The 72089-nt window shown below is 28.9% G+C and overlaps 3 protein-coding genes across 3 annotated transcripts; all 3 read left to right on the top strand.

Annotated features, from left to right (window-relative positions):
* The first annotated feature begins 17203 nt into the window (after window positions 1-17203).
* On the top strand, window positions 17204-41077 carry LOC147808226 (proton-coupled folate transporter-like). The gene is made up of 5 exons (XM_016048193.4): window positions 17204-18584; window positions 19317-19556; window positions 21310-21393; window positions 24750-24906; window positions 40937-41077. Exons 1-5 carry the CDS (start codon window positions 17600-17602, stop codon window positions 40986-40988), a joined length of 1518 nt encoding a protein of 505 aa, XP_015903679.3. The 5' UTR covers window positions 17204-17599; the 3' UTR covers window positions 40989-41077.
* On the top strand, window positions 41019-52982 carry LOC107436458 (putative peptidoglycan muropeptide transporter SLC46). The gene is made up of 5 exons (XM_087166218.1): window positions 41019-41985; window positions 43254-43493; window positions 47588-47671; window positions 51321-51477; window positions 52798-52982. The coding sequence occupies exons 1-5, from the start codon at window positions 41019-41021 to the stop codon at window positions 52862-52864; spliced, it is 1515 nt and encodes a 504-aa protein (XP_087022344.1). The 3' UTR covers window positions 52865-52982.
* Window positions 52983-58738: 5756 nt separating this feature from the next.
* Window positions 58739-71101, top strand: LOC107436451 (putative peptidoglycan muropeptide transporter SLC46). The gene is made up of 6 exons (XM_043044471.3): window positions 58739-59155; window positions 62009-63019; window positions 64749-64988; window positions 66334-66417; window positions 67731-67887; window positions 70952-71101. Exons 2-6 carry the CDS (start codon window positions 62047-62049, stop codon window positions 70974-70976), a joined length of 1479 nt encoding a protein of 492 aa, XP_042900405.2. The 5' UTR covers window positions 58739-59155; window positions 62009-62046; the 3' UTR covers window positions 70977-71101.
* Window positions 71102-72089: the final 988 nt, after the last annotated feature.

Genomic DNA, 72089 nt, shown 5'->3' with positions numbered 1-72089 from the left:
GGAAAGGAACGACTTCGGGCTGTAGCACTTCACGGACGTATCTGTTGCTATTGAGATTACCCTCAATTCGTATCAAATTGGATCGTCCATGATACGAAATCGCATCCCAGACCATAACTCCGGGTGTTCGACCACTATGTCGTTCAATAATACACTCAGGAAGGCAGCGTTGACCGGCATAACGTCTAACACGAACACGGCCATCATGGGTCCACAAATTGAAGCGTGATTCATCTGAAAAGACAACTTGGTGCCAATCAGCTCGCCAGTCTCTGTGCTCAAGAGCCCACTGCCGACGCAGCCGTCGATGATCCGCCGTGAGGGGAATCCTGTATAATGGCACCCTTGCACGCAATCCACGGCGCAGCAGATGACGACGAATTGACGAAGCCGACAATTGTACACCTGTAGCAGTAGACCAATGTGCTGCCAGCTGCCTGGAGGAAGCTGTGCGATCATTCACCGCCATGCGGAGCAGGTGTCGATCATCGCGCTCTGACGTCACCTTCTGTCGTCCAGTGCCTGTTTTTCGAGTTGTTCGGTGCTCGTCGGTCCACTGCTTCCAAACTCGCATCACTGTGGAACTGTTCCGCTGCATACGAGCTGCTATTGCGCGATAGGAAAATCCTCCTTCTCGAAGGCCGATTATCCTCCCTCGTTCAAACTCCGTAAGTTGCTTGAATTTCTTATTCTTCCGTCGTGGAGGCATACTCAGGTCTCACTAAACGTTTGCCACTAACAAATAATCATAGACTATTTTCAACGTCCCGTTACAGCACTTTATTTATACGCTTTCAGCATCAATTCAGAGGGCGCTGCGCGCGCCACGCACGCGCGATGGCTCTGAAACTTTATTAATTTGCATAATATCCTATAATTGACATTTGCTGCGAATTTCATTTGATTCTGATGATTCCTTCATGGTGTTGCATTTTCTACAAACAGCAGTTTATTTTTAATAATAAATATTCCCATTTAATTTTAAAAAAATTACTTTCCCAGTTTTCCGAACAGCCCATTTTCCAAATAAAATTATTTAAATAGTAATTTAAACATTTAATTGTTTATACAATTTAACTGATGTTGATATTATGAAGTCTTAACTTCCATGACCTCTTTAGCTTATAACAAGCTGTTACGTGTTAGCTTTGCTTTTTATTTAAAATTTATTATTTTTTTCTATTATAATTTATCTTTTTATCTTTAATAATTTTTTTTAGTTTTTGATTTTGTATCACTTTTAATGAACTATTTCAAGTTTGATAAACATTCATTAAATTCAACTAAAATCTAAAAAAAGAAAAAAAAAACAAGAAAAAAACATTTATTATTTATATATTTAACAGATTATTTTAAACAAGCATTCAATGTCACTGACCGCAAGCTGAAACCAATTGCTTGTAAACATTTCAACATTAAATTGAATTGTTTACATGATTGTTGGGAACATTTAGGATTTTATCCTGTTTACATAATGACATTTTCAACATCATTTTTTCTGTAATCTTGTCTTAATTACTTTATGATTACTGCACAACATTAATCATTTTAAATAATTGTCATTCCCATCTGTCTATTAACTATTTCAAAGACCTCTTTTCTATTTTCGTTAAAAGAATTCGTATTTTCTGCACGATTGGCTGTAAAAAATCAGCAGACACCCCATCAATTGCTCCACATACTTCTTCGACGAGCGGAATCAGTTAAGGTTATTTAACCTGTGTCAAATTGAAATAATGAGTAAGGAAAAACATTATTTGTCACTTCAACAACTTGACAAGAATACGGACTTAAAACGAACGAACGGAACGAAACGAAATACTTTAAGGCAAATTATTTTGAAAAATTTGTTTTTTATCTTTAATTTATTCGAGTAAAATTGAAAATGTTATTATGTAAGAGCAGAGGTACTCAACCTATTTTCACAATCAGAAAAAAAAATATTACCCAGAATAACTTTTGCTCTACTGATCGGGTTTTTACGAACTAAATGCGGATTGATAGGTTGAAAACGGTGATTTTAAATATGCTAATTAGTAATTGCTAGCTTTTAGTTAAGTTTCGGAATTAGACTAAAAATGTACTTTCTCTGAAATAACGAATGCTTGCCATCCGTTTTGGATTCTTAATCATGAAGATATCGGTGAAGGTGCAATTTGGACTTCAACACAAAGGCCTTAATCTTAATTTCACTTTTTGCGTTGCCATATCTCAGGAATTATTTAATGGAATCAATTCATTTTCACACCCAATTCTACACAATTTTAGATTTCATTTATCCAAACATAATTCCAAGCAAATATGATTTTTGATAATTACTAATTACTTTCATAGCACTCTAGTTCAAATTCTTTAATGTATAGTGGATGTAGTTTCTTCGTAGAATTTTAAGTATAATTTTTCAGCGCGGAGTAATACATCTGAATTTGTTATGAAGAAGGGATATGTATCCCAGAAAAATAAATAAAATCATTTGTGAAAAATTCATTTATTATGTTAATATCATTATAATGAACATTTCCAAATTATAAAATAAAGAAAGAAATTTCCATAAAAGGTACAAGAGAATCATCCTTGTTCTCTCTTCAAGAAAAGCCGTTAATTACCACTTGCGCTTGCGGCCTAAGCCCCCAGTCCTTACTCCAAGAATAAATTAAAAGTGAATTGTTCCCAATGGACAATTAAGAGCATGGGATGAGATCCATGGTTGGCGATTTATTCGAGAGATAAAATAGCCAAAAACAAAGGCAACCCACCGTCATTAGTATTAAATTTTAAAATAATTTGGTGAAAGCCAATTGCCAACAACACTGTGAGAATTAGTAGATATAACTGTGTAACTGAAACATTTTTGTGGCAAAAAAATAAAGAATAAAGAGTTATAAATAGATTTTGCTTTCGATTTAGTCGCGACAGTAAATTAATGAGTTTTAGATTTGAATTGAAATAAAAAGTAAGCCGTTACATTGATTGCTAAGAAAGCAATAAAATATTTATATTAGCTCTTTATAAAATGCAATGAAAATTTAATAATTGGTCTAAAATAATTTAAATTCAAGTAAGAATGATTATAAAAAATAAATTTAGGAAATTAAAAAAATTTAAAAGCTAGGAAATGTATATAATGCCTATTGTGGCATCACAATTACTTATTATTTTTCATTATTTTTTATTTTTAACAATCATCAATATTATGAAAGGCATATAGATATTTACAACAACTCAAACTACATAATCTTAAATTTAAAAAAGTAGCTTTTATAAATTATGGACTATTTTTGCATTGAATTTTCTTTAAATAAACGAATTTTATGCTTACGTGAAAAATGTTTCGATTTGCTTAAGTTTCCCTGACATGGCGAAATGAAAAAAACAAAAAAAAAAAAAAAAAAAAACAAGTGAAATTAACATAAATAGGGCGACACCTAATTGCGACCATAATTTCAAGATTGTGGCTACTCTCCATATTTTGAAGGTATTTTCTAAGAGATCATTCGTTTTGCATCTGATTCCGTAACTTATACTTAACACTACTTAGTTAGCCTATTTGTGATCAATCCCTTGAAACATTAAGACAGTCATTTAGTACGGGAAAATCCGATGATTAGATTAAAAGTTATTTAAAGTGATGTTTTTTTGTTGTCATTTTGTTTACTGCAATTAAGAGCATAGTCTTGAAAGCTAATAGGAAAGTGGCAGCGTTTTTTTTTCTAAGTTACTTTATTGAAGAATTTGTACTTTTAAGAAGCCTTGAAAATTGAAATATTATAATCGTGGTCAAAAAACGACGGCAACAAATTAAAAGAACGACGGGTCCCTGCATTGGAGGATGATATTTTCATAATATTTAATTCTGTATATAACTACAACATTCAATAAATTTAGGACAAAAATGTACCTAATTGCTTCAATAAATTACTTTTAGCATTTTGTTTTTCTAATTTAGCAAAGTTATTGTATCATTATACAAATTTTATCATTAATTATATAACCATTGAATCTAAGAAACGTTTTAAAGCTGAATTACAACTTCGTGTTAAAAAATTCGGAAATTTACATCATTTTTAGGTCTCATTGAAATTTTCGCAAGCATTTATTGTCAATTTATTGTTAATTATTGTCAATTTATTGCCAATTTATTGTCGCAAGTATTTATTGTTAATTAACCATAATAATAAAAATTAAAATAGTTAGAATATAAATTTAAGTCTAATATACATTATAAATCACTAAAAACTAACTAAAATAAAAAATTTAGTTCAATATAAAAGAAGTTTAATTCTAAGATGGGAGATTTAAGGATCTTAACTTAAAGACATTTAATTTATAATTTTAATGCAAAATATATCCTAACAAGTAAAAATCACAAAAAATATTTATTAACTTCAATTTTGTTTTTAAAAATATTATTAATAGAAATTGCGTCATCTTTGCTAATTTGCATGTGGAAATATTGAAAATTAAAATGAACTTTTCTCAAGATTTTTCTTTGAAGATTATGTTATCATAAAAAAAAATGCTTCTTCGTGGACAATGATTTGTTTTAAAAAGCTGCTGTGAGTTCGTAATTGTTAGTCATGATTGTGGGTTGTGGGTAAAGATGTGTTCATCTTTAGCCAGTATACGTTATTGTTCATTATGAGAATGTACAGTAGAAACTTCAGGTTCAATTACGGTAAAAAAATACCAACACTCAGGGCGCCAGTATATTTTACCGCAAAATTTAGCGTAACAGAAAATCTGATATACTGTAATTTTAACTGTAAAGTTATTAAATTACTGTATTTAGAGCCGTGATGGCTCAGGGGATAGAGCCTTAACTTTTCAAGGTTCGAATCCCAGAAATGGCTGGTCGATACGACATTCGGCTCGCACCGACCACAGTACTGGCATAAAATATCCTCAGTGGTAGACAGATCATGGGACGGAGTCCCCTTGCCGTCAGGTTAATCATCGGAGGTTTTCGTAGTTTTCCTCTCCATGTAACGCAAATGCAGATTAGTTCCATTAAAAAGTCCTCCCCGAATTCAAATTTCTCCCATTACTTGATCCAGGAGTTCCCCTTGTCTTCTGGATTGGGTTGAAAATTACAAGTCTACGAAGTTGAACGTCAGTAGTCGTGAACCCAAGAATTGGATCGGTTGTTCAGCGCCGGCTGTAAAATAAAACTGAATTACTGTATTAAAATAAATATTACTGTAAAAATTTGCGGTACAAAATTTTACGGTAAAAATGAATTTTACGGATGGTGCACTCGGGGTGCCGGTACATCTAACTGTAATTTTTATAGCACAGCGCGAGCGTCAGAGTAAAGAAAAACCTTTTCGAAAGCTGAAAAAAGGTTTGGGGTCTAGTTTTTTAAGTTAAAAAAGTTACTTCACTGAGCTTTGTATATATCCAAAAAAACTGAAGAAAATTAAGAATTATTTTTTAATTTTGAAACTTCTCACCAAAGAGGGGAACATTGCCAAATTGGCGATGCATTGAAAAAGTTTAACAATTTCCTTTTTTATAACCCAATCGATTCTTCGCAGAAAGATAAAATATGTAATTTCAAACTAAATCTTTGCTTTGGCTTATAATACACACGAAATGTGAATTTTTTAATTTTATGTCTCGATTTCTTTTGTCTAAAATTCTAAAACATTCTTAAAAGTGTATACTAGTCTAGAAGATAAAAACTGTCAAAATTATAACAGTCTTCAGTCAACTTAAAATGTTTTTAATTATCTATTTAATAATTTTATTGGTCGAAACAAAATGTCTATTAAGTGATTTTATTGTGTTAATAATCTTTCTAGAAATTCAGTTTTCTATTACTATGAAATTTAAGCAATAAATTTACTTCTTGTTCTCTCATTCCCTCAATTTTTCTACAAATAAAATTTAATTTCGCACATTTACTAGAATTAAGGAACGCGTCGTTCGAAGAAAAAAAATATCTATCTTGATAATCTGAACAAAAGTATTATCAGAATTATATATTTGTTACATGTTTCCATGCCTTATCACTTTGTTTAGAAGAGTTTCCATGGCTATCAGTTTCAGCGATTTTTAACCCTTCGTTAGCTGTTGTCAATCACTGAAAACAATAAATTTTTCTTTTCTTAATAACCTTTACGACGATAAATATCAACTCGTCATTTTTTTTTATCTACTTGTAGCAGCAGTCAATGACCGTATTGCTTTGATTAATACTAGGTGAAAAAATATGATGGGGTTAGATTTTTGTTTCTTTCGCATAGGGACTATTATTTTTAAATGAAGTGGAGCAGTATTGATTTATGTGTATTGTGTTTTCTTAAAATTGCTAAAAAAGTGTGAAACATATATAAAATAAATCAAAGCTAAAATGACTTCTTTGACCTTGAAAATTTAATTAGAACATACTTACTGTCTTAACGCTTAAAAGTTAAGAAGAGTGGGCTAATTTTTAGAGGTTTTCTTTTTTCCTTCTTTCTTTTTTTCTTACACTGAAAAAACTATTAGCAAATGCTAAAAAAAAAAGAAAAAAAAACACCGATTTATTAAGTACATAAAGGGTGCTTAATGTAATAAATTAAATTAAAAATTAGTTTAAAATTAAAAATTGATGATGTAGATTTGTTTTCGTATTCATCAGTCCTTAATATTTAAAAAAAGAGAAGTTAGTTATTACTAATTTTTTTTTATAAATTGCTAAAATAGTAGCTATTATGAAAAAATAATCAAAATTATAAAGGAGTTACTTGACCTTGGAAAATTAAGCTACAGTATGTGGTTCGTAAAATTACTAAGAATTTTTCCTTCCGACATTGGCAAAACTGCTATAAAATAAGTAAAAAAAATTTATTCGTAATATTTAAATCTTTAAAAGGGAAATATATTGTTATAACATAAGATTAAATATAATGCATTATTCTCTTTTATTTTTATTTTGCAGCAATTTTGCCAACGTCGAAAAAAAAATTCTTATTAATTCCTTATATTTAAATTTTCAAAATGAAAAAATTGGGAAAAAATTTTTTGACATGGGCAAAACTGCTATAAAATAAAAATAAAAAGACTAATTCATAATATTTACATTTTTAAAAGGTGTTCAAAATATGAAATTTGTACTGAAAACATGCAGCGTTAACTGTATTTTCTAAATGTTTGTTGGGAATGAAAGATATTTACTTTTAGGGATTATAAAAGCGTCTCATAAGAATAAATTTAAAAGTTGTGTTATAAAAATATTTATACATTTTTGGGTGAAACTATAATTTTTTTTATTTCTGTTACTGCATGATATGTACATGATTTTTAGATATTGGAGAACTTTGCATTTCCTGCTAAGGGCTATAATGAGACTATTAGCTTAAAGCAGAAAAAAAATACATAGGGAACAATGCCTTAGAATAATATTATAGTTGAAATAGAAAAAATAGATATTTAAATAAATGTAAGTACAAAACTGCATTTTTCATATGTAAAACCTAAATACCCCAATATCCTAAATTAAAAGTTTTATTCTTTTTTTTTTTGGTTGCAAAATGAGTAATTTTTATGTAGATTTTTATCTTGCCGCTCCCCTTTAAGTATTTTTTTAGGGATTATAACAGCGTGAACTAATGATCAATATAATTTTTTTCTTTATAGTTAATTACTTCCTTAAATGATTATAGTATTGCAAAACAAAAATTCCTTAATCAAATCAATTGTTTTCTTCAGTCAGAATTTGTTTATTGAATATCAAAAACAATAACTGATTTTGTAGAAAAAAAATTCCAATCATGAATAACTGTCTCTATTAGATTTAAATAATTGCTATTCTGAAAAATTACGATTTGGAAGTGAGCCGCTTTCGGAATAATTTACCTCCAACGCAGAAAAAAGACACAGATGTTTCATTACCATAAATTATTAAAATGTTAAATATAATACAGTCAAACCCCGCTATAGTGAAAACTGTTTATAGTGAAATCCCGCATATAGTGGACGAAATGCTCGGTCCCGTACCTCGCTATACACGTATAATATTATTTTTTGTGGATATAATGAACTAAAAGAGTGATAAAGTTGGATATTGTGAACTTTTTTCTGTCTTCGACTGATTTTTTTCTCCATTTTTTTTAATAATTTTGAAATGTCTACATCAAAATAAATACTTATACTGATTTTTAAAACCATCTATAAAGTGGAATGCTGTGATAAGCATTTTCTCTTGTTTGCTTCTTTTATCACTTTTTTCCATCCCTAAAAAAGGGCCCACCCAGGCAGATGTATGGACAAATTTTCCCTTGCAACAGCTAAAGATAACTAATTTTTTTTTTGTACACAAGACGAAGAGTAATTAAAAAAAAGCAAGTTCACACAATTCTTGTTACACTACGTATTATTTTTCAGTCATTTTAGTATTTCTTTTTATGGGTCATTTAATTAAATAATGTATAATGAAAAGGAGTTCAGAATCATGAGTTAAAATTCTTTGCGGAACGGATATAGTGAACTCCCGGTTATAGCGAACCAAAATTTCGATCCTTTGAAGGTTCACTATAGCGGGGTTCGACTGTATTTTCCACTTATTTTGGCTTAAATTAATACAAAATAATGAAGAATTATGAAAAATGGGTTTGATAAAAACTTTTCCTCAAGGGGTTAAACATTGTGGCGGCTTTAATATATATTTTCGGCTCTAAATGACGATTCGGCTCTAAATGACGTGCATTATGTTCACACTATTCTTGTTACACTACGTATTATTTTTCAGTCATTTTTGTATTTCATTTTATGGGTCATTTATTTAAATAATGTATAATGAAAAGGAGTTCAGAATCATTAGTTAAAATTGTTTGCGGAACGGATATAGTGAACTCCCGGTTATAGCGAACCAAAATTTCGATCCTTTGAAGGTTCACTATAGCGGGGTTCGACTGTATCTTCCACTTATTTTGGCTTAAATTAATACAAAATAATGAAGAATTATGAAAAATAGGTTTGATAAAAACTTTGCCTCAAGGGGTTAAACATTGTGGCGGCTTTAATATATATTTTCGGCTCTAAATGATGACTCGGCTCTAAATGACGTGCATTAAGTTCACATTATTCTTGTTACACTACGTATTATTTTTCAGTCATTTTTGTATTTCATTTTATGCGTCATTTAATTAAATAGTGTATAATGAAAAGGAGTTCAGAATCATTAGTTAAAATTGTTTGCGGAACGGATATAGTGAACTCCCGGTTATAGTGAACCAAAATTTCGGTCCTTTGAAGGTTCACTATAGCGGGGTTCGACTGTATTTTCCACTTATTTTGGCTTAAATTAATTCAAAATAATGAAGAATTATGAAAAATAGGTTTGATAAAAACTTTGCCTCAAGGGGTTAAACATTGTGGCGGCTTTAATATATATTTTCGGCTCTAAATGACGAAAGAGAGACATTAGTATTTTTTATGGGGTGTTTATGCTTTACGCCACGTGCAATTACTGCAAACAGAAAACAATCGTTGTCCTCGACTCTCTAATTTAGTCGCTCCACAATTCTATTCATTCGGCGTAATTATTGGCGGAGAAATTTTGAATCTTTATTGAGGGGGTGTGTAAGATTCAAACCTTGAGACTTGTTTTATTTTTATGTTTGTTTTGTGGTAACACAATGCACTTCTATTTCTGCTTAGCATATTTTTTATGTAGTAGTTGATCTTATTTTTAAAGCAATTAACCAAGATAAAGTGTGTTTGTTTGATCAAGCTTTTCAAAAAGTGGTTTTTATATTTTTAAATTCTTAGCATTTTTTACGAAAAGTAATCCGATTTTTTTGATCTTTTCAAACCTGCATTTTTTTAAAAAGTTTAGTAAAAAAAATTTTTTTTTCTTCCGTTTCTTTTGCTGACTGCGCAATGTTTTGCATTTTGAAGATTATTTCTTACTTTTTTTATAATAAATAAACAATTTTCCTTTTTTAACTCAGTTTTTAAAGATCCAAATCAAAAAATTAAAATTTAAAAACATAGATAGTTTAACATAGTTAAAAGCTAAGTAATTTCTAACCGACAATTTATCAGAAATGTTTATATCTAAGTTAAGAAAGTGAAATAATAAAAATCAAAGTGAAATTAAAAAAAAAAATGCAGCAAAGATTAAATTTAAAATAAGTCATAAAAGATGTATTGCATTTATTCATCATTAATTGTGATAAGGAAAAGAAATAATTATAATTATTTAATATCCTGCTGTACAATAATCTAATTGCTTTTGTTCGGGTAATTTTTTTATTTTCTTTAAAATTTTCTTAACTTTAATTTTCCACCCATATATTATAAACACTTTTTGTTAAAAAAAATGATTATTTGAAAAATTAACAGTAAAAGAAAAATGGAAATGGTGCGACATGCTGCATTCTGCTACGTAAACCATAATTTTTTTTCTCAATAAGTTTTAAAATTAGTGAAAAGTACTATAGTGTAACTAATTCCTGATCAAATTACGGTAAAAGTACCAGCACTCACATTACCAGTACTTTTTACAGTAAAATTTTATGGAAAAAAAATAATATGCTGAAATTATAATATTAATATTTACTGTAAAATTATTGACAAAGGAGCGGGAAAAGCTGTTTTACGGATGCTGCCAGTACTTTACCATTATTTGATGCGGGAAGAAACAATATTTCCGAAATAACCATCATTAGTGCTGTTTGTGGAAAAAATAATTGAACTCCAGTGATTATATTATCTGATTTCACATGGTTCAGATGAGTGTTCTGATGAGCAGTAGTATACGTTGTTTCATAGTTTTTTCAGTCATAAGTGCCATCAATTTCGGAATTCAATGAAGATTCAAATGGTTTCCTAAGCAGAACGCAGCAAAACTTTAATTTTTGCTACTTTTCTTTTTTTTTAGAAATTACTTTTTTAGATCTTTGGTCATTCTTGAGACATTCGGCAATTTATGTATCCTAATTATGTTTGTTACTATTTTAAGTTTTAATATTTAGAATCATGAAGCGTTTTGACCAGATTAATCTAACGGTATATCTATTTTTATTGTGCCGTGGTAGCCTAGATGGTCGGGAGTGGTGTCGATCCTCAACGCCACTAACACCCACCGAGTGGATGCATTATACGTGAACGTAAAATCTGTGGAATCAAAAATTCCGTGGTCGGTCGCTGAGATGTACCATGATTTTAAGGATGAGGAGAAAATTTCCTACCTGTCAGATCTGTGTCTAAATTGAAGTGTCTTTATGAATGAGAGGTGCTATTATTTTTCCTGGGAGTCCTGAGCTAAGTCGCGCTTTCACAATAGTGGTACTCTCTCGTCATACGAGAGGCGCTCCCTCTTGACTTAATTCGCACGGCCAAAGGCAGGTGAGCATAGCGTGTCCAAGTGCCATTAGTAACCACAGCCACGTATTTTTCCAAAAAAAGTATGCATGATTTCCTTCTCCAAATTTTACATTCATTTTTACATATGTTTGAGGTGGGAGGTTCCTTGAAATTGTGACAATTTATGAGAAGGAGGAGGGAGAGGTAACAAAAAGTGTGATATTACACGTTTTGATTAAAATAAATATATTTAAAATTAGCACGTTAAATATTTTAATATTAATTGTTTTATATCTTTTTTTTTTGTATCAAAACTACGCATCTAATTACTATTGTTTAAAAATTATTATTGCATCTAATTTTTTTTGCTTACAAATGTTATTAAAAAAATCGAACTAAAAGTTTTAAAATAAAATTTGAAATATGATCTATGTGTTTTGTTTCTAAACTTTTAGCGGAGATATTTCCGTATGGGCTCACGCATCTATCTTAAATTTCTTAAAAAAAGTAGAGGTTTGCTCGAGATGGTTATAAATTATAACTTTTTAAGTTATTCGCAATTTTTTCTCTTTTTTTTAAAAACTTTTTTTAATTCTCGCGTTCCATTGCCATGGTTGTCCCCATATCATATGGCAACGTTACTTTTTAAAAGTAACGAGTAAAAGTACAAGTATTTTTAAAAAAAGTAACGAGTAAAAAATAAAAAGTTCTTAATTTAAAAAGTAACGAGTAAAAAGTACAAGTGAAAGTACAAGTACTAAACAAAAAAAGTAACGATTTAAAAGGCCATTTCTGGGAAATCGAAAATTCAAAGTAACCTAAAATTTTATTGAATAATATTCTTATGTTCTTTAATGCTTTTGCAAAGTTGTTGTTATTTATTTAATTATTTTTAATTTTGAAAGTTATGGATATTAATTTATTTTTAAATTCGGAAGAATATTATAATTTTATAATATAATCGTATAATATAATTTTAAAATCAAATATAATTTTAATATCAAACATTTTATGGATTTGCACGAAAAAGAAATTTTATCTATTGATTTTAATTTTTAGTTTATTATTTTTATTTATTTAAATTACCATTGATTTAAAATTGTTTTACTCTTTAGAAACCCGTTTTAAAAGCACAAACATAAACAAAGCAAACACGGGGTTACAGATAGCTTTGTGATCTTTGAGCTAGTAAAAAAATAATTGAATGTGCAGTATAAGTTGAAACAGAAGGTATTTAAACACGAAGTTAGCTGTGAATGCATATATATTGCATATTAATTTTATAAATTGAAAAACATAACCATTTTTTTAATTAAATTTTTTTCTTCCTTTTTTTTTAGAAAGCTTACCGAGTTTTAGAAAAAAGTAACGATTTCATTCGATATTTCCGTTACAAATACTTGTACTTTTTCCCTAAAAAAGTAACGAAAGTACAAGTAGAAGTACTAAATTTAAAAAGTAACGAAGTACAAGGAAAAGTACGTACTTTTTACTTGTACCAGCGGTACAAGTAACGAAAGTAAAAGTACTGCCATATATGGTTGTCCCTAAAATTTTGCGGTTTTTCAGTGCAGGTACCACTACGGAAATCTGCTAGCGTATATTTATAAAATATAAAGTGACCTATGACAAAAGAAGTACCGCCAAATATGACATTGTAAAAGGAGAAGAGGGGTCAAAAATGTAGAAATTTTTTTTTACACCATTTATGAACAGTCCCTTAAAAACGAATAAAGTTCTTAATTTTTTTTAAATATTTTTTCGTTTGAAGTTGACTTCAAACTAGTGCATTGTCCCATATTCTTTTGTTGAAAAACAAACTCCTTCTTCTCACTTATTATTAGCTTATCAGTACTATCAAAAGATGGTCTCAGTAATGTTTGACATTGGAATATTCCTTTTAAAAATTTTCAATAATCTTCATTTCAATTGTTAGGGGATCAATTAGACGAAAAATTTTTTTAAAAAATATTCCCAACTTGACCTTGAATACAATTCATTCATTTTTGTTTTTAGATTCTCTTTCTTTCCTCAGTTGTTGTTAAGGCAAACTATCATTGACCTAGACATTTAAATTATAGATTGGCCATCTATAATGTAATCAAGATAATACTTTGCTTTATATTATTATTAAATTAGGGTGTGTGAAAGATCAAGGAACGGTGTATAACTTTCAATTAGAGGAAAAAAAGGTTATGGATTAGTTGTTTCTCAAAGTGTGGTACGCGTACCTCCAGGGGTACGGGAACAGTTTAGCGGGGGTACGCGTTCTTACGCAAAATAACTTGCAACAAGCGAAAATCTCAAATTTTTTTTATTTGAAAACAAAGCTAGCCATGAAAATTTACGATTACGTATTTTTCTATTGGCTATTTTTTGCAGAGTTATCGTTAATAATTAGTGGTGTTAACAGCCAGTTGTGATTTTTAATTTTTGTGCAATTTTTAAAAATCGTTCGAAAAAAATACATTCATTTTTTCATTAGTGGTACACAGCGTTAAGAAAAATGTAAAAAGAGTACACTAAAGTTAAGTTTGGGAAGCACTGGATTAGGTAATATATCTTAGAAATTTAAGAGTACAAAATTTATCGAAAATTTCTAAGCTGGACGTTTTTTCTAGATGTTTAAAAAATAGAAAACTGAAAAAAAAAAATAATAAAAATTAGCCCCAAGAATGACATAGATTATTTATCGTAGTGAAAATGACTTGGAAATTTAATAAATTGGAAAATAGAGAAACTCAAAAGATGCCAGAATAAAATATTCCGAAAAATAACGCAAGCTAGATGATTTATTCGAAATAAAAACATACATTGCGATCTCAACAATGAATTATTAGAACAGGGGTTTCAAACTTACATGAGGCCGAGGGCCACAATTAAAAACACCAGTCAAGTGGCGGGCAGCAACTTCATCAAAATTTTACATAGGACTCTTTTATGTTTGAAGGAACATTAAATATTACTGTCAGATTTTTATCAAGTTGTACAAAACAAAAGTATTGAATTACAAATTAAAATAAGTAGATTTTTACCTAAGAAGTAATATTTTTTTTTTGCACAGTTAGTATGTTAAATTTCACAGAAACGAAGAAATTAGTTTTTTTTCTTAAACGAAGAAATGTACTTTAAACTCATATAGATTTTTTACGAAAATTGTCCGCAAAAAAAATAACTAATATATTTTAGTTCGCGGGCCACAAAAAAAGGCTTCGAGGGCGGATGCGACCCGCGGGCCCCCAGTTAGTAACCAATGTATTAGAACATCATATTCCATAGCTAAACTGCAAATTTTTTGAAAAAGTCATAATTTGAAGCCGCAGAATTTAATGAAATTTTTACGTTTGAAAACTTGAAGGAAGACATAAACCTTAGGCCAGTGGCAGCTCATTTTGGCAGCGACGCATGTTTATCTAGAAAACAAAATATTTAATTTTCTTTTCATGCCAATTTGTATTCAAGTTACCAGAAAAAATTCCCTTAACGTTTAAAACTTGAAGATGGATGGGGAAAAAGGGTACTAAATGGTTTCAGACGCCCAAATCAATTTTGATGATGATGCTGACATTGATTAGATATGCGATTAGACTAACGCTGATTAAAGTGGAGGCAAAATGAATCGGTCAAATTATCCATGACCACTTTTAAGCTACCACTTTAAAATTTTTTTCATCCTTATTCTGATTTTGTACGAAGGCTTTTATGAATCATCCATCCCGAGGAAGTTAAACAATGTATTCAAAAATTCTGCATCATGTGTCTAGCTTAAAAAACGAGCTGGATTACAATTTGCCTTCACCTTCTCGAAGTGCAACCAGGAAATAAACTAACTAGCATCCAGTGTTGCCAGAATTTAAGATTAAAAAGTAGCTAATGGGAGCTCCAAAAGTAGCGGATTCGAACATTTTGTCTCCCCAAGAAATAAGTTTTATGTATATATATATATATATATATATATATATATATATATATATATATATATATATATATATATATATATATATATATATATATATATATATATATATATATATATATATATGGATGGTGTTTTCTACACTAGGGAACGCTGCAAGCTCCATATCGCCTATACTTCTGGTCTACTGTTTCCATTGTATTTTAAAGTCATTTGGCTCACAACGTGATCATTGTGTTTTGAGATTTTTGCAAACGTGGTATTTGATTACTTATCACTTGTGTTTACAATGCTAACAATACTTGTGTTTACAATGCTAAAGGTGCGTAGATGGTGCACAGCTTGCAGCAAGAACAAACGGTAATAAACAAGTGGAAAGAGGCCAAATCAGGACTGCCAAAAAAGCGAGTTATTCAAAATCTGGCAATGTCACCTTTTTTTAACAATATATCTATAAATAACTAAAACAAAATTTCACTTCAAACTCACCAGAATTACTTAATAACATTAATATCTTTATGAAATACGGCGGATTTTATCTCAGAAATTATTTAATTTACTTCTTTCATTGAAAAAAAAAACTATCCGTTTGAAAATATCGCCTAGAAGAATAAGCTGTAGTAAGCAGTTTCAAACTTTCTAACCGGAACTAGAGCAGGTATTGAGCTCGAGATTGTTATTGTTTACATTTATATTGAAAACACCATCCATATACTAAATTAAAAATTGCAATGCTTTGCGTTAAAAATTTTCGTCAAATTCAATATTTTGTTTTAACTCCGATTAAGGATCACGTGGTCTCGTGATTAATTTTTCTAGAAGATAAAAAACTAATCAGGAATGCAAAACTAAAGCGGATGCGTTTTCAAAAAAAAAAAAATAAATAAAATGTCTTTTTCAGAAAAGGTAAAGAAACTGCAGACTTTTCAGAATCATTTAATAATGGAAAGGGTAAAAATTAAAGATAGATATATTTCTGTAAGAAAAAAAGTAGCTCATTTTTAAGATTTGTAGCGTTCGAAAAATAATGTGTAGCCCAAAAAGTAGCGGGTAGCCCTATTTCGATTTTCAGTAGCGGGAACTTTTAAAAGAAGCCCAATCCGCTACTTGTAGCCCAATCTGGCAACACTGCTAGCATCTACATTGCTCAAAGCTAAAATATAAGTTAAAGTTTCAGTTCTCATTTTACTGCAGCGCCTCTAATTCATTCGGGATAATGTAATTCATTTCTGGATGATGTATTGTAATGGAATCTCTGGATGATGCAATCTTCTATCCATATAACCTATACTATCACCAATATCCTACATCTTATATACATATAAAACTGATGTGGTTTATAGACATCGTTAATATGATTTTTTTGCTGAATAATGTCTAGAATATTTTTAAGATTTGAATAAAATTCCTTAAGTTTACTTTGCAGAAATAGTAATACTATCCGTTAAACGATGCATAAATCTTTAAAGAGACAATTAAAAGGACATTACTCTCAGAAGAGTAAATAATGAACACCAATTAGTTGATCTAATCGTTGAAGTGCATAATGAGGTGTAATTATCTCGTTCAATAATGTTTATTACTAATAATAAGAAAGGGAAAAATTGTTAAATAAATAGATAGTTAGATGATTTGTGAATACATTTTGATGAAAATTTGTTTGTATTTCATAATTTAGTGTAGCTAGTTGCTATTTTCAGTAAACTTTTTCTTCGAAAAAAATGGGTTTTTCGCTTTTACAGATACGATTCATTGCGATAAGGCCAATCTAAATAAATAAAATTAAATTGGTATGATAGCTTTTTCCAAACTGACGAAAACAATCCATCAGTAGTGGGTTACAACAAGACCTTGAATGTGTAAGGATCTTTTTACAGTTCAAAATGTGTGAGGTAAGCTTTAAAATTTTTATCAAATCCCAACGTAATAGCGTAACAAGATAGACACCATTACATGATTATTATTAATTTAAAAGCAGATACGAAACCTTATTGATATTGCTAGATAAATGCAGCCGTTCATTCGCATTCCAAAATTGCAATATAAAGTTCTAGGTCATACATACATAAATATGAAACTCGAGAAAGGGTTGACGAAAGATTTAACTGACACACGATGAAATTATGGTTTCGAAATTGAGAGATATATTTAGAGAAAAAAGAAGAAGAAAAAAACGTTCTCAATGTACTAAATTAGTCGCTTTTTAATTTTATTCTGTTTGGCTTCACATTCAGTTAGCAGTTGAAGTTTTTTATGCACTCTAAATGTGGTTGCCTCTAGTTTTTGCTCCATACCCTAAGAGGGAAATTGTTTTTAATTCTTTAAGTTAATATTTGAAATTATTTTGAAGCTCTTATCGTTAGGTGTGTGTGTAGCATTAGCTTTAGAGCCATGATGGATAATAAATGTGTTGAGAAGAAGGAACAGGAACTTGTTCGTAATTTATCAGGAACCCAGTTAGAATCCAAGGAAAGTGATATCAAAAATTCGAAACAACAGTACAATGTGGTTGTTAATACTGGCACGATGAATAGGTGTTCAGTTGCAGGGAGAAGTTTCAAGTTCATTAAGTCTATGAGAATCGAACCCGTGATGTTCCTCTTCATGTTCTCTTCTGTGCTGAATTCCACCTTCTTGACGAATTTGATAATGGACAAGGGGTGCCTTTTGCACTACAACTACTCTCAGAATGTGTGTGATAACCTGCATAACGAATCAAATGAAATGCAAAGAAATAAGGTTGAGATGATTGCCAACAATTACAATCTTTATTTGAGCTTCTTAGTCCCTGTAGGAGCCTTCATGGTAATATTTTTAGCACCATGGAGTGACAAATATGGTCGAAAACCCTTATTAATATACGGTTTGATAGGATTTGTCATAAATGACATGGGGATTATTTTATGTACAATATATTTCCATTCTAAATTGGAATATGTCTTATTATCTAATCTATTTGCCCAATTGAATGGTGGATTTATTTGCATACATACAACAATCAATAGTTACACTTCTGAAATGTCAGATTCAGAAACAAGATCATTGAAATTCATGTTGTTGCATATTGCTTTCGAGCTTGGAGTTACTTTGGGCGCTTTGTCTGGTGGCTTTTTGTATACATTTTATAGTTATAATGGCGTTTTTGTGACGATGACTGTTTGTCACGTGTTGACAATTTTGTGGGTCTTGTTTCTTATACCTGAAACTAGAGGGCAGGTCGTACAAGCCGATCTGTTGAAAAAACTGAACGATTTGTGTTCGGTTCGCCATTTTACGAATGGAATAAAAATTTGTTTGAAACGTCGGGAGAATAGCGGGAGACTTTATTTGTGGCTGCTGCTGTTGTCTGGTTGTTGTTTCCAATTATCTTACATGGGTATGAAATATGTATTATTTATTTTCATATGAATGCAAAGTAAACTAAATAAGTTAAAATCAAGTTCATTAAATAAATTTATATTTTATTGTAGCCAAATAATTAGTTAAAAGAACAGAGAAGTGTCGCTTTTATGAACTTTTATGTAGCAGTCATATTTTAAAGTAATTTAAATTTAGAATACTTATATTTTATTTTAGAACTTTCTATTCTTTAACTGTCATTTATTATTAGTTTTTTAAACATATTTATTATTCGTTTATTATTTTCATTCACTGGATATTGTAAGATATAATGTACAGATAACAAGTGATTTAATTTTGTTTGGTAATTAATTTGTTTGTTAATTTTGTTTTGTTTGCTTACATCATAAAGTTTTAAACTTATTAAATTTCTACTTTTTGTTGTATTTATTACTATAGTTACAAATACTAAGAGAATATTTTTCTAACAATATAATAATAATTCGAACTAATTTTCTTTGTCTAAAAAATAAACTTATAAACTAATTAAGATATGATGCTGTTTAGTAATAGTATTGAATAGTATACAACGTTTTACAACGATTTTAGTGGCAAAAAAATCAAATTTATCAAACGACAATAAATGTGATTTATGAAGTTTGATATACATATAGCATGTTTATGTTTGTGTCATCTTTATATTTTCTTCATCTCATCTTTATTTATTTATTTTTTGTTATCTTTATCTATTTGTCTCATTTTTTTTAAGTGTACACCAACATCAACTATGTTTATACCCACCATATGTATGAATGGAATCCAACAATATATTCGAAAGTATGGTCAGCATTCAGTTTTTCGGAAATGATAGTGTTCTTAGTATTCAGCTATGCTTGCATCGAAATTTTCAAGTTCAGTGACCCCCTTATTGGCATAATCGGTTGCATATCAATTATCGGCAAGAACGTCTTCTTGGGTCTCGCATTCGAACTTCGAATCTATTATTTGAGTAAGTAAAGTTCATTTCAAATATGTTTTTATAGTTTAATAGAAAAAACGAACTTATATAATATAAACGAAATTTCGAATTAATATTCATTACTTTAGAAAAAGCTTTTTTTAAATGAATTATTAGTTAAAAATAATTCGAAATTTAAGTCTTATTTTACAGCGATCGCAAATAAATTTAATATTATCGATTAACATTTAATAATAAATTTATGAAGTTACATTTTTTTACTAAACCAATTAACTGATAATAATAATGACTAACTAATACTAATATGATATATAATAATTATAAATCAAGTAATAGCTAAAATAATTAAAATATCACCCAATTATTTTTTTTTCTTTAATAAAATGATAGAAGAAAATAAATTAAAAATCATTCTTCAGATTCTTTAGATAACTCTTAAAGGAAGATTGAGTTTTTTTTATCCTAAATTTATAATCTAATTGTAAATTATAATAAAAATTTCGTTAAAATTTAAAAATTTTTATTTTTAAAATTGAATTACATATTTTTAAAAAAATACTGTTTTAAAATTATATTTCTAAAAAAACTTTTTTTTATCGATATAAGTTTTTCTTAAAATTTAATTTAATTTAGAATACAATAATATAAATAATTTAATAATTTAAATCAAATCAGTAATTTCAATCAGAGTGAGAACAAATTTATACATTTTGAAATAAATTTGAATGTGAGGATACACTTCTAATAGACATTATGTAAACAAAGCTGTAAACAAAAACATCATTTTTTTAAGTCAACGTAATTGTAGATGAATCAATTTCTCGAAATTTTGTCAATGAAAACTTTTAGTCAAGATGGATTATGACATTCTTATTAGTCATTTAAAACATCAAGTAATCAAATAAGTATTCAAGTAAGCAAATAAGTATTTAAGTAATCAAATAAGTATTTAAGTAATCAAGTAAGTATTTAAGTAATCAAGTAAGTATTCAAATAATCAAGTAATTAATATAATTTCATCATATAAATAATCCAAGTTTTGCAGCTAGGTAATTTTTCTCCGAAATATTTTTGTCTGAGAAAGAATTTTTTTTTCCGTGTAATCGATCTTAGTAAATACATAATTTTTTTTATCAATCCGAGAAATGTCACTACTCATAGAAAATAACAAATAATGTAAAAAAACATAAATAATGTAAAGAACACAATAAAAACATTTTTAATAGAGATTGCGAAGTTGGGCCTCTAATAGACAACACGAGAAATAAAACTCTTAATTTTAAAATAGTTCTTAGGCTACAATGATATTTCTCGTAATAGAAAAATATGCTTATGAACGCATGTAACGAAGAACCATAGAAATTTTTTAAAAAGAATTGAAGTACTAATATAAGTACTAACATAAGAACATTGCAGTGGACACCAAAATTTCTTAATTTCAGCGTGCCGAAGATTGAACTGTAAAACTTTAAATCAAATTAGAAAAAATAATAAATACTAATATTTTTTACGTAAACCGTTTACATTCCTTTCAGTTTCTTATCAATTAATTTGTTTAAGTCATTTAAATTACTGGGTTGAGTAAACTCAAAGGATTGTTTACTTATTTACGATTATTTCCCTTTTATTTATTCCAATTGACGTAAAACACATCCAAAAATAGGTTATTTACTAAACGATGACGTAAATAAGAATTATTTAGCTTTATTGTATAAATTTTGCCATTAACTTTTCATTATAATTTAGATTCAATGAATGCAACGCTTATGTTTTTCTTTTTTAGGTAATATTTTTGGATTTTTGCACGGGTTTGGAAATTCTGCTATCAAGTCCCTGATATCTAAAATTATTCTTGAAGAAGAATTAGGTAATTTATTTTAAAAATTTCAAAATAATGGTCGTAAAGAAATTTTCGTTTATTTTATCAATTTAATATTTTAAATCCCATGATTAAAAGTTGAAATTAGAAATCAAAGTTTTAAAGTGTAATAAGTGTAAAAATTAATCAATAAGTGATTATTTAATTAATTTTATAATTAATAAATATTAAATATAATTCTCAACAATCTGAGCATAGGAAGTATTTTTCTCCGTTTGCTCATTCAGTTTATTTACATTTTTCTTGTTTCCTTTATTCAGCAATTTTTTTTTTAATTAACTAGCATAAAAATTATAAACTAAAATATTTATTACTATTCTTTGCTTAGCTAAGAAATCAAATACATACTTGTACTTTATATCATATTATTAATAATTTTATTTTTTTTCCTTGAAAAAATGACTATTTTTTAAAGAAAAAGTCACTGAATTTGTCACTCGAAAAAGAAAAAGTCACTCGATTTCGCACGAATTTTGTATTTTACTGCAAAATTGCATTTTTTTAAAATCGTGTAAGAAATTGCATATCTTATCACTCAAATGTTTTGTACTATTATTAAATAAAGTAATAAACAATCATAAATATTTATTAAAAATTTTTTTTGGAATGTCTTCACCCTTTTGAATTGTTGAATAAATGAATGATCGTGAATCGTGTGCAAAATTTTTTCAATTCACTTAAAAAGTTTTCGAGATTTGGCAAAATACACAAAAAATAAAGTAACAATGAGAAGTTTAAATATCAGACCACTCTCAAGACTAAACTATTGAGGATTAATTTCTTAGATTGCGGCAACATCGTATATTTAGGGTATCAGAAATCTAAATCCGTCGAAAAAAAGGGTATGTTTATTCTGAAAATGTACGTATTTGAGTCTCATTTCGAAACTTAAAAACCATTAGCAATAATTAATTAATATATTTGAGGTCACCCTCTCAAATCATTAGAATTGAGTCCTAGAACGTGAAAATCCGATTATTTGACCAAAAGATATTCAAGGTAATTTTTTTTGTGCACTGTACAATTAAAATGACTACTTAATAATGGATTCATTTTTTGAAAAACTAAAATTAGAAAACTGGAATTTCAAATTTTTTATGATTAATCTTTCGATTAAAAAATTATTTTGTGTTTATTAAGGTTGAGGAATAGTAAAATTAAAAAAAAAGTTCTTCAAATCCGATTGAATGTTACATGAAGTACTGGAAATTATTCGAAACCTAACTTAATAAAAATAATAAATAACTTGATATAAATAATGAATATAAATATTAAATATAATGAAAATGATATAAATATTGAAAAAATAATTAAAATTAGAATAAAACATAAAGGAATAAACCTTGGCGAACAAAGAACACGTATAACCCGTAAGAACCCTTAGGTATTCTTTGGCCAAGGAATAAACACATTTCTTGCATAATAAATAATTTGCTTTAATTTTAAGTTTTTAAATAAGCTTGAATTTAAATTATGTCATTAAAAATGGTTGAATAACATTGCTCTTTGCATGTGATAATTTTTATTTATCTGTAGATATTTCATTTTATTATCACAGAGTATCCTTTCAATGGAATAAAAAAAAACATTAACAAGCGTGAAATTCGTATTTCAGAACCAAATTCATCTAAACAAATTTCAAGTCTGTTATTAAAGTTTTTTTTAAAGAAAAAAAAGTTAAATTTACACTTGTGAGTCTTTTCTTACACAATAGCAGTAATTGGTGCGAAAAGAAGTTATGGTATAGATAAGCAAATACAACATAAAATGCGAGAAAATATCTCAGGAATTTATAAAGTGCAAAGTGGATAGAAATTTTAAGCATTTAACTCTTTCACTTTTCAACGCTTCAAATAGTTTTCTTTTTTATAAATTTAAGGAGGAAGTTGAAACTATCTTTTGTTATCATCGATGAATGTACTTTTAAGATGGCGATTTACACTGACTGACCGTAAAAACATTTGACCTTTGAACGCCTCTCCATTTATAAGTTCATAAATTAATTTATTTATTAACACATTGCTTCATCAGTTAATTGGTTTGACTAGTCGCTAAAACACCGGTCCGTTAATTGATTGATTTGATTGCACAGGGAAATTCGCTAGTTCCTCCTTTTATTGATTTGCCTATTTTCAAACACACTAAGTCACCATTTCATTTATGAACTGATTTGCCTGTTTACTAATACACCAATTCAATGACTCTTTCATTTGTTATTATTTTGAATCAGTAATTCTCTGATTCAAGAATATGTTGATTCATTAATTTTTCAAGTTACTGAGCACTTTCCTCTTATCTCTTTTCTTTCTTTCTTTACTTACAGTATTACGATTATTCATAATAATAAGTACAATTAATTACTATTATTCATAAAAATGCTTGCCATGGAGATGAGATATTTATTTTAAAAGAATTAATTGACTATATTTAAAGTTAATATCCTATTTTGTGGGGACAACACATGTTTTTAAAATCATGAAAGAAGTCAAGGTCTTACAAAGCTTACTTAAAATTTCATGATTCAATTTCCATTACTTGCCCTCATATATGTAAGTTAGTAATTTGTTAACATGTATAATATTATTTTAATTTATGGATATTAAACTTATCATGTATAATAGAATTTTTATATTTTGATTTTGAAAAAAAATTGAAGATAAGCAATTTGGTGAAATAATTTAGTACATTTAATGAAATTGCTTTTTTTTTGAAAATCTAATGAGATTATTTATGCAAAAAAAAAGTCTGTACTTTTTAAAAATAATAAATCAATTAAATAGAATGCTTATAAGTTTTTCAAGAAAATATAATTTTTATATTTTTTATGAAATGTAATATTTTATAATAATTTGAAATGTATTATTTCAAAAAAATATATCTTTCGTTATAAAATAAAGTATATGAGCTTCCGTCTTCTTATAATATTAGGCTTATTTAAAAAAATCTTGATAGATAAATAAGATATTTTAGATAAAATATAAATAAGACGTTTAAATTTATAATATTAATAAGATATTTAATATTTATAATATAAATAAGATATTTAAAATTTATTTTTATTTATTCTTACCAAAAAAATATTTGACAACACGTTCTTCTTGCAGTCCTTCTCCACTACTGGTCTGTGTATACTACATTAAAACTTTTGCTGAACTTTATTGTCTAGGACGGAAATTATTATTTATTGCATAATTAAAAGGCAAATAAATAAGACTATCATTAAAGATACTTAACTCAATTTAAGCTATAAAACTGGAATAGTCCATTATCTCAATTCACCCTTTTCTTGATCATTTTAAAATTATTATTGATATTTATTTGACACCTTTTTGTTTCAAATTTAGGTCAAGTGTTTTCTTTCTTGGCGACTTGTGAAGCTATTATTCCTCTCCTTGGGAGTGCTGTTGTAGCAAAAATATTTAATGCGACAGTTCATATTTTTCCTGGAGCTTGCTACATAGCAGTAACAATTTTCCTAATTTTTCCTCTTGGAATGTTCATGTAAGTAAACATTTTGCTCCCCAGGTAACAGTCATGTAATTTTATCAAATGTATCCAAATATTTTACCTTAATTTCATTCATGTTTATTCTTGTATGAAGTTGCAAAAAATTTCTACTTCCTTTTCTTTTAAAAATAAGTGGTGGTGAATATCTGTACGTAAGGTGTTTAGTTGTCGCCACACTTCATACGTCTAAAGCTACCATTAACAATCGAAAGCTGTCAATATGTACAGCTCACTCAAAAATAAATAAATAACTGATAACTTTGAATAAATTTAGATTTAATGATAGGATCTTACCGATCTAGAACTCTATCTTAATGGTCCGAAGGGGATGAACTCAAATACGCTAATTATTTAGAGCGGACGATATTTTAAATTACGCAATCAGACATAAAAATTTATTTTCCTTGAATAAATATACTTTTTTTTAGTTGCATTCAGATTTTGACAGGAGTAGCCACAATTTGGGAAACATGGTATAACCTTTAAGATTGATTCCTAGAACGTGATGAACTGATCGTCAGATCAAAAGTTATTCAGGCTGGTTAATTTTTTTTTTGCGCATCTGATTGCGCGAAATAGAAAAGCTAATCTGCAAATAATCTGAGGTGCTTATTATTTGCACCCAGCTAATCTGCAAATAATCTTAGATGATTTGTTTTAGAGCGGAATCGATAATTTCCCCCAATTTTCCCAGATAATGTACATATTAACTGTCACCGTATCGTTCTAATTCAAAATTCATTTTTCATCGACAAATTAGTTGATTGTTCGATTGCTTCAACTTGATTCTTTTAATAACCGAAAAATGAATAAATGATTAAGTTAAATTCCATAATTATAAGAATATTTTAAACAGTTTAATTATTTGCATTACATTATTTTTTTTAAAGTGATTGATGATTTATTCTATTAACATGTCAATTGTTTGATAGTCGAGATTAATTTTTTTAGATAACGAAAAACGCGTTAATGTAATGTAATAAGTACCTTCTCACCATGTTAACGCGTACAGAAACGTTGTTGTTCCAGCAAAGATAGTTTTTTTTATGACGAGTACTTTGTACTTAATTTACAGATTTCCTTGTTAGTTTGCAGATTACTTAGAGAAATTCGAGAAATGAAACATGTTTTCCGATATTTTATCGAATCTCCTTAGTTAATCAGCACACTAGCTATATAATCAGCAAAATAACTGATTTTTACTCTTTAGCTTTAACATACATACTTTTTTTAAATCCTTGCTAAAAATGAAGTTAAAATTAACTCATAAAAATCAAAATTAAAAGTTAAGTCTGCGAATCATCACTATTGAGGAAGATATTAAAAACATCGAAAGCAGTTTGATGGCAGACGAAATTGGAAGACAAAATTGCTTTCTAATAATCACCTCTATAGTTTTCTCAGAGAATTAAAAAAACATTTTGATGTTTTTACATAACCTTTCTCAAAAATAATGCCAGATTTTAACAATGTGTTCCCCCCCCCCCCGCTTAAAAATTAATTTGTGACAAATATACTGTATGCTGTTTTGTCTTCATTTCTATAGAAAAATAGTTTAAAAATTCTTGTTCGAAATTATAAAATAAAAACAATTACTCATAACAATTTCAAATTACAGGTTTCAGCACAAGCAATCAATGTTGGAATCAGATCAGTCTATTATGATCTAGTTCAAATTCGTAAATTAATTAGAGACTGATTTAGAGTCAGCGATTTTAAGATCTATTGGTTTGAATTGTCAAATAAATGTATTAGATTCGTGATTTGAATGACACAAATGTAATTTGATTCGAATACCTCCGATGATGCTTTTTTCTCAACAAACATATGCATATTTGTCAACACTTTAACATAACAACACTTTAACATAAGTACTTTTTACTTATTAAATTAGCAATAAAACAGAAGATACAATTATTATATCGAAACTCATCCTACAAATACAAGCGAAGAACTAAAATTTAAATGATTCGAAATCGGTATCGTTTTCCCTACAAGCAGCTCAGATTAAACAATAGAGAAAAATTGTTTTTAATGCTAAATCGTTGTCAATCCAGCTGTGATGACGTATTGCGTGACGTAGCTTTGAGGGCGTCTCCTTCCTCTCAGACTAACTTCTATGGCGGGGATATCCCTTGTTTACAATATTAGAAATCTCTTTCATCTCTTTTATTATTAACTGTTACGAACGGATAAATGAGTTCGTAGTTCCCATCTTACGTGCTCATTTGTGCCATGTAAGTATTATCTTTACTTAAAAAGTTATAACAATGTTTAAAAAGTAAGTAACAATGTGTTCGTTTTAAGAGTTCAGCTGTTAAAATTTTGTATTTCGATATGAAGGTTAGGAGGGAGGGAAAAGGAAACCTTGAGGGGCAACTATGACTTAGCTGTGACGTCATAACTACGTAAAGAATGTGTTTGAAAAATTAAGAGTAGTAATTTCTCCTCGCTCGTTTGTAAATGAATTGTCATTTCACTCTTCTGTTTTATTCGATCAGGAGTTAATAACAACTGTAAGGATGAACTTAACTGCTCTTTAATTTTAAATATAAAATTTGAGAGGCAGTTCTTGTGTCTTGTTCGCAAATAGAATTTTAGAACGTTAAAAGCTAGTGGTTTAGTTTTGGGGAAGGTTTGAGGGATAGAATCCCCTCCGAAATTATATATTACAATCATGTAGTAGTTGTTATTGACCATCATCTTCGAAACCATTTACTTCCCTGTTAAACGGTGCCAGACTGTCTGCTCGGGAAAAGTCCCGGAATATTTAATTGGCTTATTCTTTTCTTCTTAGAACTATCTAATTATAGTCGTCAGTCTTTGTTCTGCAACGCTGCGCGGCTCTCTGCTATTGATGTCGCTGTTATACTTATTTTCTTTCATCATTAAAATTTATTCATTATTAAAGTTTAATTGTTAAATTAATTATTGTCTTTTTTCTTTCCTTTGCTCCACAAATCACTATATATATATATATATTTATATAAGTTCAAAATGAAGATAAAATAAAGGAAAATTACAGACAAATTAAAAAAAGGGGGAAAAGAAAAATAATAATAAAAATAACAAAAACTGGAAAAAGAAATAATACTAAAAAAAAAAATTCGGAAAGAAAAGGATCAATTTTTTTAAAAATTCCGGAGAATAAAAGATATAATCTTTTCTTTAAAAAAATTAAAAAAAAAACTTATCCTTTTTTTTCGAATTTTTTTAAAATTTTTTATTATTATTATTTTTTTCAGTTTTTTGTTATTTTTATTATTACTTTTCTTTATCCCCCTTTTTTACTTTGTCTGTCATTTTCCTTTGTTTTATCTTTCTTTTTAACTTATTTTATGAGTTCTATTTACTTGCAGATTATGCGCAATAAATGAAACTTATTGTTTTTCTTAATTTTCTTCATGTTTTTTTCGTATTTATTTATTTTGCTGTATATATATATATATATATATATATATATATATATATATATATATATATATATATATATATATATATATATATATATATATATATTATTCAGGGTTTCAGATGACTAAGAACACACTCCTCGAACATACATTAAAACTACGCTAACCAGTATGAAATCACCAGAAGTTTGAGTTAACACGGATTATTATTTAGATTTAATTACCAATTATAAGTTACCAAATTATACAAGTGTGTTCTAAGTCATCTGAAACCCTGAATAATTTTCCAACTAATAATTGTTTTTTATGTTAATGACTGGCTTGAGTTTTCCAACTAATGACTGCATCTCTTGTCGTTTGTGCTAGGCAATATTGTATATTCCACTTTATTGTCGAAAATTATTGATATATGGCAATATTTTTTTACAATTTATTTTACAGTAATCAATATTTTCGCTATCCGAATAAGGTTCTCATAAGAAAATAAATAATAATAAGCTTTTTTTAATATTAATAATATGATATAACAAATAAATAATCATAAGCTTTTTTGCTACTGCAAACGTGGTTTGTTTTCTAAGTTTTCATATAACACAGGCCTGCGATGAAAAAAATACAAGGGGTCTGATTGCTGAACTTAATGTATTTTTTGGTGCTGAAATGGAAAATAATAATGAAAAATGTCCATCACGTCACGTTTTTTAGAAAAATTTAATTTCACTGGTATTTTTATGAACATTTATCATAAAAAAATTTTCATTTCTGAATTTCTTCCCTTCCTGACTGACCAGCATTCTACTTTTGCCAAATCTACAAAAGTACCCCTCTATCACTACTTCCTGTCACTGTCCCTCTCTCTGTAACAATCTCTCTCTACCAATAGCGTCGCGAGAATTATTATCTAGGTCCGCTGACCTCTCAGAAACACTGGCAAGCGTTATAGGGAGTCATTTTAAATTTTGCTTTTTTCTGTGCGTTTCGTGAAACATGGCTTTGTGTTCAAGACATTGTGAAAATTTCCCAGATGACTTTTGTTATACATGCGGCGAATATAGTGTAGTTAAAAATCGCATGAGGAGCATTACAGACTGTGTAAGAGAACTTTATCTCGCATATTTTGACATGAAACTCGGAGATCAGGACAAATCTTGGGCACCTCATAAAGTTTGTGTGCAGTGTCTCAATGATCTACGCTTATGACATCAAGGAAAGAAGACTGCTTTACGATTTGGAATTCCTATGATGGGGAGAGAGCCCCAAAACCACTTTGATGATTGTTATTTTTGTTCCTGCCATGTTCGTGGGTATAACCGAAAAAATCAAAGACTAATATCTAAACCAGGCTTTCGTCCTGAACGAAATAAAATATATCGACCACAGTTAGACCATTTGCGGTGATTTGAAAGTTATCTCCATGCTTCTTGGTTAATAAGGGAGATTTATAAAGTACCCATGTTTCATTTGTGAGTGGGACAGTCGTGACAAGACTCAACATTGGGTCAAAAAAGGAATGGTCGAAAAGACAAAATCTTGACCCAGGCACCAAGAACGTTATTCGAAACAGCTTAGTTGATCCGAAAAAAGTATTGTTACCTCCGCTACATATTAAATTAGGTGTAATGAAGCAGTCTGTCAAGGCTGTTCCAAAAGATGGCAATTGTTTCAAATACCTGTGCAAAAAGTTTTCAGGCTTATCCCAAGCAAAGTTGAAAGAAAGAATATTTGTTGGTCCAGATATCCGCAAACTCAGGAAGGATAAAGAATTTGAGACTAACATGACAGAAACGGAAAAAGAAGCGTGGGTTGCTTTCAAAGATGTCGTCAGTAAATTTCTGGCTAATTACAAGGATCCTGATTATAAGGAAGTTGTAATGAAAATGCTGGACAAATTTAAAACGTTGGGTTGCTCCATGAGTGTAAAAATGAATTTCCTTCACTCACATGTGGACTTTTCCCCTGAAAATTTAGGAGCAGTTAGCGAAGAACAAGGGAAAAGGTTCCATCAAGATATCAGAGATATTTAGCGTAAATATCAAGGAAGATGGGACATGAACATGTTCGCTGACTACTGTTGGATGATAGCTCGGGATAAACCTTAGATTAAGCATAAAAGAAGATCATCAAAAATAAGTTTCAGAGGAAAACGAGTATATACTTAAATAGAAACTTTTCTCTTTTGTTTTTGCTTGTTTTGTTTTTTGTTTCAAACTTTCATATACACATACACAATATTTGTTATTCTTGGTTAATCGTCAATTTTACGTAAGTTATCTCAATAAAAACAAATTAAAATGATATGTTGGTGATTTTCTTCTAGAAACTGATGTAAAAAGTTTGAACACAAAGAACTTATTGTTTTTCTTTTGATCAGAGGTGACTTCTGCGGCCTGGCGACAGTATTTTTTATTCATTTTAACCTATAAAAAATTAGCTGATAGCTCAAAAATCAATTTTCTTTCACAAGATTAAATTTTACATAGATCAAAATGAATGAAGAGAGCAGTTACTGGATAGTACATGCAAAATTATTTGAGAGAATTCCATTTCAAATAGGATTTTAGTAAAAACATTAATATCGATTTTATAAAAAATCCTGATGTGATTGGGGAAAATGAAGGTCATTTTCGAAATCAGCACATCAAATAACATATAAATCAACAATAACTTCTCTTGTATTTTTCAAAAAGTTCAATTTCACAGGCTTGTGTAATTTTCCAAGTCTTGCGCTAAGGATTAAGTTATTACTCTATGAATTAGCCAAATTTCAAAATTCTTAGCCAAAGGTTGATCTTAAAAAGAATTTAAAGACAGATTTTTTTGCCTTAGAAAACTTCAAATCAAAATACAAATTTACTTCAAATTGAATTATTTTATAAAATGCAAATTCAAATTAAGAGTAATTTTGGTGTTGAGGAAGGAGTGCTCTCTTATCGAATGCTCTCTTATCGTCTTTAAGGAAAAGAAATCGGAATAGGTTTGGGTTAAATTTTGATAACTTATTGAGCAGTAATATAAAGGTAAACCTGAAGCAACATATTGTCGATGATATTGTCGCGAGAAAGCATATATTCTGTAGGCTATATGCATCTTGCTACCGCTAAATCTGTTTTATTGACAATAACTGTAGGAAATAATTTCGTCACGCGATAGAGCATGGTCCGTCCGACAAAGAACGTGGTACTCAGTATTTTAGGATATTTTGTTTCATGCTTACATAATCTTTCTTGTTGCTACGCTAACATTATCTGGACTTAATATAATTCGAATTGGTTATGTGACATATCTCATGAAAATTACAGTAATCGAATGAAAAACCTTCTTCTTTGAGGTAGGAAAAATAATTCGCCAATACTTCCGCCAAAAAAAAGTAGTTTATATAATGTGTAATATATGTTTGATAAACGACGTTAACTTAATGTTGAAAGCAGCATTAAAAATTTTAAAATAACTTCTCAGAGAATTACATCTCCCTACTTTGAAAAATTATAGATGTTACTGAGTTTTTCTTTTTCCATCAGTGTATGATTTTTCTTAAAGTGTGCTATTGATTGCCCTTATACTTTATCACTATAAGTTTTTTCTCTTTTTAATTTTCTTTCAATTACAGAATGTCCACTATTTTTTTAATGTAATTGATACGTTGCTGTTGCCGCCAGCAAGAAATAAATTCAGCCTTTTTGCGAGGTTACGTTAGAAATTTAAATACAGTATAGATTAGAGAATTCCTTTACCCAGAACAGCTCCTTACAAAGTTAGTTTTTGATATTTTTTTATTATTAATTTAATAAAAATATTAAAAAAATTATATTATGGGAAAAAATTCGATTTTATTTAAATAAAGTTTTAAAGTAATCTGTTGAATAGATTTTATTTATAATTAAAACTCATCAATTTTAATTTAGGAATTATTATAGCATGTCGATTATTTCTCTCGTTAAAATTTGTTTTTGATGCAAAATATTTTGATGACATTAATCACATTAATTTACTTTCACGAATTTGAGTTATCTGCGTGACAGAAACTAAGCTTTTTGCCGCAGTTTTTAAATGATACGCTACATTTGAAACGTAAAATCGCTAATTAATATTAATAGTGCAATTAATAACTGCTAACTTACATTTGGGTATTTGCAACTAATTATATTGTTGTGTCTAATGTGCGGTTAATGTGTGTTAACGTTAGAGCTTTAAAGCTTGGGTTTATCTCACGCTGAATCAGTTTTCGCATCTAATTTAATTGGATACCTGCAAGCGACATTACGCGTGTGTGTCGATTCTGATTGACTGACCTATGCGTGACGTTGTTTGCAGGTATCCAATTACAATAACTTTATAAAATTATTTTGTATACTTAGTTACTATATGACAGAACGTTTTACTCATTGTTCTTATTTATCAAAGCTTTTCTTAATTTTTGTAAATTTTACATGATTAATAATTTTGTTAATATTTATATATTAATTTTTAATATTTTCAAGGACCAATCTTTTGTTTTATGATAATTAAATCAGAGTTTCAAATGGCAATAATACCTGCCTAATCAATACTTTTGCTACCATTTTGCCGAGTTTAATCAGATATGAAGATAATAAACATAACCTTTATACTTTCGGTTTTATTGAATATCTCTCTGTTGTATTTCTATTGTGTTTAAAAGATTTATTTCTTCTACAAAAACGTACATTTCTCCCTGGTCTTTATTCAAAGCTAAATTCTATATTTAATGCATGCAAAGTAAGTTGTAGTAAGTTGTTTGTCTTTACTTTTCTTAATTTTTTTTTAATTTGCAGATCTTAAGTAGTAATTCTTTTTAAAAATTTACAAGTGTTAAGTACTGACTTATGTGAATTTTATTTAAACTCTTCAAATGTTGACAATTAATTTATATGATTAAACACAGGGAAAAAGTTCTGGTAAAACAACTGTACTCTATGTTAATGATATTTCTTGTTAAAAAACGAACATAATTCTACTAATAAAAATTATAATTCTGGTAATTAAAATAAATTCGGTATGTAAATCGAACATTTGGTAATTTTCCTGTTAATATGGCAACGGTTTACTGCAAAATAAGGTCTTCAAAACTATAATTCTTATTATGGTACATTTAGTAAAAAATAAAAATATTAAAAATAAAAACCGAATAAATGATTTTTTTTATGCCGTGCTATAAGGAATCACGCTAAAATTTTACCACACTCATTAAATTTTATCATTAAAATCTATATTTTACCGTAGATTTCATCAAAATCTTTACCAAAACCTTTCGATAAAAATTATCTAGCTTTTTGCTGATCCCACAGAGCCAGAAACACGGTATATTTTTCTATATTCTAATAGTTTTGACTATACTTTTTTTTTCCTCAGTGTATACATTTTATTATTAAGTAGTTAAATACCTGTTCTTCGTACGGGTTGTCAAAAAAGTAAATAATTAATAAATATGCCTTAATCAACACTGCGAAAACATGCACAAAACTGAAAAACACATACCGACACATTGAAGCTAAAACGATTTCATTTTTTTATTGTTTGTTGTCCTTCCCGGTGGCTTTACGTTACTAGATAAAGGATAAGAAAAATGAAAGATTTACTATATTCAATATTATATGGCATAATGTTATTGCTTGAAATCAAGTTCCAGTTGTCAAAAATTACCATAATCAATTTTCTCTGGTACAGTGGGTGGTAAACCTATTATCACAGTACCTGTAGTTGGCATTTTGGTACCAGTATTAATATATTCAGTGCCCATTAAAAAGCACGAATTAACTCAATTTCACAAGTACCTATTGCTAAACTTAATTAGGCATCAGTGGCGTCATTAATAATAATAAGGCAATTTTTTATGGTTATAATATACTAGTAAATATATAATAAGTATCTTTTTACCATTTAGCTTTATAATACAAAACTTTTTTTTACTTCAATTTGTACCTTTTACCATAATTAGTTAAGCAGTTAGGTCCGTGGTGTCTTCAGGCGTAATTTTACCAAGGCTCCGGTAATTACGGTACATACATATAAATATTCTGCTTAATTCATATTGATATATTTCACTAGTACCTATTACTAAAATTAATTAGCCATCATTAGCGTTATTAATAATAATAAGGCGATTTTTTATGGTTATAATATACGAATGAGTACCTTTTCACCATTTAGCTTTTTAATACAAAACTTTTTTTTACTTCAATTTGTACCTTTTACCATAATTAGTTAAGCAGTTAGGTCCGTGGTGTCTTCAGGCGTAATTTTACCAAGGTTCCGGTAATTACGGTACATACATATAAATATTCTGCTTAATTCATATTGATATATTTCACTAGTACCTATTACTAAAATTAATTAGCCATCATTAGCGTTATTAATAATAATAAGGCGATTTTTTATGGTTATAATATACGAATGAGTACCTTTTCACCATTTAGCTTTTTAATACAAAACTTTTTTTTACTTCAATTTGTACCTTTTACCATAATTAGTTAAGCAGTTAGGTCCGTGGTGTCTTCAGGCGTAATTTTACCAAGGTTCCGGTAATTACGGTACATACATATAAATATTCTGCTTAATTCATATTGATATATTTCACTAGTACCTATTACTAAAATTAATTAGCCATCATTAGCGTTATTAATAATAATAAGGCGATTTTTTATGGTTATAATATACGAATTCCTTTACCTTTTCACCATTTAGCTTTTTAATACAAAACTTTTTTTTACTTCAATTTGTACCTTTTACCATAATTAGTTAAGCAGTTAGGTCCGTGGTGTCTTCAGGCGTAATTTTACCAAGGCTCCGGTAATTACGGTACATACATATAAATATTCTGCTTAATTCATATTGATATATTTCACTAGTACCTATTACTAAAATTAATTAGCCATCATTAGCGTTATTAATAATAATAAGGCGATTTTTTATGGTTATAATATACGAATGAGTACCTTTTCACCATTTAGCTTTTTAATACAAAACTTTTTTTTACTTCAATTTGTACCTTTTACCATAATTAGTTAAGCAGTTAGGTCCGTGGTGTCTTCAGGCGTAATTTTACCAAGGCTCCGGTAATTACGGTACATACATATAAATATTCTGCTTAATTCATATTGATATATTTCACTAGTACCTATTACTAAAATTAATTAGCCATCATTGGCGTTATTAATAATAATAAGGCGATTTTTTATGGTTATAATATACGAATGAGTACCTTCTCACCATTTAGCTTTTTAATACGAAACTTTTTTTTAACTTCAATTTGTACCTATTACCATAATTAGTAAGCAGTTAGGTCCGTGGTGTCTTCAGGCGTATTTTTACCTAGGATCCGAATATTAAGGTACATACATATAAATATTCTGCTTAATTTATATTGATATTTTACTAGTACCTATTGCTAAAATTAATTAGCCATCATTAGCGTCATTAATAATAATAAGGCGATTTTTTATGGTTATAATAAACGAAGGAGTACCTTTTCACCATTTAGCTTTTTAATACTAAACCTTTTTTTATTTCAATTTGTACTTAATACCATAATTAGTTAAGCAGTTAGGTCCATCCTGTCTTCGGGCATATTTTTACCTAGCATCAGGTTAAGGTACATGCATGTAAATATTCTGCTTAATTTATATTGTTATATTTTGCAAACAACAAATAAGAGGCCGACACAGATATAATATTTAGAGCAGGTTGTTTTGTGATGGATCTATTTTAATACTGTAAAGTAGGAAAGGTGTCTAAAATTATTCAAATTTACGCAACAAAACATTTGTACAAGAAATTATTCGAGAGTATTCAAAAATATCGCTGTGTTTTTGGTATTATTTTCCCTTTGTAATTCTTTGTTAGTTCTAATCTGGTTATACACGACTGATTCATATTTATTTAGTGTTTTCTGATTGATCATGTGCTATCATTTTTGTGTCGACAGCTGTATGTCGCTGTTTCTATAGAACAGTTTTTTTTCTTCTCTCATTTGACTATTTAAGAAAAACACGGATCACCGCTTTTTCAGGACGTGTGTAAAATTTAAATAAACGTTTTACTTTCTGTTTGCTACATGCTATCAGTTTTTTTTTTAAACAGTTAGTTATTATTCTGATGATTTTCATGAAATTTTGAGCCGACGTTTGTTAATGAAGAGCATACAAAATTCTATTGTTAATAAGAAAAAGATTTATGGTACCTGGTCTGATGCGCGCCAACGAGATTATTAAAAGTAAGATAATTTTTAGATTTAAAATAAAATTAGTTTAGTTTTACTAGAAATTTTAGTTTAATTGACAATTTTTTTTAATTTTAATCTGTATTTTTTCCGAGGGAAATATTGTTCATTAGTCAGCGGTTTTCAAATGCTGTTCCGCGGAACCCTAGAGTTCCGTGGTAAAGGGTTCAGAGAGTTACAGTTAACTCTCAATAACTTAACAGTTTCAAGCATTTTTTAAAACTTTTTTGAAACCTGAAATAACATTTAGATTTCATCAATGATCATTATTTACTTTTATTTCGGTTGAATATTCAAAATTATTTTTAATAAAATAACAATAAAAAAATGAAATTATTTTTTTTAAATATAGTTTATTTATATATAGTTTATTTATATATAGTTTATTTATATATAGTTTATTTATATACAGTTTATTGAATAAATTTTGAAGAGCACATGCATTAGTGAAAAATCCCCATAGAATTTTCCATTGCGCTATTAAAATTAATATAAAATTACTGAATTCGTTACAGAAATGTGTTTTCTTAATTACATTTCCAACGTTTATTGCTGCTGTTTTTCGGTTCATTTTATTCATTATTTCAACATATGTATATGTGGCCGTGAATGCCAAAATCAAGAGAATGTCGACTTTCACTGGCGAATGTCAACAATCACCTAACCGCTATGGTGAATATCCGAAATATTTGTTATATCCGATTTGATATTAATTTATTCGTTGATATTATTATATTTATTCGATATTTTAATATTTACTGAGGATAGATTAGGAGAAACATCAGTATTTGGAGTACCGGTTAAATGCATATTGAGCAGTGGTACTAGACCTTAAACAGGGGTCTGTTAAGAAAAAATTTGGGTCCGTTAACGGACCCTTCACAAAATATCTTTTCATTAAAACGGACCCTTCACAAAATAATTTATCTTTAAATCGGCCCCTTCACAAATTTGTTTGTTTTCATAATTGTTTTGTTAATCGAATAAACCCTTCCCAGGGGAACTACGTTTTGTCTTCAGCAGATTCTTCTTCCTTTATTCGTCCGAAATGAATATTCTGCGTTCAGCAGTATAGGCTGAATACCAAATATCTGTATGTCGCATCTCTAATTTAATATCAGCAATTGCTGCTTATTTTTTAAAATAAATTTTTTTATTATAATTTTACAGTGTTGAGCATAGTCTTGTAAGTCTTTACAATCCAAAAACTCATTGAAAAAGTTTTTTGCAATAACAGGACCCTATTTGCACAAATTCACAAAAGCACGACCCTGGTTGAAAGAATATGACTTAACGTTTATTTTATATTCACAAATTACGAGAAATTTTTTCACAATTTTACAAAAACGCACCTTTCACAAAATGTCTGGACAGACCCCTACCTTAAAGAAACATTGATGAACGGCATACCGGGTAGTGGCACTGAACTTTAAAAAAACATTGATGTCGGGCATACCGGGCAAATGTACATCGGGCAGTGGCACTTAACTAGACCTAGTATATAGTTCGGACATTTATCAAAGCGACTATGTGATTGTCAACATTCACAGGTGGAAGTCAACAATCACCGATTTTGGTTGTTCATAGTAACATTTATACACCACAAACAAATTCATAACTGGACTGGATTCAGTTCCAGGACTGCGAATTCAACTGTTGGGCTTAAAATTTGAAATTATTAATGATAAAACGTTGAAAAATACCATCTTTATTTGTAAATTAAAATAATCCTTTATTGGTTAATGTGTTTACAATTGTCACCAGTCGTTCTACAACTGATTGTATTTAATGATTTTTTTGCATTAATTTTAATGGTTGAATTCAGTGATAATGCAAGAGGTATATTTTATAATGGTTTTTCTGCTCGATTCGGCTGCTCAGAATACATCTAGTTTATAATAAACTGCTATTAACTGCTCATAAATTGTTTTCCATTTTTAATAATTATTTAGGCAAACAAAAACTTGTTTCATAATAAGAATATAAATTTAATGAGTGTTAGACGACCAAATTTTTTTTCCAGAATTATTTTAAAGTAAAAAAAAATGTGGGAAATTAACACTATGTTATGTCTAAATGTATATTTTTAAAACAAAAGTAATGCTCTTTAAGGAAATAAAATAATTGCACATTAGTTATATTTTTCTATGTTTTAATGGTTATTTTGGCTGACAAAATCTTGTTCCAAAATTAGAATTGAAAACTTAATACGTTTTAAACAAGCAAAAAAATTTTTAAAATATTTTATTTATTATTATTTTTTTAAATAGTGTATTGAATGCAGAATGCGGATAATGTGCAATAATATTGCCGTCCTTAACATAAAAATAGAAATACACTTTTATAAAAACGAAGAGAACTCAATAGAATGTTGATCTTTTAATCATATTCGAAGTTTTCTATTTTTATAAGAAATTATTTAGTAAGACAAAATTTCTTTCATAATTAAATGTAAAATTTAATGAGTTTAAGGCTACGACAAATTTCTAACGACGAATGCGGATAACGAACGAGAATATTGACGTTCAAGAATAAGTTTGCATAGCTGCTTCAATAAATAATATTATTTTTTTCCTTTTCGAAAATTTCAGTCTTTGTTGAAATCTTTAAGGCATTTTTATGGAGTACTTACGTTATGTGTTATGTCTAAATGTATGTAAGCAATTTTGACTTTTAATAATATAATGTTTTTATGTTTTGCTTTTTTAATTACACAACGTTGCTTCCTGAAATTAACAAATATTTGCTTTATGTAATTAGCATTGTTTCTAAGACCAAATTATTTTCTTTATATTTCTGTGCTTATATTTACATATCTTAAGCTGAGAAAAATGTTGTGGTCAAAACTACGTAAAATTTACCGTGTTTCTGGTTATATGGTAACATCAAAAAGCTCGATAATTTTTACTGAAGCGCTTTGGTAATGATTTTGGTAAGGTTAACAATAAAATATGGTTCTATAACGTGATAAAATTTGATAAATGTTATAAAATTTGTAATTTCTTCTTGATATCTTATAGCATTTTATAAAAACTATTTATTAGGATAAATTTACTTTTTTGTTTTGTAAACTTTACCAAATGTCTGGTAATAAGAGCTATAACTTTGAAAATCAGAATCTCCGGAAAACCATTAAAGTATGAAGAGAAAAATTGCTAAATGAAAGGTTTAAATACCGTATATTTTGGTATTACTCACTAGAATTATTATTATTGTTTTTATTTTTAAAAGAAATGTCATTACAGTACAGTACTTTTAGCAGAATTTTTTCTCCCCTCATATACAAATAAAATGTAATAGATTAGGTATAAATATTTGCATATAGCTTTTCCTTTTTGCCGAAAGATTGTTAACTATACAACTGACTATACAATGTATTGATATCTGAAAGCATATTTTCTAATTGTGTAAATCTTTTTCATTAATATCAACAGCATTTATTAATGAAACGTAATTATTTATTAATAATAAGTGTATATAGTTACTTATATTACTTATATATCGTATAGTTACTTATGTTTGTGTAAATTTGAAATCAATGATATGTTGTATGCTCAAGATTTGAAATTTTTTTGATACCAAAATATAAGTATATACTGTATTTAATTTCATTAATTTATAGAAAAATTGATATTTACAAATTAATATTTTGTACTTTTGTATTCTCTCCTTTATATGATTAATTTGTACTTGATGTCTTATACTTTGAATAGTATTTTTTAAACATCACTTTACTTTACACTTTATTGTCTGCCTCAGTTTCTCAATATTTAAATTGTTTGCTAATTTTTTCCCTTATACTCCCCAAGTTTGCTAATTCTATTAAAATAGATCAAACTTACTATTCTAAAACACTCTTACGTTTTTAAATAACTCAAATTCTAAAGCATTTTAAGAGCTTGTAGCAACATAATGTTAGGACCATTTGTAAAGTTATTATGGTAAGTTTTTTTATTTATACATTTTTATGCGCAATTTCTAAATTGTGAAAGAACTTTAGTATTACTAGAAAATCTCCAAGAAACTGGGTTTACATTAACTTCTATAGTAACGTTGCTGCATTAAACTTAGTAAACATTGCACAGACATGTATTTACGGGAATCATTCTACTAGAAATTTGTGTCCCTTAAAGGATAATTCACTAAATTCTTTATTGTTTTAACGCATCTTTTCAAAATAGTTTATCGTAAACTAGTTTATTGTATCTTTGTTGCAATATTTTATTACAAAAACAGTTTCTTCATGAAATTTATCTTATTTTTTTTTAAATGGAATCTTGTCTTTATTTTATAACTTTGAAATCACAACATCTTGAAAAATGTTTTTTTTTTTCGAGATTTTTGATTGCATTTTTTTTATTTTTTGTTTAACTTTTAGGCATATTTTGTGTGTGAAGCAACCAGAATTACCGTTTCCTAAAACTGCTTAAAAAGACGAGTCTACTGATTCATAAACAAGCATGGGAAAATGTGACAGTGTCGAGAATTCCCATGAAAAACTCTCTGAAAATAACCGTTCATTGAACAATGGAGAAGACTTGACACACTATGGCAGTACAGATCAACAAACACTCATACCCCCTGCAAATGCAAAGCACGTCAAATACTGCAGAATCCTTTCTTCATTACGAATTGAACCTGTCATGTTTTTGTTCATGTTTTCATTCATATTGAACACAACCTGTTTAACAAACTTAATGATGGACAAAGGTTGTTTGTACTATTTAAACTATTCTAAACACATTTGTGATAACCTACACAACAAGACATTCAAAAACGAAAGTGATAACGTAGAGATACTAGCTAACACATACAATCTGTACCTAAACATGCTAGCTCCTATAGGAGCATTTGTTGTGATATTCTTAGCACCCTGGAGTGACAAGCATGGTCGAAATCCTCTTCTGATATCTGCTTTGACTGGGTTTCTCCTGAATGATATCGGAATAATATTATGCACCGTTTACTTTGACTCTCCTTTATATTTCATACTCATTTCAAACTTGCCGACCCAAATCAGTGGGGGATTCATCAGTGTCATGACTTGTATTTACAGTCACGTATCGGAAGTATCCACTACAGAATTGAGGTCGATGAAGTACACCTCATTGCAAATATCGTTCGGATTGGCAGTGACTCTCGGTGCTTTAGTTGGTGGACAGTTGTATAATTTCTTTGGCTACAAGTGTGTTTTCTCTACGATGGCGGTCGGTCACGTATGTGCCATTCTTTGGGTCGTCTTATTTGTTCCCGAGACACGTGGACTTGATGTTCGGGTGAGTTTGAGAAGGAAAATAAGAGACTTGACGATATCCCAAAATTTCACGGATGGCTTAAGAACTTGTATAAAGTTTCGTGAGAATCACGGTCGCTTTCAGTTGTGGCTTCTTTTGTTGTCAAGCTGTACTATAGCCTTAACATACGAAGGTAAGCTTTGAAGTACTTCTTTCTTAAATTCTTATGTTGATTTTGCATTTACAAAGTATGTGTATTTTTCCTAGAAGCAAAATAATTTGGGCCTTCATTGGGCCAATATTCATGAATCTTGGTTGCGTAAGGGTTTAAAGGGCCTTTATTTTTCGATACTGGCCCTATCCACCAGCTATTTTACAGCCACTTTGCAACCAGGACTGGATTACCCATTAGGCCAGACTAGGCCATGGCCTGAGGCCCTCAATGATTAGGGGCCCCCTTAAAATGGATTTTTTGAAAATGAATTTTAAAAAATTAAGAAAAACAATGATTTTTTAAATTTTTTAAAAATGTTATGATTATTTTTTTAGTTCTAATTAATAAAATAAAGTAAAATTTAATTTATTATTATTTATTTTAATTTTAAATATGCTTTCTTAAATGAAAAGATATATAAATACTTTTATATTTGAATAAATAAAAAATATATGAGAAAAAAATTTAATCTAAGGGTCCCAAAAATTTGAATGGTTTAGGGCCCCGCGTACGCTTAATCCGGCCCTGTTTAACCAATTGCAACTTTACAACCATAGAATTGTCAGATTCACTTGATATTTTATATCCATTATTTAGCCAATGTAGGCCCTATATAGGTTATTTTAGGAGCAATAATAAAAAATCTAGACATGCCAATATTGGTCTATTGATGCGTCTTCCTATAGGACCCATATCTAGCCAGTTTTGAACCCAACTGGGACCAAGGTAAAATTGTTGCTAAGGTTACTTATGATTGCAAAATTTGCTTGTGGTTTCTAATAGAGCCCCTGAATTAGACCCTGAATTATGATAGTATAGGAGCCTTAGTTTCTAAATATCTTAACGGTATGACGTTCAGATTTATTTTACCACTAAAATAAATGAAATCAAAACTGTTTTAATCTGTATTTATATGATTTTTACATGAAATATGAATAAGCTATCTTTAACTATAAATCAATTGAATTTTGTATTTGTTTTATTTTGATGTCCTTGTTTACCAAAAAAAAATTGCTCTCAATAACTGCAAGAGTGTATAGTTGTCCTAATGTTAGTAGATGGCAATGACACTCTTTTTTATTTTATTACTGTCGTTGAACAGCCGATTACTAATTACGATTACTAATGTTCAATTACGTAGCCTTGTAACTATGAACCCAATCCAGAAGAAAATAATAAAAAAAATTATGAAAAGAAAATAATAAAAAAATTAAGAAAATAATAAATTTTTCTTTCTTTCTTTCTAGTTTACACTAACATTGCTTATGTATACACTCATCATATGTATAAATGGAATCCAACCATTTATTCTGAATATTGGGCAGCCTTTAGTTTTACAGAAATGATTGTCTTCCTGGTTTGCTCATCTGTTTTTATTAAAGTATTTAAATTTAGTGATCCTCTCATCGGCATCATAGGATCGGTGTCAATCATCGGCAAAAATGTATTTTTGGCATTCGCATATGAGCTCTGGCTGTTTTATATCAGTAAGTAGTGCAATTTACTCTTTGAACTTTGTTTTGAAATTTTATAACTGTGTAGTGAAAAAAAGAGATAATATAATTTGTGTTCTAATGATTGGATTTTCACAAACCAAGTGCAAATCTTAGTGGTACAAACGGATGGTATCAGTTAAGATAAAGAAACTATAAATTAAATTATAGAATCAGACACGCAAATGTACATTTTCTGAATATGCATACCTTACCTTCGATGGATTCGGATTCGTCACACTCGAAATAGCCGCAATCTGGGAAATGTGGTCCTAACAACTTAGACAAAAAAATGGTCGAAAGTTTGGATACTAATGTTAATTAATTACATTATTTGGACGCCCGGTGGCTGAGCGGTAGCGCTTCGCGCTGTCGTACTACAGGTCCCTGATTCGATCCTCGGAACGGGCAAGGCTGACTCAGCCTTTCATCCCTTCAGTGGGTCGATAAATGAGTACCAAGCACGCTTGGGAACTAAACACTGGAGGTTCCGCGTTCGGCTGACCACCTGACCGGAACATCTGCTCCTGCACCTCAGAGCCCAAGGTCAAGAAAACTGAGATGGGCACAGTAGGCCTTGGCCCTCTATGGGCTGTCGCGCCGCTGAGTTTAGTTTAGTAATTACATTATTTGTGTGTTTAGCCATATCAAGGAAGTTGTGTTTTAAAACTTTTATTCCTTGAAAATTTATTGATCTCCTTCAAATTTCAGAATTTGTCATTTAAAAATACGTAAAAAGGTGAAGAAATGTAAGCTTTAAAAATTCATATGTTTTTAGCTTCTTATAATAAATACTAAAAACTTATAAATAATTATTATTCTCATGAAGTTCTCTTTAGATAAACACGTTTTTCAATCGGATGCGAAAAGCTTTCGTTCGTTTCATTAGTTTTGTAGGTAATAGTCAAGTAAGCAGAAAGTAAAATTACTACAAATATACTAATTATTTTTTGTTAATTATTGATTAAGTTATAAAATAAGGCACAGAACGTACTTTCTTTAAATAACCATAAACACATCATCATTACTTTTTTTACAACGGATTTGAATTTTTACCCTAGATAACATTGAACTCAGAACGTTTTGCGAATTTGAGATGTTCCAGCTTCGTTCATCTGTTGCTGTGTCTTCATAACTAGTAAACTTTGTTGTTTGAGTAAACTAGTTTGTTGTAAACTAGTTTGAGTTGTGGGACGGTGATAAGCGCGGCTCTATATTTGTTTCTTTCTTCGAGATGTGCTGTAATCGTCATCTAACAGTCGAATGTTTAGTTCCATCGAAATAAACATTGAAAATATTTAGAATATTGAAAAGCACACAGAAGATACAATTTAAATACGGCGAACATAAACAGAATTTCCATTTTCTGTTCTAAGAAACGATGAATGACAGAATACAAACTACTGAACTACTACTACAGATAGAATACTCCACAATATTTTGCAAATTACTGCAACAAGGCTATTTGTGGAGAGCAACATTTATAACACCCCCCTAGAGTGCAAACGATAATTTTCATCACGCTTCTATTTTTTAACTGAAATGAAATACTTTTTTTTGAAGTTACGCTAATTTGTTTGAAATATGAAATGTTAATAATGGAATATTATTTAATGAAATATCAAAATACTAGGAGGCTCCGCCCCCTGCTCGCTAACGCTCGCCAACCCCCGAGAATTTCTATGCAATCCTATGTGGTTCACGCCGTGAACCATGGCTCGCTGCGCTCGCTCGCCAATGAACACAATGTTCTAGCACAAAGACATAATATATTATCATCAAAGACATAGTATTGTACTTATGTAGAAGAATTCTACCAATGTTCTTATTGGCTTTTAAAAAAGTATATTAGCTATTTAGATTGTACATGGTGAAAAAATCAAAACATTAGCTAAATAAGAAACATATTAGCAAAATAAATTATCAAATATTGCTTCACTAATATTCTGCATTTTAAAGCGTGAAAATTCAATGCATAAATAAACACGAAATATAAAAAAATTCAATGCATTCAATACAAACACTTAAAACGTTTTTTAGACGTTTAGGTAGCTCCCAGTAGAAAAATATCAATTCAACAGCGGCCTTTTAAAGCATTTTCACTTCAATAATTAATTAATTCCTAATTGGGTATACTATAGCCTACGTCACAGGTTGTGTTATTCCTACTAAATTTAACCCATGAACGGCATTTTCTGCGAGCCTAACTTCAAGCCACAAATAAACAAACAAAGTGTTTGATCGTTTAAATAGCTGCTCGCCAGATTTTATTGCATTATAAAGAAAAGTAATTGATATTCGACTTTTGATTAATAATTGATTTATGTGGATAGTGGCATAGAATTTAGCATTGCGTCATGGTAAATGTTATTCCTACTAAGTGAAAGTAGTTGTGTTTTTTTATATTATACCCAATTGAGTTTAAATCAAATATTGTCATGTTTTTAGTGCATGAATCTGAATTGAACAACCTGATAATGATCACTCTGGTTATTGTTATCTGGTTGCTCACTACGTGCTCTTGCGCGCCGAATCCAATCAATTAAAAATGAAAACTGTTGCCAGCGCGAGAAAAGAAATATCATCGGTTTTATTGATACATACATGCATACGTACGAAAAAGCGTTTTATATAATACTAGGAGGCTCCGCCCCCTGCTCGCTAACGCTCGCCAACCCCCGAGAATTGCTACGCAATCCTATGTGGTTCACGCCGTGAACCATGGCTCGCTGCGCTCGCTCGCCAATGAACACAATGTTCTAGCACAAAGACATAATATATTATCATCAAAGACATAGTATTTTATCATCAAAGACACAGTATTGTACTTATGTAGAAGAATTCTACCAATGTTCTTATTGGCTTTTAAAAAAGTATATTAGCTATTTAGATTGTACATGGTGAAAAAATCAGAACATTAGCTAAATAAGAAACATATTAGCAAAATAAATTATCAAATATTACTTCACTAATATTCTGCATTTTAAAGCGTGAAAATTCAATGCATAAATAAACGCGAAATATAAAAAAATTCAATGCATTCAATACAAACACTTAAACGTTTTTTAGACGTTTAGGTAGCTCCCAGTAGAAAAATATCAATTCAACAGCGGCCTTTTAAAGCAGTCTCACTTCAATTAATTAATTAATTCCTAATTGAGTTTAAACTAAATATTGTCATGCTTTTAGCGCATGAATCTGAATTGAACAACCTGATAATGCTCACTCTGGTTATTGTTATCTGGTTGCTCACTACGTGCTCTTGCGCGCCGAATCCAATCAATTAAAAACGAAAACTGTTGCCAGCGCGAGAAAAGAAATATCATCGGTTTTATTGATACATACATACATACATACGTACGTATTAGCGTTTTATATAATAAGATAGAAGATAGATGCTTGTTTTTAATTCGTAGTTTAAAAGTTTAATGATTTGCTACATATTAACTCTGATTTAAATTTTGTTATCTAAGGTTAAATTATAAAAGTATAGTGGAGTAGCCTTAGTCTTGAGAATATAGTCTCAATAGTTAATTTTGGAGAAAGAAGAAGAGGAAGAAGAATGTTAATTTCACTTTTTACGTTTTTCGCCATATCAGGAAAAATATTGAAGCGAATCCAACATTTTTACAAATAATTATGAAATTCGATTGGATACGATACGAAATTGAATACGATCTTAAGATAAAAAAAATGATTCTTAATAATTATTTATTTATATTTTATTTAATATGTGATAAGTGGAGCTCCTTTATTTTCGTCGATGTGAACTAATGATAGCAATTATGGGGTTAAATATTTTGATTTTGACGGATTTATAAAAATATCATTAGATGTATGGTGTATGAATGAAGAAAAAAAAGTAATGTGAAGTACTGCAACGGAAAATCAAAACTGTTGTTTTAAAAATTGAATCCATATATATAGCAGAGGGATAAGAAATTACAATTTTTTTTTCTACTCAGTAAATATTTTCACAACTTAAATTTTTGTCTCAACATTGTTCCAAATTCCATCATATGTTTGTATCGATATGTATCAACTTCCTGTTAATCATTAAATTTATTATATTTTCGTAACATTTTTAGGCAATATTTTTGGCTTTTTAAATGGAATGGGCAATTTAGCTGTGAGGTCCCTAATATCAAAAATCGTACCGGAAAATGAACTGGGTAAGTTACTTTACAGTATTTTTTGCGTTTTGCTCAAATTATGAATTTTGAAGATTGTTAAAATTAAAAGAAATATTGTTAAAATTAAATAGCTAGAAACTTTTAACAAATATGTTTTTCAGATAGAGATTTTTGAAAATAATCATTTGTCTAAACTTTGAATAGATATTCTGGTGAAATATATTTTCGATAGAATGTTTTTGGTCAACTTGTTTAGTTTAATGTTGCTTTTATTATCTAAATTGTGTTTATTTTTTAAATCATTAATCTTCACTATTAATAAATGTTAGTTTATTTGTTTGGTATAATAATCGGTAATTGTAAATAATCATTATGGAATATTACCGAATACATATGATTAATGAGAAGCAATTTTTACAGTTTTATGAAGTTTGTCATAATAATTTTGCACTGAGATAAAAATTATGGTTAAAACTACTAGAATATGTCAAAATTTATTGTGTTTCTGGTTCTGTAGGAACACCAAAAAGCTCGATAATTTTTAACGAAGAGCTTTGTTAATGACTTTAAAATTAACAATAAAATATGGTTTTACGTTTGTTAGTAAATGTGAATAAATTTGTTAATTTTTTCATGATATCTCAGAGCGTGGCATAAAAATTATTTATTCGGTTTCACTTTATTTTTAGTTATGTATTTTTTCTTAATGGGCGGTAATAAGAACTATAATTTTGGAACTAGAAATTCCAGCAAACCGTTAACAGATATGAACGGTATATATATATATATATATATATATATTAATGAAACTTATCATTTAATAAAAAAAAGTAAATAAGTTTAACAGCGATATCATTGCCGGTGAGAGCCGTTGCAGGACGAAGAATGAATGCTTAATTAGATTGTTCTATGGAAAAGAGTTTAGAGTTATTATCAATACGGGACTTTTCCCGTCTGGACTTCGTGTCTCCATTTATCCGGTACTTTCCCTTCTGCACGGTCAAGCGACCTTTCATCCTTTCAATGAGGAAGTAGATGATGCAATTCGCTCAACTGATACACACACTTATATACTAATTATATCATTAAAATCAAGCTATATTCTTTGTTTTATGTATTATATGAATGAATTTAATGTTATTAGCTATTTTAGTTAAATTTTATTAAAAATGATCTGATAAAATACATATGGAAATTATTCTTTATAATTCAATGTTTTACCAGTTTGCTATTTGGCCTATTAATTTATCACATTAAGTATACTAAATCAATTTATCAATATGAGATAACTGATAATAGTAACCATTAATTTCGATTACTATGCACACTAACGAATTATTGTATGTGCTATTTGATCTATCACTTAAAATATTTAGTTTGAAACTTTTATTTTTTTCTTTAAGTTTTTTTAATGAAAAACCTTTTTTCACGATTTGATATCTGCTTGAAAATCGGATTTGCCACTGTCTGTTGTTTATCTGTTGTTTATTTGTTTACATAAAAATGATACTATACTTACTTTTATTTTATATTCCGAGCAATCTAATTTTTACAAAACCTTGAATAAGTTGTGAAATGTGTTTATGTTCCCGAGAGAAAATAAGATCTAATGTTTTGAGAAAAATTTGTTATCTCTCTCGCTGAGATAAGTTACATATTTGCTTTAATCATAAAATATATTTTGAAAAAAAAAGGAGTTTTTTTTTATTTAAAAGAAAGATAATTTACCAATTTCTCGAAGATTTTCAATTTAAAAAGTAAAAGAAAACTAAGCTCTATCTTTGTAACTAAAAACTATATTATTAGCTAAATAAAAAAAAAAATTACGAGTTTTTGTAATATTTAAATGCATTAACTTACTAAGTCTACTATCTTAGCTTATCATTTATTTAATGCGTGATAAATCTGACTATCTGTATTTAGGAACTTTTATGCTATTTATAGTTCTTAGTTACATACGTTTCTTTTTTACTCATTATCTTACGTACTTCGTCATAATTCAAACGTAAGAGATATTGAGATACATTGTTGCATTTTAAATGACTTATGAACAATAATAATTTAATATCTATCAATAACAATAGTTTGAACAGTTTTTTTTGTTGCGCTTATAGGAATGATTGATTCGGATGTAGGTATTTCAAATCTGAAATTAGTTTTGCTCCTAAAGCTACAGAGTTTTTTAATGGTCAAGTTATTTTTAAAAGACCTGTGTATGGAGTATTTTTTTTAAAAACAATATGTTTGGAGCAAAAAAAAAAAAAAAAAAAAAACGACAACTCGTTTCGTTATTTGTTCTTTGGTGCCTCTAAAAGGTAGGTTTATCAATATTCTTATCTTTACAAGACGCTATCTTCCACATGGTAGCAAGGCAAAGAATTTCTTCTAAAAGGAATTTCCCTGAACACCGTAGAGTATTCCTCAATAAACTGAGTACCAGAAAAGCTCATGCGTATGTAACTTAATTATGTATGTTGTGCTATAAAGGTAATGCAAAGTGCACAGAATATCCATTGTTATTATTCATAAACATAATCTGAATTTCATGTGATTAAAATATGGTATTTCAAATCTGAAATTAGTTTTGCTCCTAAAGCTACAGAGTTTTTTAATGACATTTTTAGTCGATTTTTTTTTTGTAAATATGTACAGATTTGAAAACGCTATATGTAATAAGGGAGGAGCACAAAAAACGAAGCGTCAAACTTCTAGTGGAGTTAGAACACATCATCGGGATTTAATTTGCTTAGGAACCAATGCCTGGTAATTTCCGGGGGCTGAAAGCGCGCTTCCCTATTATGACATTATTCAGAAGAACACGAAAAAACGGATTATAATAGAGAAGAACCCCTAGCGGCGTATAACGACATTTTCGGGTATGGACTTTAAATCAATAATTTTATTATGTGCTTACGATGAACCCTAGCTCTGCTAGAAATTTTTCGCAGCAGTTATGTCATTCCCTGTTATATATAACGTTTTTAAATTTGCACATTCCGACAGAAAATAGACTAAAAATGTCATTTAAGAAAATCTGGAGAGAGAAACCGATTGAAGATTTGAAATCTGCGATACGAGAGTATCTGAGATTTGTTAAAAAAATCTCCTGCAACGGAAAAAAAATTGTTCCCCAGTGTAATCTAATACTTCATCTTACATACATGTGTCTTAACATTACCAACTCTTCCCTACCCCCAAAAATAACATTCATTATTTAAAATAAGGTCAAGTTATTTTTAAAAGACCTGTGTATGGAGTATTTTTTTAAAAACAATATGTTTGGGGCAAAAAAAACAACAAAAAAAACTACAACTCGTTTCGTTATTTGTTCTTTGGTGCCTCTAAAAGGTAGGTTTATCAATATTCTTATCTTTACAAGACGCTATCTTCCACATGGTAGCAAGGCAAAGAATTTCTTCTAAAAGGAATTTCCCTGAACACCGTAGAGTATTCCTCAATAAACTGAGTACCAGAAAAGCTCATGCGTATGTAACTTAATTATGTATGTTGTGCTATAAAGGTAATGCAAAGTGCACAGAATATCCATTGTTATTATTCATAAACATAATCTGAATTTCATGTGATTTAAAATATAATTTTTTAACGGTAATATTTTTAGGCTACTTAATGTGTGTACATTTTTTGGTATATTTTTTGTGAAAGTTGACCATAAAATTTCTTTTTGCAGGACGAGTCTTTTCATTTTTGGCAACATGTGAATCAATCGTGCCTTTATTGGGAAGTCTTGTAATCGCCAAAATTTTTAATGCTACTATTAAAATCTTTCCAGGAGCATGTTATCTTTCTGCAACAATTTTCTTACTACTTCCTTTAGGAACTTTCTTGTGAGTATATTATAATAGTTTTAGCAAGGTTTTAGCTTCATGGGTTTAGTAGAAAATATTTATCATTCCATCGTTTTGGTGCATTATAATTTATTGGGAATATAATGTATACTTTTGCCACTCTTTCATCTACACTGATTCTGCTATTGTCAAATTGACTGAAAATTTAAATCCAGTGATTAGTAATCGTGATTAAAATTTGAATTATATTAGTTTTAAAAAATTAACTTAAATTAATTAATAAAAATTAATTAAACGGTTGGTACAGCTACTCAAATTGCTCCAGAACGAAATTTATGCTCCATACCGCTCTAAAATACTGTTTTCCCTTTAAAATTCCTCCAAAGCTGTAATAAATTTCATTGAGCAAAAAAACACTAATTTGAGCGAATTTGGATCTAAATTTGAAAATCAGTTTTATTGCTCCAAAACCACAACCAATTTTCGTTTTTCCCCTAAATGTGGATAAAATGCATAGTTAAGTGCAAAAAACAAATGGAAGTGGTCGATAAAAATAATTGTAAAACGTAAAATTACTATGGAATCAGGCGGGTCAAAACATAGCAAGGTGGATGTTAAGTCTGCTTTATCTGAAAGTTCTCTTGTTGGTTATGTTGTGGGGTTGTCAGCTCAGGCGCTGTCCATGTCGTCTGATCAGGGTCAGAATTATGTTTTATTCCCATTACGGCCGTTAAAAGATAGGGCCATAAAAAACGAAACTAGGTGCTTCTTCATGATTGGGTGATGTGTGTGATTGAAGTGCTAGGGACAATAAAATAATAAATCAAGTTTAAAATAATAAATCTTTTTTTAAAAGCTATCATAGTAAAAAACACTTAATACCCACCCGTAGACAATTACATAGTGCGGTCCCATTTAGGGTGAATTTCGTACACTAGTAAAATATCAATCTGGAAATAATGATAAGGGACAGTTAAAGCATACGCTTATATGGAACAAAAAAAAAACCTTGAATGTATGCTTCAAAAACGTTTTTTCTAATGATGGAAAAAAATTATTCAACATTGTAGAAATGTTGAAAAGATTTGAAACCATAAGTTTGGAATATTTGTTTATTATATTTTAATTTGCAGTTATTAGCATCATTGCAATAAAAACGTTAAACATATGTTTCAAACACATTTTTATCCATGAACAGAAACATTCAATGTTGCAGAAACGTTAAAGATGTATGGAATATTTTTATTTATCCATTATGTTTTGAAATGTTCACATCATTATAAAGTTTCGTGTCAAAAATGTTCTCGACTATTTTTATACGTAACTGTGTCTTAATTCCATTTTTTTTCTTATTTTCAGATATCAATTCAAAAAGGAAAGGAGCAATTTGCCAAAACATGAAACTTTTTCTGATAAAGAATTTTAGTTGTCCCGTATTTAACTTTTTATTTCTGTGTTATTTTTGTATTCATATACTTTATAGCTTATTTACACTTTCATTTGTTAATTCAGCTTTTTTATTAATAATAAAAGTTGTACATTTTCTTGTTTGTTTTGTTTGACATTTTCTCGTTGGGTCTCCAACTAAGTTCTCAACGTTTCTTTTAAGTTTTAACACTCCACATCAGGGTTCCCAAGATTCTTGAGAATTTTTAAAAGTGGTAGGAAAAATAAAACAAATTTTGATCTTTTAATTTCTGTGTAGCCACCACTAAAAATTGTTTTAAAAGAATATATATATATATGCATGAAAATTCCAGCACTTAACGATAAAAAAGTACATTAAAATAAAAAAATATATATTGTTGCATCACCCTAAATTTGCTACCACTTTTAAAATTTTTCAAGGACCGCGGGAACCCTGCACTTCTCATTAAATATTTTTGGCGTTATGTTTTTGAACATTCGAAAGAGGATGTTTTGTTCCACCGGAATTTATGCTTTTTTTGTTGAGGTTAATTTATGTTAATTATCAGATCATTAAAATGGAATGTCAAGTTGAGAAAAATAAGCATTTTCGATGCCTCCTTTATTCTGCTCTTTTAAATAAGGTTCTAAGGCCGCAAAAGCTGCCCGTGGCATTTATGTTGTGTATGGTTACGGTGCCATAGCTGAAAGAACTGTTCGTGATTAGTAAGTCATGTTTAAAAAAGAAAATCTGACTATGACGTTCCTCTTTCTGGACGTCCAGTTAAGTTCTATGAAAAGCGATTAAACCAAACCTTTTGCACCAAAATTCGTGTGGAACAACACAAAAATGGAATGCTTCCACACTTAAAACATTTTCTTATTTAAAATAAAAGAGTTAGCTCAATAGTCATTCCGTTATTTAGAGCAAGTATTATAGTTCAGAGTGCTCTCCAGACGATTAAAAATTTTTAATTCAAAATTTTTTTAAAATTTATTTTATTTATGTATCTGTACTTAATTTTTATTGAATTAATGACTCAAGAAAATCAAAGATCTTACAGATTTCTGGTAAATTCTGTGGAATTTATCTCCGAATTTTTTATCATTGGAGGCCTCTGAAAATAAGCAATGTATTTTATAAACAATGAAAAAAGAATTGAATTTCTCAACTATCTTTTAATGGCATTTTACGGTTTTCTATATTTTTTGCATGTAAATATTTATAATTAGAAATATAGGACAAGTCCTTTGCTGATATTTCGAATACAGCTTATACACCTATAAATAAGCTGTATATACAGCTTATAAAAAAATCTAAATCTTATTTTGTGCAATTAAATGCTCTAAGCTATTTTTGCTGCTAATAAAAAATAATTATTGAAGCATTAATTAAATGTTTTGTTTTGCATAAAACTCATAAGTATTTCACATTTTTTAAAGCATGTTTAGAATTATAATAACCAAACCAAAACAACTAAAACGCCTGATTTAAAATCTTATGATTTTGGTTATATTTGAAAAAAAAGTGTTTAAAAACATAACTTTTTACTGTAATACAAAAGACTAAAAATATCTGAATACTAAATTTGTTTTAAACTCCCCTGTTGAGAATAATAATCATTAAAATTACTAAATAAAATAAAGAAACAAATTAAAACAAAGAAATAAAATTATAACAAATTTAATAAGAACTAAGTCTTACAATTCTATCTACTGCAAGTAAACTAATACTTACGATTGACTCTTCTTACTAAGATTTATTTTTTCAATTCATTTTTTCATTCACAAGCCCTAACTCTTTTTTTTCATATTAAATATCTGAAGTAATATCTACCTGAACTCGTTAATTAATCTTATTTCATTTAAAGCTCCTTTAAGATTAGTTTTGTATGTTTTTTTCATGTTTATGATCATATAGCCCAATTGAATTGTGTCAAGTCATTAATTAAATAAATTAGCGAATAAAATATTTAAAATAATTTTTACATTAAGTGTGATACATTATTTACGTTTATAATATTAATGGGATATATAAAAAAAAACAGTGGCTTGGAAATAAATAATAAAATGACCTTCGAATATTTAGATTTTAAATCTGCATATTTCAAGCAAGTTTGAAGAAGTTCAGTTATAAATAATACTTATTTGTTTCGTATTTAAACATTCCTACGAATTATTAATGTTTAATTAGAAGCTTTCTGCAGAAATAAATCACAAAAACTGATATGAAGGAAATTACATTATAAGACGGACCAGATGTCGTTAGAAGTTTGGGTAAGTAACTGTTACAGAGATTCGTTTTTTTTGCTAAATATCATGTTCATGAATTAACTAATTTTTGTTTTTGTGAGCTTGAAACATGAAGACTGTTATTTACTATTTATATATTTTGAAGTAAATGAAATTTTTAATCAGGGAATACCTTGCCGCTTCACATTATTTATTTAATTACCATAAAGTATAGTTCAACCTAAATAAAAAACACTTTTCAACTTAATATGCAATAAAAGTTGCTGCAAACATGCCTCCCTGATATCTTGAGCTGATATTCATGAGATTGTAAGAATGATACAATGTAGACACAGTAATGAATGAATGATTGTAAGAATGATAGAATACAGATACAATAATGAATGAATGATTGTAAGAATGATACAATATACAAAGAATTTATATATTTTTAAATTTTTTTTTAATTATTTTTTTTAAATAAAAAAATTTTGATTTTCAATTGTTAATAAATGTTAATTTTCAATGTTAATTTAATATATTAATTAAATGTTAATTTTAACTAACAATGTTAATTTTCAATTTGTCGAATGTTTTCCTATTTGTTTTGCATGGATTATTTGAACTAATTATTACATTTATTACTTTGCGCTCACAATATTTATTAATCATAACTGATGATATTGATGGAACTATTTAATGTTATAAACCAAAAGATGATGCATGTTTAAGGAATCACGTCAAATATTTACCTTCTACTGAATTGTTATTCTTTTTAAAGGTAACACGGAAAAATGTTTCTTTTAAAATAAAAAAAGTACAAATAAAATATCTACACAAAAAAAGAAATATAAATGATAACGTAGGTTCCAAACGTAGTAGGTAGGTATTCTTATATAGGAACAACTTTTTTTATTGTAAATTTGGTGCCGATTACAGCTGCACCAATACTGTTCATTTGACATAGTGAAGTAATTCTCCATCTATCTTCAACTGAAAACTAAAAGTTGGGATGAGGAACAAAATAAGTCGATGCGAGGGAGTTGCTAGAGAAGTGTCCCTTATCGCCCCCTACTTGCCAAATGTTAACTTCAAACCCACGACAAGAAAATGCTTTTCGTCGTGGACTCCAGATGGCAATGTTTATCTTTTTTTTTTCAAGATGCGTATCACCAAACAGTTCGTAAATGAAATGAGCTAGTCGGTAATGCATTCGCTTAAAATCTTCAGAACAATCAAAAAATAGTTTTCTAAATGCAATGGCATCAATCAGTATTCTCGAAGATTAGAGATAACAAGCTTCTCAATGTCGATTATAATGCTGCTTATTAGGAGAAAGCACGTACCCTTCAGTGTATATTTTTTTAATTACAGAATATTTTAAAAGTTATTTTCTTAAAACTTCATTAAGTTATTCCTGATTTGTTAAAAATTAATAACATCAGACAATTCATCAAAAGTTAATAGAATAATTTCATATTTATAACATTTACCTAAATGGTTTTATAAAAATTATAATTTTTTTAAATTATAACTTATTTTAATATAATAAAAACATTTTAATAACAACGTACCGGTCGCATTTATCATTATTTTAAAATCAACGCTCGACAACGAAGCCCCAAATGAAAATTCATTCAAAATTACGAACCGGAGTTCGAAATTGAAGTGTTTTTTTTCCTATAAAAGAATCGTCTGCCGCTCATAATTTGCTAATTAATTTCGGGTGATTAAACCGTAGTCGTATCGGGTCTTCAACTAATTATAAAAAATGAATAACATAAAATTCATTTAAAAGATTCTATTTATGCTATTCTTTTTTATAATTTATTAAAATTTTAAAATTAAAAACGATTCAATCACATCCTTTCAAATAAGTAAATAATGAACTGCGGACGATTCTTTGGTAGAAAAAAAACTTCAATTTCAAACTCTGTACGTACGTATTTCAAACTAGTACCATGTGCTTTGTTAATTTCAGTCGCTAAATTACGATGCTAATACCATGCCAAAATATTATATTAACCTCTTTGGCTGTTTATACGGAGACACAACATTCATGGCTTATGGGCAAACGCGCCAAAGCATACACTTAAAAAAATAACCCTAAAGCTTCTTTAACATATCCCAAACTTGACCATAATTATTAACAGGGGTCCCTTTCAAAGTCCCCTAACAATGTTAGGGGACTTTGAATATTCGTTTCCTGGTACCATCGACATACTATTATTGACACCAATGATGCTTAATTTTGATAATAGGCACCATTTGCGTTATGGTAATAGGCGAAGTTTTGATAGATATTAACTATACTCTTGTGGGAGAGTAGATATCGACAATATCAACCTTCATCTATGAAAAGGTACCCCAACATAGAATCGAGCTAACATGTTTTATATACTAGGGAATTGGAATTGTATTTATGAATTGTAGGCCTACCAGAATTATAGCTGTGATAGAATTCGATGAATGGATACCACTAGTTGATTCATTGCTGTTTTGTGAGAAGCCGAGAGAGCTGTATTAAGATCACCGTACTTTTGAGTGCTGATCGTGAGAGCTGTATTAAGTTCACGTTCGTGGTCTCTCCTGTGTTGCCATTAGCAGTCGAGTGTATACAGGTCGACGTTGTCTGCGATCGAGACTGAATAGCAACAGCGCGAGGAGAACAATGTCGCAGTCACAAGCAGCGAGTCAACAGTTCCATGTGGACAATCCATCGAAGTAGGCGTGTTCAAATCGAAGTGGGAGTTTTTGTGAAGGTAGACGTGTTCACATCATGTCTAAAGTTCACCAATGTGGGGAGAGAAGATATCGACAATGTAAACCTTCATCTATGAAAAGGTACCCCAACATAGAATCGAGTTAACATGTCTTATATACTAAGGAATTGTATTTTTGTAGTGGTAGACTACACTCTTATATAAGTAGAATAAATTTGGTGCCCATTACAGCTGCAAAAATACAGTTCATTTGTGTGATAGATTTATTATATAGATAGACATATACAGGAGAGAGTAACTTGAGTGTGGAAAATTTTAAATAGCATGAGTCGCTTTAGGCAACAGGATTATGCCAGATGATGTTGAATACAGTTAGCCTTTATTTTGATGGAATGAACTTAAATATATTTGTATTTATTTAATTATAGATCTATAAATTTGTTTTGCTTAATCTAATAATGTAAAGCAACTAAGAAAGTCAACAAATAATAATAGATTAAAAAAACATGGGAATAATTTTAACTCTATTATTTGTGTCGGTATATGACTAAAAATTTTATCCATGATTTTGTAGTGTTGTTCAGTGCAGATTTATTAATGTGTTTTTTTTTCACCCCTTGCAAAGAACGTGCATTTAGCTAGTAATAAAGTTTAGTTTAACAAGCAACGACTATAACTAAAGCATATCGTTAATATAGTTATTTATAAAAAAGTAAAATAATAATCAAAATGAGAAAAGAAAACATTCGTTTTTTTTGCGTCTAACTTTTTGTGTTGCTAGGGGATACCAGACAAGCAGCGTTGAGTTGTAGTTGGCAGGTTACTAAAATAATGCCTAAGTTTATTCGTCACTTTATGGCTTGTATAAATTTAAAATGCGAACAAATAACATTTTTCTGATAACATAGAACACGCAGTTACGAACGCAAGTCTTTTCTAATGCATTATCAGCTTGTTAAGAGGAAAATTCGGATTCTGTAATAACAGTGCGTTTTGTTTTAAACATAAAACAATAATCACCAGAAAATTAGAATTGCATGTTCAGCAAAATTAACTAAGCAATTTTTTTTACTTATATAGTAGGAAAGAGAAACAATTTAATTTAAAAAATGTATTTACTGTGTTAAATAAACTAAGCCCGTATATTATATTAGAAGACCGGTTTAGTTGATTTACTAAGCGTTAAAAAAACTTGTTTAAGTTTAAAAAAGAAGGGGAATTCCCGTTACAAAAATCAATACATAATAAACTTCTATGTGATCACGTGATCAAGGTTTCAGTTTGGAAAAATAGTTATAAGGATAATGCACATTCCGTTTTTACGGGTGAAGTTTCATAAGTGGACTCTGTTAAGGGTAAGTGTATTTGCTTTTTTTTCTAAAAATAAATTCTTAATTGAAACAAAATATGTAAAAACTGGAAATATTCACTTAATTCACCATTAAATATATTTCGTACTTGGGTTATTATGATTTTTTATAAACCTGCACAATGAATGAATACATAAAAAGAAAAAGCATTGTTTAATCAAAATTCAAATTAATACCTTGAAAATATATCGATGCTTTCTTGTGTTATTTTATTTGTTTATTTCTCTTCTGTTTGTGATATAGCTTTTTGTTCTTTTGATGTTTTTTTCTAGTTCAGGCAATTACGACGATATTGAGTTTGTGAGAATGAGGCTAAACTTAATTCTGTTCTTGAGTTTTTTAAAGTTAGTTTTATATTATTACTGCACTGAAATAAAAAATTAATTTGCTGTTAAGAATTATTTAGACGAATTTTATTGTTGTAAAATACTTCAAAAGTGCAATTTTTTTGGAACAAAATTTCCAAAAATTAAAATTTTATTTTATTTTGAAATGGATTTTATTCCATATGCCGACCGGGGAGTAGACCTCCCATTGGAAAAGTCCTGGGTTCGAATCCCGGACGTTGTTCCACCTAATGTGGTGCCCCTGAAAGAGTGGACTACAAATCTACCCTATTGATACCTAAATGACGTTTGTCAATCTGGTGGGAATAGGAGAAAAAATTTATTCCATATTAAATTTAGTTACTGCGATGTTTATTAGAAAACTAGTACTTTTTTTGCAGTTGCAATGCTTACTTTCGCAAATACGCATTTCAATCTGAAGTGCTGTGCAATTGAAATATTTTATGAAAAATCTATTTTTTTTAAAAATTTTATTTCGATATTTTATATAAAGAATTTCAAGATGAGTAAACTATAAAAATTATTATTTACTGTTAATTTATTAGTATTGTGTTAATTTAGTTACTGTGATGTTTATTAGAAAATTAGTACTTTTTTTGCAGTTGCAATGCTTACTTTCGCAAATATGCATTGTGTACTGCAATCTGAAGTGCTGTGTAATTGAAATATTGTATGAAAAATCTATTTTTTTAAAAAAATTTCTTCGATATTTTATGTAAGGAATTTCAAGACGAGTAAACTATAAAAATTATTATTTACTGTTAATTTATTATTGTGTTAATTTAGTTACTGCTATGTTTATTAGAAAATTAGTACTTTTTTTTTGCAATTGCAATGCTTACTCTCGCAAATACGCATTTTGCACTGCAATCTGAAATGCTGTGTAATTGAAATATTGTATGAAAAATCTATTTTTTTAAAAAAAATTACTTCGATATTTTATATAAGGAGTTTCAAGACGTGTAAACTATAAAAATTATCATTGAAAAAAAATATTTTAATGAATCTTAATGTGAGGAAAACCAAACATTTTAAAAATTCAACTGTTTTCACTGAACTTTAGAATATCAATAAATCAATAATATTCCAGAAGAAAACAAATAAAATTTGATCAAGAAACAAAACTTTTTTATTTTTAAGTTAGAAATAAAATGTATCAAATTTGGAATCTGTGACACGTTCGATAATCGAATTAGAATTTTTTTTAAAAATTCTAATAAAAATCAGAATGGCCAACTTAATTTTCAACCTAAGAAAAAATTATGTTTTGAAAATTTTTTACTGCTTACTATTGTTTGTTCATTTTTTTATTATTCCTTTTAAAGCTCTATTCTAAGAAATAACTGAAAATGTTATGACAATATTATTTATTTTTATTTGTGTCATCATCAAGATTTTGCATGAACAGGGTGTTTAGGTGGAAGAAACTGGTTTCTTAATAATTTAAATTTTAGTGATTAAATTTTGATTTCATAGATTTAATTTTAATTACATTTAATTACACCGATTGTGATTCCTTCATTTTGGGATTAATTTTGTGTATTCAATGACTCCTGAGGTTAATTTTGGCAAGAAATCCAAAAATATACTGGGTATTCCTTAAAAGCCACCCTTAATATAATTTTTAAAATCCTTGTCAAAAATAAGGATAAGCACGGAGAATACGCTTATGGAGTTGAAAAAATACATATATGGAATTGAAAATTAATATTAAAGCAAAAGACCTTGATCTGACGCATCACAATTCATGATATTCAATGGGGAAAAAACGGGCCACACTGAATAACTTTTGATCTAATGATCGGATCTTCGCGTTCTAGGACTCAATCTTAATGGCTCGAAGGGGTGACCTTAAATATGCTAATCAGGGTGATTAGTGAAATTCTGAAAGAATGAATTAGCGTGCTTTTTTTATGTTCGAAAGGGACTTGGATTATTTTAATATATAAATTGAAACCTGACATCCCTTTGACGCTTTTTTTATATATTTTTTTCTGACTTTCTAATAACAAGCAAAAAATTATTTCGGCATTTTTAAATTATAAAAAAAGTTAATAGTTTCTAAAAAAATCTGCTGGATTATCAGAATTATATTTGTACTAAAATATAATATCCGAAAATAAGTAGTTTTAAATTTTTTTGTAATTTTTTGTAAATTTAAGAAACTTTAATAATGAATAACTGTAAGGAAGTGCAAATTTGAAAAAATTATTGTTTAGAAGTAGGCATGTTTGGAAAATTTAACCTTAACCGCAGAAAAGACATTTGTGTTTCATGCCATATTTCATAACCATAAATTATTAAAATGCGAAGAGTAATATTTTTTACTTATTTTAATCTAAATTAATACAAAATAATAAAAAAATATAAAAAGTACATTTAATAAAAATTCTTCTTCAAAGGGATAATTGAAGAATTTGATGAAAAATCAGTTCATTTATTATTTACATTATAATATGTTTTATTCAAAGATTTTTTGGTTTGATTATAGATTTGAAAGATCAAGGTTTATTTTCATTATTCTAAACCATGGATTCGCATGATTTGGCTGAAAATGACAAAAAGAGTCATCCAGAGGATAACAGCTTAAACGAAATTGAAAAGTTAGTGATTGCGAATGAAAACCAACAATCCTGTATAAACGTTCTAAAAAGTAACAATTTATCTAAAACTTCGAAATGCTTTGAAATAATTTGTTCCCTCAGAATTGAGCCAGTGATGTTCCTTTTCATGTTTTCTTTCATACTTAATACAACTTGTCTAACTAATCTGATGATGGACAAAGGATGCAGATTCTACTACAAATATCCGAAGAATGTTTGTGACGATATCCACAATGATTCCAACATAAAAGCCAGTAACGACGTTGAGATCCTGGCAAATAATTATAATCTGTACTTGAACTTCCTGGCCCCGATTAGTGCATGCATTGTAATATTCTTGGCTCCATGGAGTGACAAATATGGCCGTAAGCCTCTTCTGATATCTGCCTTGTTTGGATTTTTCTTGAACGATATTGGCGTCATTTTGTGCACCATCTACTTCGATTCTGGGTTAGAGTTTATTGTGATCTCAAACTTGCCAACGCAGTTTAGCGGTGGCTTTATTGCCGTATCAACAATCATTTACAGTCACATATCGGAGGTATCAGACACAGAATCCAGATCTTTGAAGTATACATTTTTGCAAATAGCTTTTGGAGTGGCAGTAACACTTGGAGCATTGGCTGGTGGGCAACTGTATAAACTATATAGTTATTTAGGCGTTTTCATCACAATGGCTGTGGGACATTTTTTGGCTGTTGTATGGGTGGTTTTTCTGGTACCAGAAACTAGAGGCTTAGATTCGAAAGTTGGATTGAAGAAAAAATTGAAAGATTTATTTAGTTCGGAAAATTTCACGGATGGATTAAAGACGTGTATAAGACGCCGGGAAAATGGAGGAAGGTGTTGTCTATGGCTCCTTCTGCTCTCTAGCTGTACGATAGCATTGACTTATGAAGGTAAGGATGGTATGGATATTAAGGTATGTATTCAATAGAGCAAGAATTGAAAACAAAACTGCAGATTTGTAGAATGTTTATAGGATTTTCTAGTATATTAGAGTGTTAAAGTGTTCCTTAATTTCAAAAATCTTGTAATCGTGTGACATCTGAATGTTTTTTATTATTTAAATTCAATTTTAATTCATTAATTTCGTTTTCAGACAGAATAATACTTTATTCATAGGTTATCTTTGAAACCAAATATGCGTTATTTCTTATATTATGATAAATCCATAAGTTTTGGAATTTCAACTATGATTGTAATTTTTAAAATGTTATTTTCTCTAGTAAGCAACAAAGTGTGATAAATAAGTGATTTTCTGAAATTTTCAAATGCATTTAGAATTGATGATACAATATGAGCCAAAATTACGACGTTTTGAAATAAATATAAAGCAAGAATAATATTGATCTCTTCGTTTCCTTCAGTTGGTTATTTAGCCTACCTGTGTGAATGAGGGAGACCATCTTCCTCGATTAGATATCCCTTACAAGAGCTGTGCAATCATTGAAACGGGAAAGAAATATTTGGAAAGTATTTATTAAAATCAATATTTCAAATCTATGTTTATGTAAACGGTTGTGAAAATATTGTATGGTAAAAAATTACTTCAAACAAAATATTCTTAATTTTTTCTTAAATGCAAGGAAGATATAAATTTTCACGCTCTTAAATTTCGTAATTAAATTTCTTTGAAATTTATATAATATTTTCATAAAATATTTTATTGGAGCCTAATATAAGGTATATTCAATTAAATTATAAAGAAATAGTAGAATTTTAAAAGTTTCGTATCGTTAGTCGTCGTTTGAATGCTCCTCCTACCTTGAATAGACCCTCGTTACCGGTTTATGGTATATCCTATATAAGAGCATAATTTTCTTGTCTTACGTATAGTCTCTCTATGGAAAGAACTCATCTTGCCATTTTATTTCACAACCGTCGTTGAACCTCTGACCCCATTTTTGGGTTTTACGGCTACTAATGTTCAACTCCGTAGCCTTGTAATTTTGGACCCAATCCAGAAAACAAGGGAACTCCTGGATCAAGTATCGGGAGAAATTTACCTTCGTGGAAGACTTTTTGATGGAACTAACCCGCATTTGCGTTACATGGAGAGGAAGACCACGAGGACCTCCCACGCTTAGCCTGACGGCAAGGGGGCTCTAACCCATGATCCATCTACCACTGAGGATATTTCACGTCAAGAATGTGGTCGGTGCGAGCCGGATGCGGAAATCGTATCGACCAGCCATCGCAGGGATTTGAACCCGGTTCACCTCATTGGAAGGCGAACGCTCTATCCCCTGAGCCATCGCGGCCCAAAATTGCCATTTGTTAGAAGCAGTGGCGGTGACTGGCTACGAAGTATAAATATTTCAAGCACTCATCGTCATTTGGGTTAATATAAGAGGTTTTGGGTAGGGTCGGTTAGAGATAAGGTATCAAATAAGAGCGAAACACCCCTCGTTGAAATGCGCTGTTTCTTGTTTCCATAGAAGCAAGAGTGGTCTTAGACTTGATGGTGAGAGTTCTTTCTATTGACAAACTCTAGTTAACAGCTAGTTACTCTAGTTAACAGTTGCAAAGATCTTTTTGAGTAACAGTATTCTTATAAGAATAATTAACTTTTTTCATTTCTTTTATAGTAAACATTAATCAATTTTTTTTACTCATTTTCAATAGTTTATACTGACATTGCGTATGTATACACTCATCATATGTATAAATGGAACCCGACTATATATTCTCAAATGTGGGCTATCTTCAGTTTTTCCGAGATGATAGTTGTTTTTATCTGTACTTTCGTGTTCATCAAAGTGTTCAAGTTCAGCGATCCTCTCATTGGCATCATCGGTAGCGTGTCCATCATTGGAAAAAATATATTTCTGGCATTTGCTTTTGAACTCTGGTTATATTACTTGAGTAAGTATGCCGATAAAAAATTGTGTTAAAGTGTTTTGACTTTTTCTCTTTCAATTTATATCATATTTACATAGTTTTAATTTAATATTGAAAGTATAGTTTTACTCAAACATTAAAACTGCCTGTTTAATTATTTTTTGAAAATTTATTATTTTAGTAGTGAGAGAATCATACATGTGAGATTTCGAGATTTACTAGCTGATTCGAATTGTGTGTTGAATTGAATGAATTGTGTATTGAATTGCATAAATTGTGTGATGAATTGAATGAATTGTGTATTGAATTGCATGAATTGTGTGTTGAATTGAATGAATTGTGTATTGAATTGCATGAATTGTGTGTTGAATTGAATGAATTGTGTATTGAATTGCATGAATTGTGTGTTGAACTGAATGAATTGTGTAATGAATTGCATGAATTGTGTGTTGAATTGAATGAATTGTGTATTACCGAGTTGAATGTGGCACTTGGGAAATTACTTCCGTCAATGGTTTGTTTTTTGTTAACATTCTGATGCACGATTTTACTTACTAAATTTTATATATATATAAAAAATTTCTACCTTTAGCAAAATTTCAACTTGAAGTAAAACCTGTATGCATCCTGTAAAATTATCCTTTTTTTCATAGAAGGAATATTAATTGACTAGGAAAGTATAAATTACGCTTAAATTCTAAAGAAGTATAATTTAGTTAATAGATTATTTTTATATTATTTTAAAAATCATTTAAAATAATGATTGATTTGAAGAATTTATTTAAGTAAGGTATTTTTGTTAAATTCTAAGGATATATATATATATATATATATATATATATATATATATATATATATATATATATATATATATATATATATATATATATATATATATATATATATATATATATATATATATATAGAATACATTGTGGATATTTAACTAATATTTCAGCTGGAAAATTGAAAAAGCTGTCGGTATTTGACAAATCAATAAAAAAAATGGTGGATGTACAAAGTTCAAAATCTGTTTAATTGCTTGAGTGAATGGCGAGAAGATCATTAGAAGCACTTCTAAGTTTCAATCAGCAACTAAACAAGTTCTTATGTTTTTATCAGTAGTTTTCCTCTATGATTTGTCATATTTCGATATCGTTTTTAAACTCCCCCTTCCTCACAATCTATCGATTTTTTTTAATCTTAACTGCGGTTAAATATTCTAAAAATATACATTTCGGGGGGGGGGGAAGTCGTTGCGTACAAATATATAATTCTAAGACTTTATTTATTAATTTATTTATGAATATTTTTGCAAAAAAAATCATATATTTTTATAAAATCATATATCATAATCAATCATATATAGGTAATATTTTTGGAAATCTAAACGGATTGGGAAATTTAGCTGTTAGATCTCTAATTTCTAAACTTGTTGCCGAGGAAGAAATGGGTAAGTATATGCATTTTATATTGAACAGGTAACAAATGTACATATATTTTTTTTTCATTTTCTTTTTGATAAGAATTCTAAAAAAGTATATTAATTGTGGTAATTGCAGAACACCTCCAGCTTTTATTTTTTTCTTCAAGTTTATAATTTGTACAATACAGGATACAGCTGAAAGAATCAAAACAAATAAGTTTTAATGTGACTTTATTAAAAATACATAAATTAACAAAATATAACAAATAATAACAAGAAAGGAATTTTAAGAATAAATAAATCTAATTGATTTCAAAATGGCTGCCTTTTGCACTGACGAAGGTGCGCAAAAGCTTATTGAAATTCTCAGCAATGGGCGGCAAGTCAGCGCTGGAAGAGATTCCTTTTCGCTGAATTAATTAAGTTATAACAAATTGCAAAATTACTGTGTTGCCCTAGATTTATGAGGTAGAATTCAATAAAAATTAAGGAAAAAAAATTAAAATACTGCAAATTTAGAATGCGTTGTACTGGGAAGGTATCAAAAAATGTAAGTTCGTATGTAAATTCTCAAATACCTATTCTAAAATGTAAAAATGTGCTGATGAGCAGCTAGGAATTATTCAAAATTAATTACCTATAGATTATCAACAAATGGCGTTGCTGCATGGAAATTCTATTAAACAATGTTTTCTTTTGCATATCTGACCATTCTCATTAAAGTGTTTCCAAAGGTGTCTGTTAGTTTTGTCTTTAAATTGAGCCAAGCTATTCTACAAATGGTAAATGTTTCAATAAAGTTTTATTGCTTCTTTCCAACCACAAGCGACATCTGTTGATGTACTTCGTCACTTATGTTTAAACATGAAAAAAATATTTGGCGTCCGGAGCAGAAGAAAGCAAACCGTATATTTCAACCATAAGCTGGTCATTTTTGAGACATCAGTTATTAGTTATTACTTTTTTTTGATTGTTAGAAAAACTGCATCCTGCTGAACAATCCATTGTTATATCTTGTTGCAACTTTAATGGTATGTTAAATTTGAATCAAATTGTGTCAATAAATTATTTTCAAACTTAATTATACTCGATAATTTGACTTAACGGGAAAAAGGCTCAGATTAACAATTTGTTAAGCTTTCAGTAAATTTGTTACTGTTTATCATTGGACTGATTTTTGTGCGAGTGTATGTAGAATATTTTTAATTTAAGATCTATTGAAAAGTTGATACGATATATAAGATTTATTCAAATTTATATAATGTTCATAATGTTTCAAACATTTTTACTGTAGAAATATATTTATGTGTGCCTAAATATCATGTGTACTCTTGTTATAGGTCGAGTGTTTTCTTTCTTGGCTACATGTGAAGCTATTGTTCCTTTACTTGGAAGTATAGTAATTGCAAAAATTTTTAACGCAACTATAGAATATTTTCCAGGATCGTGTTATCTAGCTGCAACAGTGTTTTTAATGCTTCCTTTAAGCACTTTCATGTAAGTTTTTTCGATTTATTAGTTGTTGATTTTTATAAGAGGATGGGGTCTATTACTATTCTCTTATTAATTTATTATTATTATTTTTTCATTGTTATTGTAATGTAAAATTTGGCTTTAAAAGGAAAATTTAGTTCAGAATTTTTAAAACAGAAATATTATTTCATATGCATGTTCTGAATATGAAATTATTACTTTAATTCATAAATTTTAAATATACTACCATACAATAATGGAAGAGACACTTTCAGTTTATGACATTTTTAAATTTCTCAAAATAAAACACTTAAAGGATTATTTCTTAACTTTATAGGTGTTTATCTCGTGCAATTTTTAATAATTAACAGTAAGATTTAAACCTTTCAGAGATTTGAAAGACCTACAAAAATTTAAGAAAAAAAAACCAAGTATTTTTGAACACCCTATGACAGAAAATCAAGCAAGAAACTTGCAACTCATAACGATTACTTTAAATTTAATTTTTAATAACTGCATCAAGTTTCGTAAACCTAGAGTCAATATTTATGAAGATATGTATATTTTCATAAAAAATTAATTTTTCCACCTTGCGTTTTTTTTTATCATAACTTCTTAAATATTCAATGTAACTAAACGAAATTTTTGGAGAATTTTAAGATTACTTACAAAATTGCGGATTCAAAATATAAAAAAAATTCGTTAAAAACTGCGCAAGACATGCTAGTTAAGCTAGTTTTTTAATACTGCACTTGCGCAGAAAAAGTTTCAAGTTTTTTATAATTATGTACGAAAAACGTATTTGGCAACAAATGATAAAAGCTTTATTTGAATATCTTAAAAATTAAAAAAGATTCAAGCAATTTTCGAAGTCGTTTTTGTACTTTTTAAAAGAGAGCTCAAAACGACAAGGGGTGTTCCACAAATATTTTTTTCTACTATTAAGCACGATTTATTAAAAAGGAGACCGCCATTGTGGGGATCACCGCCCATAAAAGTATGTTTTCTTTCTCTATACCATCAAAGTTAAGTTTTCGGACGATCATTGTATCATTTGCTATTAAATTTTGTCTTACGATGCAAAATTTGTAAAAAAACCCTGAGCGTTTTGAGCTTTCTTTTGAAAAGTACAAAAACTACTTAGAAAATTGTTAGAAATGTTTACATTTTTATCCTTCTGAAACATCTTGCATATAAGTTGCGATGAAATGAGTTATAAAGTTAGAAGTATTGATACGCTTGATGGTCAGTGCCGTAGCGAGCGTAACTCGCGCCCGGGGCACAATACCTTTTTAGCGCCCCCCCCATTCGAAAATCATCTAATATTATAAGTAAAATATACTCGCAAAGTAATAAATAAATAAAGTAAAATAAATAAAGTCATAGGCTCAAGCTAAGCATTAAATTTGAGACAAAAAATGTAGTTGAGAAAACAAGACTAGATTTTGAAATGTATATGATCATCTAGAATTAGTTCAAAAGATACCTATTATTTATTTTACATATTTATAAAGAAATATTTTAAAAACACGCAGTTTTAAAACAATAAAAAAGTAAATATTTATTATCTCTAAGGAGATACATATATTTAATAATATGATTATAATACATTAATAAAACTAATTACTATGTATAAATTTTCCGCTTTTGATGAAGCAAATTTATCAGTAATATCATTAAAGTTGATCATTTAAAATTTTTTCATACCCTGTTCACTGAATAATAGAATCGTCGAGTAGATGTAGTAAGTAATCTTATTTGTTTTATTACTAACCAAGAATGCCTTGAACTTGAAAGGTAGCAACACAGTGAAATATGCACCAAAATTTATGCTAACATTAAACTTATAACATTTAATAACATTTCCTTTTTATTCTAAGCAGAGCGCGATGACAATGACGCAAAACTGAAAAATACAGGCACAAACTAACTTAAACGTTAATATTTCGGGTATTTACCTAACTTGTAGCGGAATTCCACAACCTGTCGCAAATGTCACGGATATGTACAGTCACGGAAAAAAGTATCCGGAAAGTAACAAATAAAGAATCATTTATTTTTTGAAACAGATAATTCTCAGGTCCAGAACAAATACGGCGTTTGTGTCCTTTCCTAGAAACAGCAAAACGCTGTATTTGTTGTGTGTCTGAGAAGTATCTATATTAAAAAATAGACAATCTTTTAGTTGTTATTTTCGGGATACTTTTTTCCGTGACTGTACATATAAGTACATTAGAGTGCTATTGTTATCGTTTTAAAATAACAAGCGTAAGCTACATTGCGTTTATAGAAACAAAAATAAATAGTGTTCTGAAAGAAAGAATGTTTGTACTTTGTACACTGTACAAACACTTTATACACTGATGTTTGTACTTTGTACACTGCAAATATTTGGAGATAATATATGTAACCACACAGCGTAGATGCCATAAGGAAGTGCTGACAGACACAGGTCGAGTCAGCCCAGTGGAAAAGACGTGTCATTTCTATTATGAATATATTATTACAGTTTGATTAGTGTTCCTTTTTATTTACGAATTAACATTTATTATATTTCACCGGCACTAAATTTAAAATATATTTTCCAGAAATAAATTATAATAAAATTAAAAATCATCCAACAATTTTTTTTGTTTTGCTGACCATTTGGCGCCCCTTTGTGTGTAGCGCCCGGGGCATGATGCCCCCCCTTGCTCCCCCCTCGCTACGCCACTGTTGATGGTATCATAGGAATTATGTTAATTTTAGTTAAAATTAGAAAACTCATATTTAAAGTTAAATTTTAATTATAGAAATATTCTTGGTTACATATTTACAATACATTAAGTAATACAAAGGGGAAAGAATCTAGGATTGACTCACCAGGTGCGTCATCTCGACAAACAGGTCACCTTTTCTCAGCTATGCAAACCCTCTACCGATTCCTAAATGGGTGCAACCCCTACGGCAAGAGGGAACTTCGCCAAACTCACCCTTTGGCTCACTTTATCGATGTTTTTGGCGCACTAACTATTTGAGACTCCTTGCTCTGCATCAGTATTAGTAAAAAGTTTTACTTAAGCCTAATATGTTATTTTATTTTTTTCAGATATCATTTCAAGAAACGTAAATGAGCTGGACTTTGACAGTTGAATAACATTCAGTTTCTATTTTGTATTTCTTTAAAATGATTTTTGTTACTTTTACTTGTTTTTTTTTAACTCTTTCTATACAAATAAATATTTCTTATGTTCTTGAATGTGTCTTCAATTTTCAATGAATTCAGAAAAAAAATTCCGATGAAATTTAGAGTTAATTTTTACCTTGAATGACTTAATTTAAGGGGAATGAGCAAAGATGAATAAATAAAAAAAAGACGTCTCCTGAAATATGTAATATTCTTTCGATAATTAATTTAAAATTAATTTAAAGTTTCGTTAATTAATTGCAAATTAATTTAAAAAGTATTGAAAGTAAATATTTTTTTAAAAAATAGGTTGACAATTAAACCTTATTTCTTTTTCTAATATGCATATGTTATAGATATTTTTGAATATATCACGTTAACATTTGAACTGGTTGGCGCCTGACACAGTGAATGGCGTTTTTTTAAATCCAAGAGTGAGACTTTTACGTTAGTCTGTTTCGTAGTATTATCAATTAAAGTATTATCAATAAAGTAGTAGTATAATTACCTTTAAACGGCCGTTATAAAGTTTAAGGAGTTTAAACATACCTATTTTTTTATTCAAAGTCATTGTACTATCACCAAATTCGCTTTCCTAGAGATTTAAATAATGGAGTTAATTATATTGATTGATTTCGATTTTAATGTTCTCAGAAATCAATTTGATGTACTATTAGTGGTTGTATATTTTATTTACTAAACAAACTAAGAAAAGGAAATATATGCTATGTATTTCCTTTATGTAGTTCTTTATTGCAAGTTCAATGATATGTAATATATACAATAAGTGTTGAACATTTAATAAATAATCTAAAAAATTTTGAACATTTAATAAATACACTATATGAAAGAAATGTATGCAATATATTTACTTTATATAGTTCTGTATTGTAGGCCCAATGATATACAATGTGTACCAAAAATGTTGAACATTTAATAAATCTACTACATGAAGGAAATATATGTAATATATTTACTTTATACAGTTCTTTAATGCATGGCTTTTGATATGCAATGTTAACAATGCAATATAATATTTGATATGCACTATAAACGTTTA

The sequence above is a fragment of the Parasteatoda tepidariorum genome, chromosome 6, assembly GCF_982258835.1.
Source record: "Parasteatoda tepidariorum strain Cologne lab strain chromosome 6, Ptep-v5.0, whole genome shotgun sequence".
Lineage (NCBI taxonomy): Eukaryota > Metazoa > Arthropoda > Arachnida > Araneae > Theridiidae > Parasteatoda > Parasteatoda tepidariorum.
Note: the sequence above shows the minus strand (reverse complement) of the source record. Positions and strands in the feature narration are given on the sequence as shown.

What these genes read in the sequence shown, in the direction of transcription:
- LOC147808226 (XM_016048193.4), top strand. Translation starts at nt 17,600, where the DNA reads ATGATGGATAATAAATGTGTTGAGAAGAAGGAACAGGAACTTGTTCGT. An exon ending in TTTCCAATTATCTTACATGG is followed by an intron (nt 18,585 to 19,316) that starts GTATGAAATATG and finishes ATTTTTTTTAAG; the next exon opens with TGTACACCAACATCAACTAT. An exon ending in TATTCTTGAAGAAGAATTAG is followed by an intron (nt 21,394 to 24,749) that starts GTAATTTATTTT and finishes TTTCAAATTTAG; the next exon opens with GTCAAGTGTTTTCTTTCTTG.
- LOC107436458 (XM_087166218.1), top strand. Translation starts at nt 41,019, where the DNA reads ATGGGAAAATGTGACAGTGTCGAGAATTCCCATGAAAAACTCTCTGAA. An exon ending in GCTCTGGCTGTTTTATATCA is followed by an intron (nt 43,494 to 47,587) that starts GTAAGTAGTGCA and finishes TAACATTTTTAG; the next exon opens with GCAATATTTTTGGCTTTTTA. An exon ending in CGTACCGGAAAATGAACTGG is followed by an intron (nt 47,672 to 51,320) that starts GTAAGTTACTTT and finishes TTCTTTTTGCAG; the next exon opens with GACGAGTCTTTTCATTTTTG.
- LOC107436451 (XM_043044471.3), top strand. Translation starts at nt 62,047, where the DNA reads ATGGATTCGCATGATTTGGCTGAAAATGACAAAAAGAGTCATCCAGAG. An exon ending in TGTTGCCGAGGAAGAAATGG is followed by an intron (nt 66,418 to 67,730) that starts GTAAGTATATGC and finishes CTCTTGTTATAG; the next exon opens with GTCGAGTGTTTTCTTTCTTG. An exon ending in CTTCCTTTAAGCACTTTCAT is followed by an intron (nt 67,888 to 70,951) that starts GTAAGTTTTTTC and finishes TATTTTTTTCAG; the next exon opens with ATATCATTTCAAGAAACGTA.